The sequence below is a fragment of the Toxotes jaculatrix genome, chromosome 1 (genome assembly GCF_017976425.1).
Source record: "Toxotes jaculatrix isolate fToxJac2 chromosome 1, fToxJac2.pri, whole genome shotgun sequence".
NCBI lineage: Eukaryota > Metazoa > Chordata > Actinopteri > Toxotidae > Toxotes > Toxotes jaculatrix.
In genome coordinates, this window is record NC_054394.1 from 13,159,269 (window position 1) to 13,231,357 (window position 72,089).

Genomic DNA, 72,089 nt, shown 5'->3' on the forward strand with positions numbered 1-72,089 from the left:
TATAGGTAATAGATTTAAACTTTAAGGCGGTAGTTGTGTAAAACAAAAATGTCCAACATAATTTCTCATTGAACTAGTTTTAATGAGCACATCCCTCACAAGATCAAGACTCTTAAGATCCAAAAGTGTGTAATGCTTTTCATATTCACCTGCAAACCCAAAGCATTCAATAATGTTCATTTAATACCTTCATCATTTCACCATCTGAATAAATCCGTTCTTTATTTTAAGGTGATGCAGAAAATTGAATTTCAGCCGTACATTAAGGTGTGATTAAATCTCTGTTTGAAACATTTGTCTTTGGCCTCATGCAGTTTCACCTCTCTGTGCCTGATTGTGTCTGTGTGTGCGCAGGCAGGCCTGTGTATGCACACACTAACTCTGTTTTAATGACTCTGGAAGCTGTTTATCAGTGAAGGGTATACAATGCTCTGTTGTCAGTACTGTCCAAAAAAACACTGGGACAAAGAACACACACACACACACACACACACACACATATAGATGATGACGCTCTCTAAATTGTCCTTCACACGGCTCTCCCTGTATATCGACTGTGTGTCTTTTTTCTCAAGCTGACGTTATTGTCAAATTGTTTCTCAAACGGGACACAATTGAAAAGGCGGACAGTTGTTCAATGGCTCGAGTTTTACCATTGATTCCCAATAGGGCCGTCTATTCGTCTGTCGGCTGCTGGAACAGAGAGAAACTCTGCTCTGCACTTGTCCCACGGCCGCTCTCTTTTTATTTGAACACACACAGGTGTGCGCACACACACACACAAACACAGGTAGATATTTGTGTCTATGCATGTGCTCACAAATCTCCTTTCATTTAAATATTGCCCCTGTCCCAACGCATTCTATTACTTGATACAGTATGATACCCACAGATCAATGGAAGCCAAGGAGACACCACACACACCGTACACACAGAGACACCGGGCTGTGTGTAGCCTGCAGGCAGATGGTATCTGCAGTAGACGCTTGTTATTCTCAACAACTCTGATATGGAGATCATTAGCACAAGGAAAACACTAAAATACATTGAAACACCTGAAGCGTATACACGAGATAAAACTTTAAACTTAGAAATCACCATATTAAAGCAGACGTCTGTGGGATTTTTCCCTGTAATATATTACTGTTAAATCATTGAGCACACATGCCTCAGCTAAAAACAACTGATATGGAGATTGTCAGGATGTGAGGAACATTTTAAAATTGACAGGAATATAGACATGGAGTACCAAGAAAATGTCATTTAAAATGTAGAACATTATCATAAGAGAAAATGGCCGTGATGGAGCATCCTCCTTTAGTGTTCCCCTCGAGCCACATATCACTGGTGTTCAGCAGGAAAAATATTAAACTTAGATTATGTTGGTTTATCATATTTTAGTGAAAATTGTCTCATACGTTGGAGATGTTTCAGTACACTTCTCAGAACTTGTTAGGAAATGGAGGTGCAATGTAAATAAAAAATCATTTTTATTAAAATATGTCAGGATGTCCTTGGAAAATAGGAAAATACAGCATATTCACCACTGTATTGTATGGTTTTCAAAGGGGCAGGACTGAGCAAGTGTTCAGTGACTCTGTGACCGTTAAGGATTTCACAGTTCTGAATGTTTTTAACAACCAATAATGTGCTTTAATGTTGTGCGTAACAACTCAGACAAGTTGAGTTAGTGTCAGTTTGTTCAAATAATGGCAGATTTAGAGCTATTGTATGTGTTTTTATTCCGGTTTGAATTACATGTATAGTACCAGCCCTTAATATCTTATTGTATAACTGTATTTTTATTGTGTTTATCTGTTGTAAGTTGCCTTGAGGAAGAAATTCCTCTATTCGGACAGTGAAGATTTGAATTGGATTGAACTTAACTGTTGTTTCCCCTGGGAAAACATGCAGTGTACAGACACCAACGGTTTAGGATCAGTCTTTAACAAAGCTTATTTTTTCTGCAATGTGTGATATATGCATAAATATTTACTGAATGATTTCATTCACTGTACAAGAACTTGACGGCAAATTAATCAATCTGTGGAAGTCAATAGAAGTTATTTCAAAGGTGGTAAAGTAGCATAAAGAGAAGAGAAAAAAGAGAATGAAAGAGTAAAGAACAGGGATGATAAAAAGGATGAACATTATTTTTCTCCTTCCCTGTCCCTTTCTCCTTGGTGGCACTTTCCAACAGTAAATAAATTAGACAAAGTAAGTGTGTGTATGTGTTTGTGTGTGTGTGAGAGAGAGAGAAAAACACAAAGCGAGGAAGATAGCGCCAGCTACATTACAAGGCCCATGGTGTGAGTGTGTGTATATGTTTGTACTTGTACAGAAACCCTCACTGATCTCCTCTGTTCCTGCGTCTCTCTCTGTTTGTGTGTGCGAGTGTGAAAGAGACAGTATCTGAGGGAGCGTGCGGCGCTAGATTGATGTGTACCGCCGGCGTGGCCGTTTCTGCTGAGAACGGCCACACTCCTCTGCCTAATGATGCCACATCCATCCTGGAGCGCAGAGTGCTACGTGGGTAGGTGTGTGTGTGTTGCGTGTGTGTCCACAAGGCGTCTATCCTGGGGGCTACAACACAGCACCTTACACAGCCTCTGATCACTCTTTATTTGGCACTGAGCATGTGTGTGTCCATATGTGTGTGTGTGAGTGTGAGAGTGAAGGGTCCTATGTGCCCATTAATATTAAATATAGATACCCTTGTCAGTGAATTACATCCTCTGATCCCATATCCTCCTCTCAGGGAGGAGAGGTGAGGAGAGAAGAGACACAGGAGGTGAAGGAAGGGAGAGATAAAGTGAGGAAGGGAGAGGAGGAGGACAGGAGGTGAAACGGAGAAAGAGAGAGAGAGAGAGAGAGAGAGAGAGAGGGAGAGGGAGGTAGGAAAGGGGTGAGGAATGGTTAGAGCATGGGAAAAGAGGGGGAGTAAGGATAGAGGACAGAAGGTGAGGATGGAGACGATAGAGGAGAAGCAGGAAAGGACGTGGTGAGGAAATGAGTTTAAATGAGAAGAGATGAGTTAGGAAACAAGGAAAAGAGGAATAGAAGATTATGCCAGATGTGTCTTGTTAAAAGTGGCTCATAAATGTTTAACTTGACCAAAGAAAAGGGAGAGGAAAGGAAGACCAAGGAAGTGGCAAGAAATGATGGTAGAAGAAGAAAAGGGAGGAAAATAAGTGATGAGATGGAGCTGAAGAAGTGCAGGAAGCTACAGATTGGAAGAGAAAGAGGGGAGGTGGGGAGGACTGGAGGAAATCTGGGAAAAGAGGGACTACAGAGGGGACTGAGGGGTTTAGGGAGGGATGGATGGAGGGAGGAGGGGGCCAGCTGATTGATTGTTTAGAGTGTTGGAGACTTGAGGAAAGAGGGATGATGAGAGGGGGAAAGGGAAAAGAAACCAGAGGACTGAATCCATCACTTCAAGGGAGGAAGAGAGAGGCTTGCAAAGGCAGAGAGAAGATAGAGGTAGAGAAGATAAGAAAAGGAAGAACAAGAGGTAAGATCAAGGCAACAAAGTAAACTGGAGAAATAGAGTGGAAAGTAAAATAGAAGAGAAATAGAGCAGAAGACAGAGATGAAGAAAGACATCAGCAGAAGAATAGATGTGTTGGATGAAGATGCAAGAGAGCAAGAAGTGATTGAGTGATGACGGATGGAGGAAAAACAACAGAGTGAACGGCAGCAGCTTTGACCTGTCATCTGTCTGTAATGAAGGAGAGAAGGGAGGAAGAGAGGAAAGGAGGAGTGACAGTTTGATTTTCCTAGCCAGGCGTTCATTCCCATATTCCCTGGCAAGCTCTCACCTGATGGAAAGATGGCAGAAAATCAATAGTCCATGTGCGTAATGGAGTAATGACTCTGAGTGTATGTGTGTGTGTGGATAATGATAAGTGTGTGTGTATCTGCCCGATCCCTAAGCAATCACACACAGCTTAAGCCAGTCCCAAGGGGTGGGGGCCACTTTAACTAACAACTTCATTACTGTAGCCACACACACACACAAGCTCACACTCACACACCAAACCATGGTCTAACACTGTTGATCACAAACTACAAATACTCCAAATACCACTGAAAGTTTTACAATGTGACCTGTCTAATCTCACTTTTATTTTAAGCAGAGATCACAAGCATTTCAAATTTAAACATTTGATTTAGACCCCTATATACACAAATGTCATCAGTGATTCACAGTCTGAGACTGCTTGATATCTGCTGTTGGTGCCTATAGTGTGATGTGGACATACCCAAACACACCTGAGAAAATTACTTTAAAACAATTTAATTTTCTTCAAAGGGCTACAGATACAGCCCAGGTGTATCAGCATGAAGTCCCTTTGTGTGTGTGTGTTTATCCAAACAGCTCTCAAAGTGTTTCCACTCTCTGCCAAGTTTTTCTGAGGCTGTGAAAACATTCCCAGCTCTGGGAATGCCGAGGCCCTGGCACACACACTCACTCTTTCTCTCTTTCACACACACACACACGCAGAGATGCACCTCAATCAACCAATTAGGTCATCAAGGGGATCTCTCATCACAAAAACAGGCTCACTGCCATGTCCAAATGATGGGGTGCTGACGTACAAATGCACGCACACATGCACACAAACACAATCACCATCCTTCTCTGGCTCCAAACTCAAGAGACGCTGATCCACAGAATACACATACATGTGCACACATACAGTTACATACACACTACCACCCCCAGGAAACACAAGTACACACACACACACACACACAAACTCAAACATGCACGTGGCCCCTACTCATTATGGGTCCACTGATCAAAATGAATGATGCTCCCTGTAACTATGTACCAGAGGAGGATGGAGAGAAAAGAGGAATTTGGACAAAAGGCGGCCCGTTGCGACTCGGCGGCAGCACAGACCAACAGCTCATGGCGGCAGCCCCCTCTGTTTACTAGCGGCTAATTAATTCGCCACATATGCTGAGAACATCTGTCGCTAGTGACCTGCCGGGAGAGCAGAGGACGCACTGCTGCGACGGCCCGCTCCCCCCTACTCTCATTAGCGCACACACATACAGTTTCATACACACACACACAGACACGAGTGATACACACGTACACATAGACATGGATGGAATGCCTTAACTTGCGTGTGCAGACATACATAGCTTCACATACCGAGATGTAACTAGATGTATGTTGAGACACAAACTTAGGATGTGACGAGGAATAACTTAGTTAATCTATCCAAAATCCCAAATAATGGGTATAAACTCAATAGCTCAGCTCAACAAGCAGTTAGTAATTAGTAATTATTTTTCAGAAGTGCTAGTTTTATCTTGAAGGCATAATGGTGCAGACCAGAAAATGTGAAACATTCATTTTTCCCTTACCTCCAAAATAATAGAGTGCATAGATGACCAAAGCAAAATGTAATATTGGTATTCTGCATTGGCATTCATCAAGGTGTAGTCAGTTGAAGGGCAGCCAACTTTAAAAGTTGTCAAAATTTATCAGATGTGGGCAGATATTAGTGTAAAGATTGATTCCAGCACTTGATGCCTGTAATTTTCACTGGTTTTATCTAAATATGTAACTAAATTATGAATAAATAAAAAGCACACCAAAAAAAAAAAAAAAAAAGTCGACCAGAACACAAAAAAGGATTTGGTGGAGCACAGTAAACACATAGTGATTACTGACACCATAAAAGTGGAAATGATTACTTAAAGAAATGCCAGTATAATGTCAAAGGTTATGGAGATGTATGTGTTTTTTATTGGTACAATGATGCAAAAACCAAAGCTTCTAACACCATTTTGTTCTTTCTGTCTCTGCAGGTGTTTGCGAGTTTGTGTTTGTTAGTGTCCTGAGCATACATACATGTAATCTGTATTAGCATGAGTAATTCAGGGCTCTGACAGTGCTGAATCAAAGCCTGTTTCACAATATTAGTAAAATTTAGCACACTTTTTGTCTGCCACTCTGCCCTTCATGCAGCACTGTGTCGAAGCCAAACTTGGCAAAATAAAAAAAGTGAAGCTCTGCGAGTGTGCAAACCGCAGCACCAGCAGAAAAACTCCCACCAGCCAATCAGATTCATTAACCTCTACTATCCCACAATACCCCAGGGGGACCTACAGAGACAAAGACAAACTCTCTCCCCCTTGTGTCCTGCATCTCCCCCCGTCTCCTCCACCCATAAAACCCACCCAATTGTCATGCCCTCCCGCATACACCACCCAACAACCAGGTTTCTATACAGGAATACCTAACATTTAACAAAATGATTCAGTCAGTTTCTCAGTCAGCCATCTGACAATGATTCAGTCAGTCAGTCAGTAGGTCATTAAGGTTGTCACCTCACCTGTCCCTCTTAATCCGTTGAGGAATCAATTAAAGTATTAAACAGTTTACAGAGTTCTCCTCCACCTTTAACTCCACCAAAGGCCTCTACTGCAGCCAGCCAGTCAGTAAACAGGCAACTACTCTTCCCGTAACTCAGTCAACCGACCGCTGAACAAGTCAACAAGTCAGCCACTCGGTGAAGCACCCGACTAAGCATCCAGTCAGTCAAGCAGCCACCCAGCCAGCGAGCCCCCCACCTGTCCCTGCTAATTTGGTGAGGAATCAATTAAGGCTGTGTTTGCTGAGTTCTCCTTGCCTTCAGCTCATCTGCTCCTCTCTAATGCAATTGTCCTGTGTGCTGCGTGCAGAGCGGCATAATAAAGTGATAAGGCTAATCAGGTTGGCTGCTCCTCTCCTCTCCCCATACGCACACTACACTTATTCTATTAGATGTGTAATGAGATTCTGCACTCCATCAACATGATGCCGTTGTGTGTGTGTGTGGATGTGAAAAAGTGTGTGTCTTTATGTGGGTGTATGTGTGAAAGTATGAAAGTGTGTGTGTGTGTGTGTGTGTGTGTTGAGTGAGAGAGCTTCTGTTCTTGCAGAGGAAATTTGCTCCATTTACATTCTATCATTAGCTTGAAACAAATGTGCCCTTGAGCTTAGCGCCCCTGTCTCTCTCGGCTGCAAACACTTTACTTTGGCAGGCGATCATAGTAACATGCGCGTGCACACACAGAGGCACACAGGCACACACTCGTAAGTAAGACACTAAAGCATATAATCGAATACAGAAATGCACAAACACACACTTAAATGAAACTATCGGCACAAAGTATTGCTTAGATGAGTGTGTAATGCTGCATGTGCGGGTGTGAGATCATTAGCTTAGGAATCATCTAACTTTTCATTATATAAACATGCATGTAAGCAAATATGCTCGAAAACATGCACGCAGATCTCCACTTCTGTCCATCCATCCAGCAACCACATCTTACCTCTCACATACACATGAATAAGTCCATTCAACCAACCACCAACTGACACACGCATTACAGCCCCCACCCAGACAAGTAGGCAGAGTGACGGTTGAGTAGATGTAGAGGACACGGGACTCTGTGATGTGCAGAACAGTTCTGGTCAATGGGCCAGATAATGAGTTGCCATAAACAGCAGCAGTCTTCCACTGTCCAGCTCAGCTCATTACCGTAGCTAGCATATGTAATCAGTGTGTTGCTGGGGCGTGTCTTAATGTACTCTACTCTGCTGTTTCTCAAAGACAGGGTTGGGCCCACAGGGTGGGTCACGAGAAGGTAAGAATGGATCAGTGGATCATCCTCGGGAAAAATTGGTGATTGGTATTCAAAGCTATGAAGACTGTCCAAGTTATGAGGCCTAAATCTTCTCAGTTCTTATGAATGTAAAGCAATCTTGGCTAAAATGTTCATTATTGGTGCAAAATACACAATTCAGCATATTTTTATAAAATAAAAATGGAAAACAATCCCCAAGTATGAAATCATTATGGCTGATTATTTATTTATTTATTTTTATCTCAAGCAATACATAAAGCACAAGCTTATATATTCCCTCTTTTGTGATTTACTTCATTAACATAAATCAGTGGAAAGACAAAACAACAGAGGGTATACGTTATATGGGTATTTTGGAGGCCAGAAAGCTGTCACAGAGACATAATTAGAAAACACGCACACACCCTCACACACATACAAACACAATATCAAGCTGTGCACATCCTCATTAACTCCTAGAGTATGATAAAACACGATTCTCTCTCATCCCACCCAAGATTCCATAAAGAGGAGATAGTATTTCAAGCTGCCGACACTAAATCTCTAATTATAACTTTATTTGAAGAAAACAAGGGCGCACTTAATAAGCAAATGAGAGTGATAATAACTTGGAATATGGATTGGACCTAACAGACTAGATTATAGGGGTGAATGAACCCCTGCCGAGAAAGGGAGAGAGAGAGAGAGACAGAGACGGAGCGAGAGTTGTAAATAATGTGACAGAACGAGTAAATTATGAGGCTAAATACTCAAAGCTGTAATTATGTCTTTCTTTGAATAGATAAAGATGAGTGGGTATGAGGATGATCGGATAAAAAAAAAGTTAACTGCCTCCCTGATTTTTCTCTTCCTCTCTCTTCTCTCATTTGCTCACATCCACACAGACACTTACTGCTGTTCAGCCTCTTACTGCTTCTGTGTTGGTCTGAGTTTCCCATTGTTAGGTCCATTAAAATAAGCAGACAAAGAGTGGTTTATTTAAACTCATTAAATCGGCTCTCTATTGATTTTACACATAAGATTTGTTTACTCATCATGATGAAAGTAATACTTTGCCTGTAAAAACTGTTATATAATGTCTTCTGTGGCTCTTTACCAATTCTAGGAAAATAACCCCAGTGATGTCATCTGGGTTATGTTTGCTTGGGATTGGAGACTCAAATGTTTTGACAGAAAGCCTGTGTAAAAACTGTAGTTGTAGAGTTTGAAAGATGTGGGTGTAAGGAATGATGCTATTAAGTTGCATAATGGGAAGTTTAGGATCCAGTGTTTTTAGAGCTTGACCCACAACTAAAAGTCAGGAAATCTCAGCTTATGGAGCTTCAATTCTGACCATTTTTTCAGCAAGTATTCAAATCTGAATGTGCAGTGCTAAATTGCTATTTATTTAGTATTCATTGAAAGAAATAGTTATAAAAGCAGAATTATATTTATTTGCTCTCTTGCTGAGAGTTAGATGAGAGAATTCCCCTCTCATGTCTGTAAAGAAAATATGTAGCTATAGCCAGCAGATGGCTAACTTAGCTTAGAAGAAAGACAGCAACCTGGAGGGAAACAGCTAACCTGGCTCTGATCAAAGGTAATAAGATCCATTAACAGCACCTCTAAAGATCACTAATTAACACAGATTAAAGAAATTAAATGTAATGTGTTAGTTAGTGAGCTTTTGAGGTGCTGGCAGGTAGATTTTGTTACCTTTGGATAAACCCCAGTCCAGACAAAATATATATATATATATATATATTTGCCAGTATAAGCAACATAAGCATTAAGAACTTTTTTATTGATTGCATTATGTTATATTGATGCCATTACTTTGTTATGACATCAATATTTTTGATAGAAATGTTGGCACTTAAAATAAGAGGTCAGTGTCATCTGTCTCTAAAAACCACACAGGCTGTTTAAAGGCAAATTGTTATTCATTTTGACAGCCTTGCAAAAAGACAGACCCCAAACCCACAACATCATTAAGTAATGTGTGCTTTAGCCCACTGAGCTGTCGGAAAGAATAACAATCCTTTCTAATCTTGTGGTAAAACTCAGTGTAGTTGTAGTTATGAATCAATGGTACTGTTATGACTTTTCAACCCCAATTTAACACGATCTCCCCAAGGTCTCCTTTCCCTCTTTGTCTATCACTCTCTCACTTTCTTCACTTTTCTCTCTGTAACCCCTTTTATTCCTCTCCTTCTTCCGTCTGTTTCTACATCATTCCCAAATCTCTTTAGATTTATCTTGAGCTACAGGATATGAAATTGACTTGTTAAGAGGAGACAAGTACTCACAGAGGGTTTAGCCATTCAAGGTTGATTTCATTTTACTTCGCTATCAGGGCTGTCTGTCTGTTTGCATGTTAAAGATATGAGCTGGGTGTGCGTGTGAGTGTGTGTTGCTCTGTGCTTTGTGTCTCTGCCATTCAGCCAGCTGTACATATGTCACACAATCTCAATTTCTATACATGGTTATATTTGACATATGCTTAACGGGGACCAGGGGGATACCTCGCAGCGTTGTGTGCTCATGTTGGTTTGAGAGTATGTGTGTGTGTGTGAGTGTGTGTGTCCCTGAGCAGCAGCCTGTGCTCCTGTACCAATCCAATGAAGTTGTCTGAGAATGACAGCTTCATTATCTTGTATGAAAGTGGGACAAATGGAGGCTTGTCTCTCTATCACTGTGAGTTTAAGTATGGAGAGCTGAAAAAACAAAAAACCATAACAAACACACACAGACCAGGACAGACAGCTATACATCCTTTCCCTTTTCTTTCTTTTCCAATTTGTCTCTGGCCTGTAGTTCAATCCCTCCAATACCCCTTCTCTCTTACACTCTCTCTCCTCATGAGTGTGTGTTTGTTTGTGTGTGTGTGTCTGTGTGTTGGCAGCTGGGACGAGTAAGTGATGACTGTGTCTAAATGTTGATCACTGGGAGATGCTCTGTTGTTCTGAAATGAGGTGGCAGGGGGGATATGTGTGTGTGTGAGTGTGTGTGTGTGTGTGTGTGTGTGTGTGTGTGTGTGTGTGTGTGTGTGTGTGTGTGTGTGTGTGTTTTTTGGGGGGTTGCTGGCAGATGTCAAACAGTTGAAGCCTCACACAGACGTGCTGACAACTCTCTAAGTAACTGGGCACCTTAGGGGGGCAAGACAGGTGTGTGTGCGTGTGTGAGAGAGAGAGAGAGAGTGGGAAACAGACGTGACCTACCCCCCTCCATTCCATCCCATCTGCATCCTGACATCTGACAGGGGCATCACACCAGGCCAATCCACCAATCTATGTATGTGTGTGTGTGCGTGTGTGTGGTGCCTCATATCCAGTAGAAAGGTAATAGTATGTAAATGACCCCACATATGTCATCCATGGGAAGATGGGGATGGACACACACACCTTTTTTTCTCTCTCTCTCTCTTTTACACACCCACACTTTATGCCCTCGGGGTTGGGGGGGTCTCGGCCCCTGTCTGATTTCTTTGGGTCAGTTTCTCACACTTCTGACAGGGTCACACACCTCTCCTCTCATTATTAACCTGCAGTAAAACGCCACAGAGCCAAACACTGACTATATTGGTGTGTGAGAGTGATTTAGAGAGAGAGGCAGCGTGTGTGTGAAGAGAAAAAAATGACAAAGTGTTCATGTGTACGTGGGATGGAGATTGAGACAGAGAGAGATGGAGAAAGCTGAGGTGTGTGTGGGAGTGTACAGAGAGACAGACAGAAAGTGAGTCACTCTGTTGTGTGTGTGTGTGTGTGTGTGTCCTCAGGGCATTACCTATCACATTAGCGATATGACAGACTGCCCAGCCTCCTCTCTCATTTCCTGTCAATCAAGCACAGTACATCACATTGAGCCAACAATACCTCACTTTAAAGAGCAAAACCACCCAATTACAGTTTTAACATGCTGCTCCTGTGCTTTAGGACAGTCTAATGTGTGTCTGTGAACATTCAGCACCATTTAGTAGCCTTTACCCTCACAGCTCCCATCTACAGCCATTTCCCTGCAGCCATTTCCAGTCCCACATAGACAGCTTTCACTTCAATTTGGTTATAATATTATGCAAAATTGCCATGAGGGACTAAGAAAAAAATCATAAATATTTTTGTGAAAACTAATGGGAGCAGTGAATTTATAAACTGTCACCAGTTATTGAGGCCTTTGAACAGATTGCAACAGCAGGCTAACAGACGCAAGAGGGATCAACATGTCATAAAAACATATTGCTGAAAGAATGTAAAGTGTGTATATATATATATATATATATATATATATGCACATGTATAGGAGCTCTCATGATTCACAGTGTGTCGTTGGATTTTTTAAAAATTAAATCCCCTTTAAATTCCATCACAGTTACTGACAGGATTATAGTGTGTGTATGTGTGTGTGCATGCGTGAGGTGACAGGGGATGAGAGAGTCCTGTACTGTGGTCACTGCTGATACACAATAGGATTAACCAACACCAACACCTGCCTGTGTGTGTGTGCGCGTGTGTGTGTGTGAGCAGAGCAGTGACTATCAGTGGTGTTTCCACAGTGACCGTGTCTGCACAATCATCTGTTCCACATCCTCAGTCTCGTGTGTGATTTGGTTTAGACATAAGAACCCACTTTGATTAAGATTAGGGAATGACGATGAAAAAACAAAATTTGGGTGTAGCTGTACAATAGTGCACTTACAGTATAGACATCATCCCCATTCCCATCATTCCCCCCCGTTTGTGTGTGGTTGTGTCTGTGGCCCCCCAGGCTCACTCCATCAACCTCCCTTCACCACCAGCTGTCTCCCCTCATTTACATACACTCTCCTCCCACTAATGGAATTAGCCGCAAGTTTCCTGAGGTGAGGCAACACACACACACACACACACACACACACACACACACACACACACACACACACACACACACAGACATATAGACACAATTGTGTGTACTGTGTGTGTGTGTATGTACAAGATATTGTGGTGGTGAGGTGTGTGCCTGTTGAAGATGGGCTGCGAAGGTCAATCAGAAGACACAAAGATGTCAGCTCAGTCCAAAACTACTTTGCCAAAGCCAAATGAGAAACTACAAAAGAAAAAGCTCACAGTGCTCCTTCTCTGCAGAGCAACAGTATCTTTCAGAATAGAGTTTTTTGAGATAGATTAATATGCAGAAAAAATAAAAATACAAGCCAGTCACCAGGAAGTCCAGGAGTCACAAAGCCAAAAAACGGAGGGTTTTGTACTCAGACAGACTCTGAAGAAAAGGCAATATGGCACCTTTCATGCATGTATACAAAGAAATTAGAATTAGAAATACCTAAACAAAGAAAAATAAAACAACAGCCACAAAAAGTCTTAGTATTTTCACTGTTGCACTCAACACACTCTTGGTTGTTGGACGTGCTGGACTTCTAAAGAAAACACACCATCATTAGCTGAATGTGAACTGGTCCAGGCCCAGGTTAGATATTTTCTTTCCCACTCCACGTCCCCTTTCTCTCCTTACATGACCTTGAGAAAGTTTCATAGGTCCCAGTCAGCGTACTTCGCCAGCCTTTTTTCTCCCTCTCTTCACTGTCTCCTCTGGCCTTCCCCGCCAATGGTGCTCTGTTTCCTTTTGTTTTGTCCTCCATCTCTCTGTCAGCAGGTCCTGTCCATCAATACAGAACTGTCAGTCACTTGAGTGACAATTGGCAGCTGTCGATATGGTGTAGAGGGCCTCCAGTCTGTATATAGGGTTCAACTCCTAAAATACTATCGGCTGCCAATACATAAGCACACACAAACACATGCACACACACACGGCATGACATGCACAGACGCTCAAAAAGCCACCCACACACACACACCTTATTCTCTTTGCACCCTCATCACACTTGATCATCGCTGACGCAGGAAAATTTGGTTTGGTAGAAACAAGATCAGATCAGATCGGGAAACAAAGAGCCACCTTCTGACTATTCAGTCGTTGGCAAGACACACACACACACACACACACACGGTATTGTACTGATGAAGGTCTTTGACACAGACTGGAGTCACTAACACATGGCTCCCCCTACTGGAGACCTATAAGACCTTTGGCAATGACATTCTAATCCCTGGTTACACTGTAGCACATTAACATTCATTAATTGATGCAATCATCCATCTATTCATTTAATCACTCCTCCCTCTCTCTGCCTTCCTTTATCATGCTCTTCCTTCTTTCCATCCTGCATCTGTTTCTTATTCATTTAGTTTCTAAACTTGTATCCTTGTAATCATCTTTAGTCCCTCCTTTTTCATTTTTGGTTTACTTTGTTTTCGTCCCATCTTTGTGCTCTTTATAATCCTGTGATGCAAAGATCAAAGCAAACTTCTAGTTTCGTTGTAATGGCTGAAAACTGTTGGTTGAGTCTCTGTCTTTGACCTCTCCTCTCTGGACAAATACACACAACCTTCAATAGAGATTGAATCTGAATGATAATCAACCTTTAAAGGATAATACTGGATGATTAAGAAGTTTTGCCTTTAATCTCTATCCATGATGATAACATCGCAGTCACCAAAGTAATTGCTGAGATCTGGGAACTCAATCACAATGTTACAACAAAATCAGACAAGGCAAAAATCATAAGCTCAGATGATCAGTCAGACTGAGGCTGTAAACACAACTGCTGTTTAGCCAGATAATCTAAAACAACCTGAAGTAAGCACATGACACAGGATATAACTATAAAATTCCCGGCTCTGTACATGTCTCGGTCATGATTCTTTGAAAAAATAAATGCAATTTAATGGATCCTGATAAAAAATGTCTATATGTGTATGTGAAAAAAGGAATTGCAAATGACGTCATGTTATTGATTTTGTTTAAACAGCTGACATCCTGTTGTTAAAAAAGTCCAGAATCAGCTGAGCTATAGCAGTAGGTCAGCTGAACCAGGAAGTCGGTCTATAAACTATGATGGGTGTTTGCAACAGAAGGTTTGGGGAACAACTCTGCAATTTGCCTTTGTTTTTTTCAGACTGCAACAAATAAAATGTTTACTGGGTTAAACCCCAATTTTCCTTAAAGTTAAATTCACAGACTACTGAACACAGTTTAACACCACTGCATGCCACTGCATCACAGCAAAAAACATTAGGAAACTTCTGTTACTGCCTAAAAACGTGAATTACAAGAAGAGAGTGTAGAGGAAACAAAAAGAACAGAGAAAACACAGACCAGAGCAGACGAAAAGAATGTGCTGACAGGAACTGGGAGGGGACATGCCTGTCTGCCTGCTTTCTCTCCTTTACGCGCATGCCGTCCATCCGTATGAGAAATGTGATTACAAATGAGAGCGTGAGTGAGAGAGCGGAGTGCCACAGCTGGCATGGCATCTGGCTTGGCATATCGTCGCCCGGCCTCGCCCGCTGCCTGTGCGCTCTAATGTGGCTGTCGACAAGCCCATTAAGAAGCCATTACTAAATGCTCTGTCTCTGCTCCTCTTCCACGCCTTACAGCACAGGCCCGGGGGAATGCCAGCAACATGGAGGAGAGGGAGAGGAGAAGAGCGAAGAGAGCGACGGAAGAGAAAGAAGAACAGGTGTGGGAAAGAATGAAGACGATGAAGCGACTGTGTTAGAGAAGATTCAATGATACAACTTTTGTGTCGTGTGTGTGCCAGGGACAGAGAGAGATGGAGAGAACAGACTTTGAGCTCACTTTATACTTCACCATCAAAACAGACAACTTCATGAGAAAGTTCTGCCTCAGGGCCTCAGGGCCTGGGAGGAGGAGTTGTCATGTGAAGTCTTCACTTCCAGACAAGTTCAGTGCTAGTCTAAATAATTTAGTCCCTATTATTAAATAAATTACAAACGTCTTTAAAAATGTTTCTGACTAAAGAAAGAAGATAAATTATCATTAATTTCAGCCCTAATTATTTCACTGTTTGCTATATGACAAGACCCCAAATAATAAGATAATAAAAAACAATATCAGTTCACATTTTCTTCTTAAATAAAGGTAACAGAAAGTAACTTCAATTCCCCATTCACACAGCGGTGATTCCATTGTATTTATTACTTTACCCAACATAATCGGACAGTTTAGCTGATTCTATTCCCATTTTTGAAGTTCATTATGTTGCTCGATGACCCTTGCCAAGCCATCTAGTAATAGTCATACAATCCACAGTATCATTTTCAGCAGTGGTGTGACCTGAAATCCAAATTGTATTAATAACCACAAAATTCTAGCATCTCATATTATTTCATAAAAATACTAGACCTCCTCATCAAGACTGGATCAGGAACTAGTGAATAAAAAAAATGTTTATCAACTATTTTGTTGACTTTTATTGAAATTATCAAATTTCCCCACTTAGTAAAAATGCTGCTCTTTCAAAGTTTTTGGAAAGCAACAAACCGAAGGACACAAAAAGCAGTTGGCAATTCAATCTAATTCTATATCGTGCATATGTCTATCTATAATATACTCCATGCAGTGGCTGCAGTAATCAGTTTTTAACTGTGCAGACCTGTTAGTAAATAACATGGGAAAACTTCTCAAACACAGCAAACACATGCAGCAAACACATGCTAAGTCTCAGAAACCAGATCAGACCTGCTTGTGTCGCACATTCCCACTCAATACACACATTCTGGGCAATATAATGAACATACCGCATCGTCACTGTATTAAATACAATATAACAAAGACAATAAGCGATCTTTCTTTATTTGTACTTCACTTTATTTTCTCAGGCCAGGAGGAGGTGTATCATAAAATGCTGCCTGACCTGGAGTACAGACAAGTGAACTCATCAAAGACGTTGTAGGTGGCGAACACTTTCTTGAACGGCTGGAGGGGAGGAGAGGCAAGGCAGACAGGACAGCAGGGGGAGGGATGGAGAAATCATGAGATAAACAAAGAAAGAGAGGGACATTAAATCTGTTTTATTGAACTCCGTTAATTGGCCAAAAAGATTGTTAAAACCAAACACCAGTGGTCATCCTCTTCAAATGTGAAAACCAATCACAAGCTCAAGACAACTATAAGATAACCTGTGCAATTGGGAAAACAGACTGTGTCTTTCAGTTTACATGAATACATTTTTTCTGTGGCTGTGCACCTCACCTGCTGGATTTGCATCATATATGCTTGATATGTATTGAATCATTGTATAAATATAACAGGTCAAACTGAATTAGAATTAGCTGAGCTCTCCGGATGTAATGTGGTGTGGTGTAAGTTTCCTGCCTTCATATATGAGGATAAAGGTGTACATTCATTCATTTTGATTCCTAAATGCACTGACCAAGACTGTGTGCAACTTCCTGTAGGTCGTGTGTGTGTGTGTGTGTGGGTGAATTGCTCTTTTCATGAGTGAATGTGACAGGTTTCTCATCAGGCCCTGAAGCCTGATCGCACTGAGAGACCATGTACAGCACAGCCCCCAAACAACAAACCCACACACACTCACATGAATGCATGCTGACCTGTGGTGACGGTGTAAAAGAGAGTTTTCTGTAAAAGTACAGAAGGTGGTAGTTGGTACCACACATGTGCGTGTGTGTGTTTGTGCGTCTGCACCGGCTGCTGGAACTAAGCGGGGCTCTTAATCACGGCTGTAACGGGCAACATTACCGGCAGCGGCAGCAGGCTAATGATGAATGCCTGAGTCTCCGTGCAAACCCTGACCTCCTTTTCTGCTGCGATGCACAAAAAGCTCTAGCTCTCTCACCAAAACACACACTTAGACACACATTTATGTACACACACACACACACACATACAGAGGCATAAGCTTGCATCAACTCATACATCTTGACAAAAAAACACTGCCTGGTAGCTCGGGGAATGCACTGTGCACGGGACTGTGTGTGTCTGTATATAGGTGTGTAATGATAGGACCTGTTCTCCAGTTTGCCCTCTTCACCGACCCCTTAGATTACCTGGAAAGTTGTGTGATGTCCAAAGAAATTTGTAGATGTCCTAAACTTGGCACTGAGGGAAGACAGTGAGAGAAATGAAAGAGAGAGAGAGAGAGAGAGAGAGAGAGAGAGAGAGAGAGAGAGAGAGAGAGAGAGAGAGAGATGAGGAGGGAGAGAGAGATGAGGAGGGAAAGATGAGTGGAAACATAACAATATTAAATGAAATGTAAATGAGAGAGAAAAAGAAGGAGAAACAGAAATAAAAGAGAAAAAGAGAGATCAGTACATGAGAGAAACAGATGGTAAAAAAAGAAGTAAACGAGAGACATTTTGTAACAGAGGGAGTGACTAGTTATGAACGAGTGTAAAGTTTTGATGAAGGACAAACTAATGTCAGGGACTGGGGCGGTTCGGGCTTCCTGCTCCCCGGCTACCACATGTGATCCCGCCTGTCACTCACACTCCATCGCCATGACAATCATCGTAATGTCGACGCCTGGGGGCGGAGACAAGCCTGTCCTTGTAACAAACAGAACCCCTCTGCGATCTGACGCCAACAACTGCCGAGAAGATCTCTCTCTCTCTCACACACACAGCGACCATCACACGGTGATGCCTCACAAATAGATGCTCTGGCACACTCAAAAAAATGAAGCAAACCCCAGTTTAAATTTGAAATGAAAGCTGCATTTTTCAGTAACAATGATGTGATGTGATGTGATGTGTTACTGTCACTGTCCAGAGCACACTGCATGTTTTGTCAAACACACTCACTGTGTAATATGCAGCATGTGGTTGTCTGTGCGTCTGGATAGGTGTGTGTGTGCTTATGAATTTATTCATTTTATGCATTTAAACTATACATGTGAGCTTGCATGTTCATATGTCATATGTGCGTGTGTGAGAGAGAGGAGTAAGACATAGAGATATAACGTGGTGAGCATATGTGTGTGTTTGTGTGTGTGTGCATGAGTGTGTGTGTGTGTATTAGCCACAGGGTAGGGAGCAGGGACTTGTCAAGCTGAGGAATAGATGGCAAACTGGATGGTGATGCCAGCCCTGTGTGACAGCTCCTTCACACACATATGCACACACTCGCATGCACACACATGCACACATGCTGTAGCCCCCCAAACGTACCCAAGCCCGCACTCTAGAGCTGTGAAAGCTGGGATGCAGAAAGAAAACGAGACTGGTGGAACCTCCCTTTAACTGGAGGCTGATTGGTGTGTGTGTGTGTGTCTGTTTGTGGGAGGAGGTGGGCTGGTGGGGCGGGGGGTTCAAAGTGTCACATCATTTTGTGGCTGTGCTGTTTCTGAAAGAGGCTAACCCCACTGCCACTTAAGCTTAGAACAATAGTGAACAGCATAGTGACAGACAGGACACATACATACAGTACACACACACATGCACGCACACACACCTATACACGTATGTACATTCAGACATATTCAGAACTGCAAACACAGTTATACAATTTCTCTAATAATCAAATTCAAAATCCTTCACATGGTGTATGTTGCTGTAAAACATTGTTATTTATTTTGACAAAGATGTGTTCAGTATGTGTTAAGAATTCAGTACCACGATTCATAATACACGATAACAACAAATACAATATTTGTGGTAATTTTACTTTTCTGGATGATGTCAGTGCAGCAAAGCCTGAGAAATACACTGATATAAAAACAATCAGTAAAAAGGTCTTTACACATTTGAAAACTTATTACAACATCGCCACACATCTGCACACACACACACACACACACACATACATAGTTGGGTTAAATGTCATTTTCTGCAAATCTGTCAAAGTGTCTGCCTGAAATTGTATTTTGGTGGGATGCTCCATTGTGCCTCTGAGCCCAGAGCGCAAGCAGCCAACTGAAGTGGAGTTGCTGGTTAGAAACCCCCAGGGGTGACCTGGCCAGGGCCCCAGACCACTTTAACCACTCGTCTCCATTAACAGGCTCCCAGATATCATTATGCTCCCTGGGGACCAGGCGTGCTCTAACCAACCATTTACCCTCTCCCTCTCTCCTCTATTTCTCTCTCTCATCTCTCCCTCTCTCTGCCATGATGTTACTCAATGAAAAAAGACAGCGGGGAGAAAAAAATATGAGATTGATTTATTTGCTTCAGTGTTCTTTGGGATGGAGTCCTCTCCCTCTCTCTCTCTCTTTCTCTGCAAACTGAAACCAATTAGTGAGCAGAGCACTTGTAGCAGGGAATGTAGGGCAAGCGAGGAGTAATAAAAAAGTATTGACTTTTCTGTGACTGTACGCAGCGTGAAAGGGGTGCCGCGGCCTTGTCCGACATGAAAGGAGCTCCATTAATTTCACTTATTTCACCCAGGCCCCTGTCAGGAGGCCCTAATGCGTCCCAGGCGCACTTCTCACATGCAGGCACTCAGACAGCGCAACGCAGCTCCAGCCTGGTTACCAAATTAGTTTACATTATATATCAGAGCAAGGGAGAGAGAGGGGATCGCGAGAGAAAAGAGTAATTTCTAATTCCCTGGTTGAGACACAAAGCGAGGCCTTTCACACGTAGCTAATTTTGCCCCAGCCTCACCTCCTTATCCTCCTCCCGTATCACTTTCTCTCTCTCTTGTTCTCTTGTTCTCATATAAAGGCCACAGTTCAAGGAAAATGACACACAGTACCAAACAGGTCTACAAGAAATCAGCTGGAGAGAAAGATAATGAGACAGTTTGAATTCAGCTTCATAGTGACTACTCAGTACACTAAAATAATTAAATTAAGAAAAAGTAGACAACATATGTAGGTATAAATTTCAGCTGAAACGGTATAAAAGGCCTATCATAGAAACCATGCTTCTTTTACGATACAAAAGAATGGTCTTTTCTCAGTGGATTGGTCCTGCACACTGGAGTCATGAAATAAAAAAAAGAGCACAGAAATATTTAGCAGCAAATAGAAGAGCATTTGTTGGAATGTGGTTTTGACATAACTACAAAAGGAGTCATTTCAAAATCTTGTTTTGTGCTGTTTTTCATAGCAATGTGACGGCACATCAGAACTTCACATAACTTGTAGCGGAAACAGTCTAGAACCCTCTCTAACCATGTCAGCAACCTGCTACTTGAGTTAAAATACACAAACCTCATTAGTTTATCAGCGAGACTGATTTCCTGTTACATTGCTTAATGTTCTCTTCAAAAAAAAAAAAAAAAAAAAAAACCAAATGCACCTTTTTTCTAATTCTCTGGAAGATTCTTCTGACTCCTGATTAAGTAACCCCAGTTAGCAATGAGTGGCTCAGTGAACTTTTCTCATCTAGCTCTTGGGGTTGGCCTACTGCCACCAGGTATATTCCATTTACCTATGACTTTAAAAGTATTGTGTGTGTGTGTTTGTGAGTGTGTGTGTGTGTGCATGTGCTTGTATTGCATGTTTGTATGAATGTGTATGGCAGAGACAGACGCACCCCATGAGTGCCAGTGTGTGTGTGTGTGTGTGTGTGTGTGAGAGAGAGAGAGCGAGGAGTGAGAGGCTATCTGCAGACAGAAACTAATCAGTGAGTGTGAGATAAGAAAGCAGCCTTTATGGTGTATGGTAATCAGCCCCCCCTCGGCCTGCCACCGCCATGCATAATCACCACGACTTATTCACATGATTGATGAAATATGCATCTGTGAAATCCGAGCTGCTTTTGTTATCATCCTGTTTTTCCCATCTCCCCCCCTCTCTCTCCTTTTCTCTCAATCTTTTTCTGTCTTGTTCAACCTCTCCGTCTTTCTATATATCTCCCCCTTGCTCTGCAGTGGCCAAAGATGTTTGGAATCATGTACAAACAAGAAATTACACACACAGCATGAGGTCCCTCTCACATGCACACATACACTCACACAAACACTCACTCCACACATAGTTTTCTCTCATAAGGTAGTAATATGATGCACGAGAGATGCATGAGAAAAGCAACATTGTTTGAAGAGGACTATGAAGGGAAAGTGGAAAAAAAGAAAACATAAGGGTAAGGGAGCAAGTAAATGAGAAGGCACATTAATTGTTCTGTCCTGCAGAGAGAAGTGCTGGCTGGATTAGAAGGGGATGAGAGGAAAGAGAGAGTGAGATGGAGTGATAGATGGAATTAGACAGATAGATGCTTCAGAGGGCTCTTGTCATTGACACTCAATCGCATTAATCAGGGAACGGATGCAGAATTTACAAATAATGCAACATGAAGAAACAAAGACGGAAACCATTTAAACAAAAAACACAGCAGCAACTCCAGACGAGGACAGGAGAATGGTCATCCATCACCATTCCAAAAATGCAGCCATCATGTGAACCTTTCCACAGCATCCTAAATGAAGTGGATCCAAATACTGGTCCATTTTAGCTACCAAACCCCACTGCTGTCTTCATAAATTTTATCCACTTTCTTCCACAATGCTTCCTGTTTCCAAACACGTAGTTTAAAGAAGCAGTTTAGCCACAGTTTTTGTTTGGGTTATAACTCTTTGTTACTTTAATGGCCATACATTTTGAGGCCATGGTTCAGCTTAATATCCCAAAGTTTTTTTCAGTTAAGGCTTATAACATTTGCAGTGTAATACATTAAAAACTTAACCATACACAGCTACACTACTTGTAAAAAGTTGATGAGGCAGCTGAGAGAGTGAGCTGGAGCTGATGAGAGGGTAACATGAAGCAGCATGACCTAGGGCTCACAAAGATGGTTTTAAGGCCACATTAAGACCAACTTTAACCCTACGTGAAAAAATGCAGTACACTCATTCAGAAAGGAGCCAGTCCATCACAGGATCACATGTCAAAAAGGTGAACCAGGCTCAACTTTTACTGCAGCTTAATGGGACATCAGCTGGCAAATTCCAGGTAGATTACTTCTCAATGTGAACCCCATATTTTCCAACTCGTGTGAAGTGGTCATGCTTGTCGGATTATCAGTTTTGAAAACTTATAAAAACTGTGAGGCACAGCTGCCCAGTTCTGACGTCAGAAGTGGAGAAGGGGTTACAGACACCGTTTGATCATCTGACAAGCACTTTGGTTGAAGCACATTGGCACCTTGAGGCAATACAGTAGGAAAGGACTAGGAGAGACAAAGCTTGGGAAGAGGGCTGGGACTAGGACTTTGATTTGGGTTGATAGTAGGCACTGGGGGAAGGTGGGGGCTGAGACTGAGGGTAAGATTAAGACTGGGGCTGGGGCTGGTGAATTAAGGCCCCCCTGCCTCAGGGTGCTATTACACATCTATAATGAGAAAGGGAGAAGAGGGGGGCTTGTCTTTGCACCTCAGCACACCTTAGATTAAATATGCACAATTCCCATGCAAAATGGGCCAGGAACAGCCGGGACCGGCGTTGCTGTCTAATCCCCTGTGCTGGAGTTGTTTCAGCCAGGGTTAACAGGCTCATCAGTCAACACAGGCTGCTTAGCACAGGACATCAAGGCCATTTGCAGGTTTAAGTGTTTGTGATTGCTTCCCTTTCCAGATCCCATTTCGACCCCAACCCCCCACACACACTCCCTGTGCTGGCTAGTGAGCATATGAGCCTGCAATAAGACACACACATGCACCGACACATGCCCATATATCAACCATTTAATAGCATAGCTAAAGCTGTTGCTTTCACATAAACATCAGGGTGCTTACCAAGTGTACAAAACAAAAACACACACATTCAGAAGACAAGGGTTTCAGACAGTGTCAAAATAGATAGAAGGATTAGGTAGACAGATAAAAGAATGAAGTGGAATCTCATTATCAATAATTATAAAAAGAGTTTAGAGTAAAACAATGGACAAGGATTTATCAGGACAATCAGAACAGTGAGCACACACAGGCAAACGCAAGAGAATCAGCACACATCTACCTTCAAAAATGTATTCTTTAGCTTTTCTGATGGAAAAACACACATGTAAGTCTATGTATCCTGTCTGCTGTATCCTCTGTGTCCGTCTGCACCGTAGCTTCATCACATCCATTTGCATTTCACAGCGAGTGTTGACATCTATCACCAACACACTGCTGTATGAGAGGGCTGTCATGTTCCTCAAGCAAGTCTGTGCGTGTCTGTGTATGAGTATTGTGTACTCAGCTATTTGATAGCACACACACACACAGATACACAACAACATAGGTGGAGGGAGAGGATGTGGGGGTCGGGGGGGGTGGGGGGCTGGAAAAAGTTGCAGCTAGGTACTGGCGATGAAGGCAGAGAAAAAGAGAACAAGTGTGAAAATAAACAAGACAGCGAAGGAAAGAAAGAGTGATGGCAGGAGATAGATAGAGATAGAGATAGGCAGTGATTATACCACACTACATACAGTATGGTTCAGTGGAGCATATCCGCACAGGGACAGGCGGTCCATTAAAGCACAGACATCCTTATCCTGCCTGTCTGCCTGCTTTCTCTTACATCCATGCTGCACACATGGAGAGGAAACTATCTAAATGTCTAGATCTTGACTTCGCCTCAGAATAACCATGATGATAAAGCATTTTATACTGTATTATCTTGGGCTTATTGTTGTGCTTCCCCAAATAACACATAGTTTCTAATGACCATACATATACACATTTATGCTAACCATTCTATTTACTTGTTTAGCTCTATCTCTTAGCTGTATTCCATTAATGTTCATAGCAACCCTACTTCCAATTAGAGTAAACGAGTAGAGTTAAAAGATTACTTGAAAATTACTTTTAAAAAAAGCACCACAACTTTTAAGGTTAATGTGTGTAAAAATGGACATGGAGTGGAAAGGCCTTGACTTAGGCCTGAAGGTTGAAGTCAGGAACAAAATCTAAACCTTTTAATGAATCCTACACAGGGCAGAAGTTGTGAATATTTTTAATGCTAATTTGCCATCGCCATTTTTTATTTATTAGTTTTAAATAGGCCCTTGACACAAATTCATACAATTAAGTTAAAAAATTGGTCTGAAGTGACCCAAGTTAATCTGGTCAAGTCAGGTCCAACAGCTTTGAACATAAATAATAAAGTCTAATGTCATTCATTCTCTTAAGTCATACCAAAATATGATTGCTAATCATTTAATTGAGACTGTCCATTTAATATCATGCTGCATGTATGCACTCGGCCCTCGTCGTTACTCTGTATGCAGGTCTCGCGGTGCAAAATGCCACCGTAATGGAAGTGAAGTGTTGGGTTAATTGATAAATCTGAGGTCCTGAGTAGGAAGGAGTGTGGCAGGGGGAATGTTTTACGGCTGTGCAAATGAAGGGGCTTCAGAGTTTTACACACGCCGTAAAATGGTTATGGAGAATTAGCGTTCTTTCTCTCTCACTGCAGTAACCTAGACACTAATGCAGCTGTGCTGGATAGATGGATGGACATGATAACATATGAAATACATACACAGACACACACATAAAAGGTGGACACATACAGGTTCACGCATTTGCTGCCCCTGTCCCACCTAATTCCATTGTCTCTACTTGTGGCCTATTTCAGTTTGGGTATTAATTGCTAATGAATACTGTTCCCATTAAAAAGATCCCTCATACATCAGTTGTATGCATCATGGTGATACATTATGGCTGAGGCAATTAAGAGTGAGCCAGAGTGTGTGTGTGTGTCTGTGTGTGTAGATGAGCTTTTCCTGTCCCTGTTGCCTGAAGCTTTGTGCCCACAACACAATAATGACAATAATAAAGCCACACCAGAGTAGTTGGGAGGAGACTATGGTGTGAGAAGAGGGGTGTATGTGTGTTGTGGAGAGAGGAGGTAGCAAGGACAATACTGGCGCAACATTAAAGAGTGTTGTGGGTAGGCTATCAGCAGTAGTTTGTGCATATGCATGTATTCATGTGTACTGTATAAGTCTATCTGCATGTGCTCAGGAAAGCAGGAATGCCTGGGCCAGTGTGTGTTGTATGTGTTGGTTCTGCTCAGATGTTAGCTTTTGAAAGTTGTGACGGGTGTCAGTCTAATTCGAGGGGAAGGAAAGGCTTGGAGCGCAGACAGACACAGACGTGACCACTCACTGTAGTGTACTTGATTAGCACGTAGCCTCCTAATTAGCTATCCTCTATGGTTACAGGCAGTACCGTTGGTGACATGGCTAATAACACAACCACAAAATTAGCATGGACAGAGAGGGCTTTCCCATATCTGCATTTGAAATTAGTCGTTGCTGGTGCATTTAGCTTATGCAAAAGCTAAAAACCTTTGAATATTTTCTTGTAAAAGGAACATTACAGTTCTGGCTCTATTAAACTTTCCAGTTTTAAGAGGTTCATGGGACTGTTCACAAAAAAACTGGCTTTTCATAGCCTTTCTTCATTACAAAAAAAAATCACAAAGTATTTCCCATTGTTGAATAAGAAGTGGGATTACCATAATACAGCACTGTCCTTTTAGTCTTTCAATATGATTTAAAGCAAAAATGTAACATTGTTTAGTGTTGTTTAACATATTATAGATAATGGCATAAATAGCACACAATGAGTTTGAGCTAGAGAACATACAGTGGTTCCAGTGTTTCCTGTTAGAACAGACCTACAACTGACCCTCAAAATATCAAAGTCTATGTTTGAGGAATTCTCAACACATGTTCAGCATATTTCAACATATGAGACTACTGTTATAGGGTCGAATGCGAGTGAGACTCGCATTCGACCCTGATCCAGAGGAGGATTGCAAGGTCAGGTCAGAAAACGCATGTTGACCCATTTAGTTTGACCACGTGTGTAAGTTTAACTAGCATAGCTGTGTTGGTATGACTGATTAATAAGATAAAAAACAGATGTTGGGAGCTAATATTCTTGAGGAGAGCTCTGATTTTCAGGCTGGTGATGTGGGATGTAAATGAATAAAGGTCAGAGATGCAGAGGAGTGTGTGAGATGTATGAAACTAAGCTTTAGTGGGGAATATGGGAAACCAAGGTAGGGCCACATATGAGCTAGAGAAAGGGCAAGCATTACACAGCCCCCATGGCCTAGGATGGGGTCAGTGGTTTTCTGGAGAGGTGGGGATTGTCATGTGATTATGTGTGGATGTGTGTGTGTCCTGACTGGCTGGGTCACATTTGCATTGATAGGCTTTCTTACTGTGACACAGATGGCTAAGGTAAATAAAGGTCTAGGAGTCATGTGCTATTTCCAGGGCTTGGTTAGGACTGGGGATGCTGTGTACATACTGCCAAGAGCTGTGATGGTCAAGCCAGAGAGCTATGGTCTGGAACTAGAAAAAAAAGGGCTATGTTAATGATGAGGCTTCGGGCTGTGTAGAGGGCTGAAGCAAGGCTTAAGGTGATGATTACAAGCAGGGCTAGGTAATGTGGCAGAGGCTGGGTGAGAGGGCTGTGGTTGGGCTTGAAAATAATTAGGAGCATGGCTGGATAACATAGCTAGATAATGTGGCTGGGGGGAGGCTGGCTGGGCACGGTATGAAGATGATGAGTACCAGGGTTGAGCTGTCCACTCCATTGGCCCTCTGAGCTGTGACAAGAAGCTCTGCTGGCTGCTGCTGTAGCTGCGGGTGATGCCAACGATAGGACTAATGCACTAATTACCAGAGCAAAAGAAGAGAGAGGGAGTAAATAGAGGTAGAGAGAGCTACAGAAAGATGGTGCGACAGACAAGAGACGAGAGGGGGAAAATATGTAGTCTGATGAGCTCTGAGTGACAGCAGCATGACATGACTGAGCTGAGAGTAGGCACCACTATCTTTATTATCTTCTTCAACAACTTCCTACGCAGCAGCAGAGTTATCACAGAGAAAAGAGAAGTCAAGTTCAGCCAGCACGGGGGAGTGAGGGGTGGTGGGGTTCACTGTACGTTTATTTGTGTGTACATGTGTGCAGATGTCGTTTAGGCAAGTAAGCTCTGGCAAAAACATGTCATTTTGCAGCATCCAGCAGTGAGAAACGGAGCTGTATGTGCTCAAAAAATGCGCGCACACACACACACACACATAGAAAAGTTGGCCTATGTAGTGAAGCAATGGCTCGGTTTGTTACAGTTTAGTTTTCTTTTGATTTTAATGAATCTGACTATTTCTTTTGAAAGAAAGAAAAAAGCATATACATCTAAAAATACATTGACAGCAAAACCTTTACTGCATAAGATGGAGACTCACATAATTTACTGATATTGTGTAAGACAGTCTCTCTCATTCTATATGCAGATATTTGGTGAGCCAAATTATCCTTCATGGCTTCAATTTTGGTTGCATCAGTGTAAATGCTCATTTACCACACATGCTCAAACACAAAGATCTTACAAGCATTCTATCAATACTGTTTTAAACAAATACAGCACAGATGCATCGAGCAAAACTGATCCTACTCCCCCAACCCCTGTTGTCAGCTGCAGGAGACCCCATTCACCCGCCCACTCACTCCCCATACTTATTTATCTCCACTTCCTGGGGCCGTATTAGTTCATTCCCCTGTCGCTGCTCTCTCCTCCTTCCCTTGCTCCTCTCTCTCTCTTGTTTCACTCCTCGTTTCCGGGCAATTGGGTCTGGGTGCTGGTGGTGGGGGGTAAGAGGTTGGGGTGGAGCTGCTGGGAACTTTGTGTGTGTGTGTGTGTGTGCGTGCATATGTGTGTGTGTGTGCTGGGAAGTGAGCTAATAAAGGACGGTGATCCATGAAAGGCCTTGAGCAAAGACACAGTCAATTACCTAATGCCTGGACCAGACTGCAGGGCCCACGCACACACATTCTCTCTCTCTGGCATACCCACACACACACACCCATGCATATACCTAATTTACGTATACATGGAGAGGGGGCAGTGGAGGGCATAACTGGGAATTGTGTGTATGTGTGTGGGTGGGTGTGCATATGCGTGTGATGGAGAGCGGCGATTTATTAAATTGCTGTCACTTTTGACAAATTTGTGCAACTCAAGTTGAAAGGGTTAGGCTGCACTGCTTCTCTGTGTTTCCTCTTTTCTTTTAGAGGAGAATTATAACTTTCAGATCAAAATCCAGGTAACCCCAGGATAAACCCATGCCATCAGTCTGCCTTGGCTTGAGAGGTGATGCCTGAGCTGGCTTCATGCCCAAGCGCCACACCTGGGTTCAACGTAGGTCTGACACTGATTGGCTTTGATATGAAAAGGTGAAAATGGGTATCTATAATAAAAGGATTATCACTATAAATTTATTCTTGGATCACTATAAACCTAGAGCAGACACTATACACACGTTCCTTCCCTTTAAAACATTAATTTAGCGCTTTTCAGTCTAAAAGACTTTTGACTCTTGATCATATAGATCAGGGTGTTGCATTAACATAAGGTGACTGAAAAAGCCAAAACTCTTTGTCCACACAGTCCCATTGAATATTTAGCAAAACTACTGCAGGAAGCGATACACGAAGCGATACACAGCAGCTCTGTTAGGCAGAAAGCAAAATATATATATGGTCTTGTGTAATTGTTTGTTTTAGCCATAATATGTTTGCTTCACTGAGTCTTTAATGTTGACCATATGGAACATCAGTCAGGTATGAATGGATCATATACATGTTCACCACATCTACATTACACTCTATAAAACATAGGACTTGTGTGTAACAGTGGTTTAAGTGTGGATTTTTTTCATCTATGTGTGGAGGCCAGGCAGGAAAGGAAGCATTCATCAGCTATGCATCTCTGCACAGCATGCTGGCTAGGTGGGTGTGTGTCTCTACTGATGACTTAATTTAGGTACATAGTTTGTATACCTATTAACTAAATGTATGATAATGAGAATTATAATGTTTGTGTTTGTAGTATTCAACTTACCTCCTCTTGGAGTTAGTGTGTAATTGACTCTCTGAAGTTCTTAGCACAGGCTGGCACTGGAAAGGAACTGCTGCTGTGGCTCAGATGGAGGAACACACTTCCTGTTCCTCTGGCTGGTGAATGGCAAGAAAGGGCAAAAAAAAAAGGTTCAATGTCATAAAGGTTGAGGTTCAATTCATGTTAGTCTTTCCTAGAGTCATTAGGCTTAGCATGAATCCATAATGCAGAAAATGTAGCAAACAAAACAACACAAAACACACTGACAAGACACAGGGTTAAAACACAGATGTGCGAGTTCCTTTATAAAATGTCTCTAATCATTTGATTTTAGTGTGACAAAGAACTAAAAAGGGCAGAGTGGAGTGGGTGGTCTTATAGTGTAGTCAGGGAAATTATTGTGTGAGACAGATCAAATAGAGGGTTAATAACAGTACTTAACACACACAGGACGGAGTAGATTAGCTTGTGAGTGGTAATGAGGCTATAGTCAAGTGTTTTAGTAAAGACACACACACATAGGCACGGTTCCTAATTAAAACTAATACAAGCCTTGAAATAAAGCAGGGAGAGACTGTGAAACTGTTTACAAAAACTGGTATGAGGCAGTCTTAAAATAATCCTCCCGCATACACCCATTAGTATTCATAATAAAGATATATCAGTTTGCTACTTAATGTTGCATGGATTTGCCTGTGACTGAGTTGAGTTTGCACAATATACATGTGCTTTATGTGTTCACAAGAATGTACGCCTTATTGTATATGAAAGAAAATAATGGTATGATCAAAGAAGAGCTATGAAACATTTCTGGTCTATGTTCATGTGTGTTTGAGTGTAAACAAGAATGTTTTTATAATCAAATTTTGTGCGTGGTTGAGTTTTTGCATGCCTTTATGTATTTGTAATGTTCTTGCAGTGTGCTATGGTGGAGTCTTACGTACTCCAGTTGTCGTAGCTGATTCTGGGCCTCCTCCAGGTGTGTGTAAGAGGTCTGCAGACGCAATCTCAGGTCAGGACAGAGCACACGCTGCTCCAACACTTCCCCTGGCTCTCTGAACAGACCCTGGAATAACCACACCAACACACACACAGACAGACACAAGAATCAGATAATAATCACTACATCCTTCTGTTTCAGACCCCACCTCTTTCTTTCTCTGATCCCTCTCCCGCAGGTAGAGATGGCTTACTGCTAAAACCAGAGGCCAATCCACTTCATCTCTCCTTCTGTGAGCAGAGACCAAGAGAGAAGCAGAAGAGAGAAGAGAAAACAGAGAGAAAAAGAGAGTGAAGAAAATTATATCTGAAGAGAGAAAGAGTAAAACTAAGCATGTCGGAGTAAAGGTGAGGGATGGAGAGAGGAGGAGGAACAAACAGTGAGCAAGATGGAGAAAAGAGAGGAAAAGCACACATTGAGCTGCATATCTATTATCTTGTCTGATTAGCCTCAGAGACGTGGTTTAATCAGGCTTAATTTCCCCCCGTTCCCAATGATAGTATCCTTTATTCTCCATTTTAATGCTTTCTTTTCATTTATCATTTCTTTGGGACTTGTTTCATGTGCCCAGGCAACATCATCATAAGCACTGAGGTCTTGGAAAAGAAAGTATACTGTAGGTTATATTGGGTTCAAACAGATTAAATTCATTGTTGGTTTTCGTCCTTTTCGGTGACTGGTTAATAATGAAAATGCAGAAATAAAGGGACATCCTCATCATCTTTTATTCTTTCTTTGAGTGCTGGAATTGTGGTTGCATAAAGTGTTTAGTCTGTTTCCTCTCTAACTTCCAACTGATGTATAACTTCCAAACACACTGAAATTTTTGAGACCAAATAACAACAAAAGTCAGATAAACTTGAAACAGCTGTCTGTCATTTTATTTCTTGTACATCTGCTTGACATTGTGGCTCCTTCCCTGGAGTGATGGGTTTCTGATGTCTACTGATATATCAAAGTTGAAAAGAGAAAGAAAAGTCGTTTTTAGAGACAGGATTTTGTGCCATTAAATGCCTAACTTCACTTCTCCCTTTGCATTCCCTAAAGCCTTTATCATGATTGTCACACAACCTATCCAATAAAAGGGTCACTGTGTTGAAAAGTAAATGCAAAAAGAGATCTCACTGAAAAAAATGCTAATTGAAATTGTCCACATTTATTGGAGAAGTCAGTTTCTAAAAACACAAGCAGTAATTTTTAAATAAGGGAAAGCTGAGGACATTGCCACTGACATTTGTGTCAGTGGCAATGTCCAAGTATTTCTGTAACAAGTGTTACAGAAATGCAATTTTCCAACTCATCACTAAATGATGTTTATTCTTTCTAGTTTTGGACAAATAGCAGAGATGCTGTTTTAACTAGTTGTGTGCAAATCTCATGTGCAAAGACATTTTTTGGTTACAAATAACAAACAAATATTGAAATTTTTATGTGTCTGATGAAGAAGAATGACTTACTGTATCCTCTGAACATGCATTACTGTGTAACTTGTGGAAGTGTATACTCTGTTTTCCTAAGAGTGATCTGTAAACTTTGTGCAGGGTAGATTAATTTAAATGTTGTTGCTTTGTTTGAGGTGACCTTCAGTTGTTGTTTGGTGTTAAAAAAAGGAGGGAGGATGAGGGGGGAGAGATAGAGGGAGGGACAGGGACCCTGTCCTTGCTCCTATCGCCACAGGATCAGTGGCCTGGCCTGACCACTTCCACAGCCAGCACCTCAACCTTATCCATCACCACTAGATAGTTATCACACCAGGGAAGAGGGGGGTGTGGGGTGTAGGGGTGAGTGTGAAAGAAACAAAAGGGGACTTCCTGCACTAATCACACACACAAAACAAAGAAACACAGGGAGGCAGACACAGAGCATGGAAGACCTGTATAAATATAGATAAATAGTGTATTCCTCTCCATGTCAGCACAAGGAGACTTTCCTGACACCATTAAGGCCATTAACTCACCCTAACTACAGCCAGCTGTCTGTGTATGTGTGTATGTGTGTATGTGTGTGAAGTACAGCTAATAAAATGAGACAAATACACGCCTCATTTCTGCTCACTTATGTTTTACATTACTAGAAACTAATAATAGGGAAAGCACTTTGCCATAAAGAGCTACAGAGCGTAAATAACACAAATGCCGAAATGGCTCCTCATCAAATCATTAACATACACACACATATGCATACACAAAATCACACACCTACATTAATGCATGAACAACATATAGCCGCAAACGCACAACTGGACTATGATAAATTGTACTAAGATAAATACTCAGTTGACAGCAACCAAAAGAAGTTTTTGATCAGCTGCAGTTCAACTGTTGCATTGCTTAACAGCTCCACTGATAAACACGGTGGATTTGATATGAAGACTGAATTAATTGGCGTTGTTCTCAGCAGATATTTTTGACTGGTCATTGCTGGAAAAACACAGCTGTTACTATTGACATTAAAAATGGTTTGGTTTTATTCAAGAGCCCCGGTAAGCTATGACACTGAGCCAGCATACGCAATACCCAGACCCTGAAAATGAAGCAACTATGCTCATTATTCACTGGATATTCTCCTCCATTGGCCCAATACATAAAATGGATATAATACAGAGGGAATTCCACATTAAAGTAAATTTACAAGTAAATCCATGCCATGTCTGTCACAGCACAGGTCATACTAGTTGGATAAGTTACACTGAATTGATGAGGAACGCATATGAGAGCTGTGCATGGGACCCACCTTTGATATATATACACAGTGCGGTAGACCAACATCTGACAGTAATGCATAGCCACACCGTCACACATATAATACTCAGTGAAATACAGACACTAAATGGCTGTGTGCTGTAGCCCCCTAGAGAGCTGTCTGCCATGTTTTAATGATGTCATTCCTCTTTAAAAGGAGTTTTAAAGGATCTCAGCTTTTATCAAGAATCATCTCCCACAGGGAAAGAAGGGGATGTTGAGGGGCTTTAATAATTAGTATGACACTTTGTAAAACTAATACTCTCTTACACCCCTTGCTCTAGTCCTCTGTCTTTTCTCATTCTTCCCCCTTACAGTCTGTTTTCCTGTAGCTTCTCGTTTATATCATTTCCACTTGTTTATGTCTGTCATGGTCCTTTGACAATCTCACCTGCTGTTTCTTGCTGGCAATGGGGGGCAGTATGGGTCTGGAGGAACAGCGGGTTCTAGTGGTTTTGGTCCATGGGGATCCAAGACGCCCAGGGAAACTCTGAGCTGTTGAGTTAGGCATGCCCAAGAGACAAGCCCTGCCCCTGGGGGCCAGTCTGGTGGGGGCCTGGTACTTGACCTGCCTCAGCAGCAGCTCTATCTCATGGGGGACTGGCTTGAATGGAGAGTTGAAGACCCCTGGGCACTGAAGAAAGAAAAGAAAGAAAGAGAGAGGGGAAGAGAGGGAGAGAGAGAGAGAGAGAGAGAGAGAGAGAGAAAGAGAGAGAGAGAGGTTAACCCTGTATCACAGAGAAAGTGAATGAATGAGTGAGACAGACTATCAGCATGAACAATGTGAAATTATTAGATGCGCAAGTGTATTTCTGAAAGGCCATGGCCAAGAGTTTTTTTTAAATAACTTCCTGAAACTGAAAAGATCAGGGAAAATATAGAGAGGACAGAAGGGATGACATGAAATAGAGGTTTCCACACACATCCAAACCAAGGACACTGCAATTATAGGCCATGGATTTTGAGGCAACAAGACGTCCTCCTGGGTATGTTACTTCCTGATCACTATAATGTATTAAAATCCATTTGGAGTTTGGGAAAACTAAAAAGTAATTTTGTTTATCAGGGGGACCATCAAATTATAGAACGGCCACCTCCTGAGACAGCTTAAAATGAAACCAACAACTGTTAGTCATTTAAGCTATTTCAGACATTTTGCGACAGTTTGTCAGTTTTAACAACTTTTTCAATCAGTTTTTCATCAAAGTTCTGCATGTTAGTGCCCTTTATCCACATTAACCAAAACTCTGTGAAATTAAACATTCTGTGTTCCTGCTGACAGCAGCTATTGATCATCACAACCTCTAATGCATACGCCATGGCTCTTGGCCAACCAAAGACTTTTGCCAGGTTAAATATTTGGCTGGAGCAGTTTGGTATGTGTGTTTTCACACAGATAGATGGATAGATCACAAAAAATACTACAAGGCTAACTGTATCTCTCACAAATTTTGCATCATACATGACTTGAATCTAGTTGTTCAAAAGCACAAATACACACATTTACACACATGCAAAACTTTGACTCCCCTTTTATGAAGTGGGGCACAGATTTGCCACAGACAGACTCAGTAATAATTATTCAAATCTCAGTGATCCTTTTGCCTGTGTGTTAATTACCAGACCAAAGCTCTGAGTTGGAGGACTGTGTATCTACTCTATATGCTAATAACACCACTTGCTATTTAGGCCACTCTAAAAGACTGGGACAACGGAGAGAGAGGAGAGAGAAAGGGCATAAGTGGGAAATTGCTCCAACTGTATCGACCCGAACCTCTCACTTTTTAAAATAACACATTAACAGGCTAGTTAATTAGTAAATGTTTCATTATTAGGCTATGAGTACTTGTGATGTAAATGTCAAGTGTTTCACAATGAGTGGAGAGAAATTAATTCAACTCCTCTGACCCTGATTTCTTTAACCATGAGTTGTAGACACAACTGATAACAGTCAATTTCTTTCTAATGGGTCTCTATCTTCAGAAGTCCACAGTAGAGTTAATGCATTATTTCTACTAGGCGACAATAGGTAAACCACCTTTGAAGTCACTCTAGTCAGCAGAAGGACACATTCAGACAAAAACTTCCTTCCACAGCAACTTTAGAATATAGGAGGTCCAGCAGGAGGTCCATCAGGTTATAAAAGCAGGTTTTGGAAGTACTGAGGGAAGTAGTCAGTTGGTGTGATCATGAAAAACCATTTATGTTCTTTCAATATTTGCAGCAGCAACAGTATCCTGTACATGTATAAACCAGTATGACTAATTCAATGCAACCTTTTAAATCTCTGCAGTAAATGACAGGCAATAATTATTAATATATAATCAATAATAATGAAATTCATTCTAATACATTACACTGTACATAAATTACTTACAACTTAAAACTGGGACATTGTGTGTCCTTAAAAGAATATGTGGGCACTGTATACTTGTGTCTTGCCAATCTGTGCTTCCAAAGAACCATTAGTGAAGCTTGCACCAACTTCCTTCTTGCTGCTACATCAGTACTGCACTTGATTCTTTGCGGTCACAGCCTTCTTTAAGAGCTTGAAAATAAAAAGGTCCCAAACATTAAAAAAATTCACAAGAAAAAATAACAAATAAGCAAATGTTTTTAAACTAGACCATAAAATATGTGTGTGACTGTAATTAAGGAACCAGATGGACTGACTGAATAACCACAATAACAAAATAAACCACTCTGCAGCATCTTAAGAAACATATTACACTCTAAATATGAGAAACACTGACCCCAAATGCTCACTATCATAAATTTCTGTGCATTTAATGACATTTCTTTAATGCTCACTATCAGTCTATAAAATGCAATAGGGATGAGTATACACATCTATGGCAAACAGGAAGGGACAGAAGGCTGGGGACATACACACATACAGAAACGTAAATCTCACCACTCCTAAAGACACGCACGCACACACACAAGCATACCCAAAAGTACCAACCTAGCTATGGGAAGAGCAATGATGTTGACCCCAGGAACACACCTTCTCTGTCTCTGTCAGAGGGACTTGGGGCCTTTTGGTAAGCTGTGTGTGTATGTGTTTGTGTGTGCGTGTGTGTGTGTGTGTGTGTGTGTGTGTGTGTGTGTGTGTGTGTGTGTGTGGGCTGGGGTCCGAGAAGTGAGGAAGGATGAACTGTGTGGGAGAGCCATCTATTCACTGCTGACAAGGTCAGAGCTACGAAAGGAAAGAGTCCCCTGCCATATGCAGAGAAAGAGGGAGAGACAGAGAGAGAGAGGAAGAGATGGACAGAGGGCGGGGGGAACTGACAAACTTTTCTACTTGCTTACTTTCCTTCTTGATTATTCATAAAATACCCAATACAGTTATATATAAAGTGACAGTCAACATATGGGCACAGAGCCAATCAAAAGCATCTGGAGGATCAAACATGATGTGACAAAATCAAACTCTACTGCACTCTAACTTGCAGCATATTCATATTAAAATGTTTGATGTGAGAATCTTAGGTGAACATGGGATTCCTACAGGAAGAAAGGTAGCGAGCCAGATGATGACGATGCTGGTTGCACAGGCATGAAGGAGAGAGAAAGAGAGGGATAGAGAGGAGTGGTGGTGCTGAATCAACAGTGACCAGTGTGCTTTGTCTTCATTATGATCCCAGTGGGGAGTCACAGAGATATGTGGATGCCACACACACACACACACACACACACACACGCATGCACACCTCTGCCAGGGGAAGCACTAAAATACTCCACTCAGCACATCAGAAGAGCCATGAGGACACATACTTACTCGTGTGTGCACACACAACTTAACTGCACACAGCCCACCTGTGTTAACAAAAGGAAAGAGAGAAGATGTTTCTCGCTCTGTAGCCAGTTTCTGGAGGAATTCCCTAGCTGTAATTTGTTACCTGTGCGAGTCCCTTCACATTTAGCTGTGCATATGTATACATGTTCACAAATGTCAACTAACTTTCTTTGTACAAAGTTTAGTGAGTTGGTGAGGCTGTCTGTATTTTCTAGGACAAACATTTTAGACAGACAAACTTGTTTTGTAAGTGTAACTGTATTTACAACCATATTGTAAATATGGTTGATGAATCTGAGCCTTTCAAGCATAAATTGTGCTTTTTTCAAAGTTATCAGTCTCAGAGATACTGTATGCAAAGGGGGTAGGATGTAGGTTGTTGTACTTTTCATATGTGAGAAAATTGAAAAGATAAAAAAAACTATCACTGCATTCTATAGAGCGCCATTCGGAAGCCCAGATCTTTACTGAACAGCAATGACCACAAATTAAATAACTTGGCAAAATGGCAGTACCGATCCAATCTTCACAAAAGATTGTCTTCACAAAAAAGACCACACTCTGCTGTCACTGCTCATAACTGCTTTTCAATGGCCAGCGGTTGCTGCTGCATTGCAAGCTGAAAACATAAACATGGTGTTGCTACTTTAGTTATGACACTTTTCCTGTAAACCAACCTGCTTTGTACTGAGAAGGTGGTGTAACCGGTGAGCTTGGTAGACCTTGGCTGTCTGCTCTTTTATCATCTCCAGACAGTCTCTCTCTCTCTTCTGGAGTTCCTCAAGTTCATCCAGCTCCCTCCTACAGCAAAAACACACTCATCAACAAATATTTTTGCTATTCAAATTCCAAAATTCCATTTCATTAATTTGCATGATGGGTATCAAATTTAGATAAAAATAATACCATACAATAAAATAAAAAAGATAAATAGTCAGGTTTATTCAACTTTTTACACTAACACAAATAGACATAATAAATGAATCATAAGTGAGCAATAGTTCACCTACAATGTATGTTTGTTTGACTGTTTTGATGATTCCTTTTTCAGACCAAACAAACCTGTTACATTGCTTATTATCAGGAGAGTCAGCTAAATTTGTCTTAAATATCTTTAAACTATAAAAATGAAAGACTTGTAGACAATGTAAACTGTGTTTGTGCATGTGTTAGTGTGTATTTTCAGCAAGTCTTTAGTCATAAACTTGACAATCCCCTGAAGCGTCCTTAACATAGATAAATAACTGCCTAATGATAAGAGAGACACTGGGAGACACCACAGACATGGAAAGACAGAGGAGCTGTGGAAGAAAAACAAGAGAATGAGACTGCATGGAAGGAAAAAAGCAATGTGAGAGTGCGAGAGGCTATAAGTGGGAGGATGATGGATATATTTCATCACCGCAGCCAGGACAGGTCTGTCTGTGACATCTGTTAAGCAAAGCTGGCTAAATGGGATGCATTAAAAGCCCATACACAGCAATTTCATTCTGCAATCACACAGCCTTATTGTTACAAGGGGGTAATAACTTAAAAAGGGAACTGGAAACAATTACTAAAACACACATGCCATGGTAATGTGAAAATACACACACACACAAAGCGAAGAGTAAAACCAATCTAATTCCACAAGAGCAATGCCAATAAGAGTTTAGCTCATCAACATTCTTATGCCTCCCTTTTTCTCTCCTTCTTTTCTACTATTTCCTTTTCTACGCAACTTCTGTTTTCAATTACAAACCTCCACAGAGAAATCTGAATATTCATAGCGTGTCTGTAATGTGAGGTTAACACATTCGGCGGCTACTGACATTTAAAAAGGAATCACAACACCGTTCTCATTGCCTTTGCATTCTCATTCCTTCCTCAGCACGAGATTAAATTAGAAAATAAATGAAATATGTAGAGCACTGTGTGTGAGAGTGTGTGTGTTTGAGTGACTGCGTGTGTGTGTGGTGTGAGAATGCCAGCAAGTCTAAATGTGTCTGTTTATGTCATATTAAGCACAGTAATTTAAGTCTGCATGTATGGGTGTGTGGTTATATGTCTATGTGTGTTTGTATGTGTGTGCAGATATAGAGGTTCCTTGGCCTCCATTTTTCCACCTACCTAACTTGTTAATGTGAAATATAAAGTTTTGGTTTATTCTGGTTCACAAACCAATTGGCGCATATCTGTATTTAGTATATGCAGTATACCTTCTTTAAAATGGACTGGCAATGTTTTCAGGGGTCAGGATCAGTTTTCATGCATTTGTGTGTGTCTGAGATGCCAGTGTTAAAATGAGATTATATCAGTGGGTATGTATGAGCATCAGTGTTCAAGCTTTGTGTTCACACATTTTTGCTTGTATGTTTCGACATGTCTGTGTCCATATGTGTGTGTGTGTGAGTGTGTGTGTGTCAGGCTGAATGGGTGACCTTTGCTTCCCTGCCCCCAGCCCCAGTGTTATTAATTGCTGTGTAGTGGACAAAAGCCAAACAGATTTGTAACGGCTGAAGGCACCTCGATCTGTGTCGACCCGACCAGCCGCCACAACATACAACCCTCATTAGCCCTGTTCGGCACACGGCACGTGCCCTCTTTGTGTGTGTGTGTGTGTCTGTGTGTGTTTGACTGAGTGAAAGTGAAAAGAAAGAAAGAAAGAAAAAAAAAAAGAAGGAAAGAAAAAAAATTACAAAGGGACAGACATTTTTTGATCTTTTGATAATACAGAAATATAGACCATTTAATTACAGACAGTGTTCTGTCTTACTATACTGCTTTTAATTCTGATAAGGGTATTTATCTTCCTTGACTGTGACGGTGGGAAAACAAAATGTAATTGTGAGTCTATGTACAGTATATAATGCAGGAAAACACATACAGATCAGCCACTAACCAGCCACAACAATAATATGTAGCTATATAGATATAGAAATAGCACAAATGTGCTATCATCGCATTATCATGTTCATTACATTACACTATCATTACACTACAATTAATTTGTTACGTTTCATTGTGCTATTAAATTCTCATTTGATATAGAGATTACAGTTAAAGTAATATAGGCACATTGTAGCATTATTTATTTCATAGAGTCCCCTGTGTTTGATTAATGGATGCTTAGAATGTGCATAGACTGTCATAAACCAGAACGAGCACTCCGACCGCAGATTACTTTTGATGGCTGCTGAACTGTTGGACACGCTAATCAAGCATACTTGAACTACTTTCAAATAACTGAAATCCTGACATTTTCACCCCGGACCTTTAACTTATTTAAATGGCTAATATAGTACAGCTACATTTTTCACTTCTTCCTCAATTATTTACTCCCTGGTTCACAACGGGGCATCAAGGGCTGATGGGATATCAGAGAGTGAGGCATTTTGGGACAGCAGGCCACACCTGCGGTCGTCCAGGCCAGCACTAGAGCAGCAAATTGGCCAAGATCTAAATATTTAATGGAGACTTGACCTGATTGGCTGTTTTAATTGCTCCAATTAAATGATTCAATACCTGGCAAGGAGGGGGTAGTCAGCCAGTCAATTTAGACAGTGACCAGCTCAATGTATTGAGCCTTCAACACCTTCATAACACACCGTTTCCATTTAAGTGACTGACTGATTGATTAACTAATTAACTCAAGTAGTAAAACTGATGCCATGAAAAGGGGTGGAAGTAAACAATGATTTCCTAATACTCTAAAAGAGAAAAAGATTTTCAATTTTATTCAATTTCTATACTTTTCTCCACTGTTTCACTCTCAAAAGTAATTTCCTAAAGAGGCAGGGAGAGCACAGCACCAAGATTATACTTCAACACACATACGCACACACACACTGAATATATAAATCCAATCAAACTGAAGGAGTGAACTTGTCTCCACCCAAACTGGATCAGAAAGAAACAGCAGTAAAAGAAAGACTGACGCATAGAAGCGGAGAGTGATCGCAGGGCAGGCGTGCAGGCAGGCCCACACTCTCTCCACCATAGCAGCTCTCCTTTCATGAATGTCCTTGAGAGGGACGCAAGAGAGGGAGGAATGAAGAAGGCTGGAGTAAAGAGAGACAGGAAAAAAGTAGAAAGAGAAAGAGGGACGGCATAGCATGAGAGGAGAAGAATAAAAAAAAAAAAAAACAAGTGCTGCTCAGCCTAGCAACGCCAAGTCCATAAATTCTCCCTGAGTTTCCTTTTTTCTGTTCTCTTTAGGATAAGTCAAAAGATTTTGCCATGTCGTTGCAACATCACAGGGAGAATTATTTATCTGATTATGGCAGTAATAATTACCCAGCTGTTTATTGCAAATAGAGGAATAATTCATGCAGTCAACAGGCCGTGTTGGTGGCAGCAGCGATGACACCAGCACATTTAGTAAATATGCAAAGCGGGCTTGCTCCGCTTTCCTAATTGCCCCCATCGTCCCACTGCATGCCCTTATTAAAGCCCAGGAACTTTAAGTGTCTCCCTGACAAAGTGATAAATTGTTGGGGTATCAAGGAAAACTGTGGCAGAGTGGGAACTGCACCGGGGTCCTGACTTCATTAGGCTATGCAGAAGGAGAGAAAGGATGAATGAGGATGGACACTCAAGCACAGTGAAACAGTAGCAGAGAGAGAGGGAGAGAAAGATATAGAACAAAATAGACTGAGAAAGAGAAGAAGAAAGAGAGAACAGAAGCAGAGATTGAAAAAGAGAGGTGGAGTGAGGGCAGGGGATAGAAGAGGGTAGTGTAAGTAGCGTGTATTAGCTAGATGCTGTACCTAATGAAATGACACAGATGGTTTTGTGTGGGGGAGATCTGTCACGAGAGAAAGAGGGACTGAAACACAGAGGCAGAGAGGGAGGGAGAGAGAGAAAAGAAAGAGAGGTTCGGCAGTCTATGTATTACTCCTATATCATTACCATGCGCAGCCGATCAGCCTGCACTAAATGGGGACCATTAGTCCAACTTTGAATAATTTATGCAGCGGGTTGGACAGACAGACAGACTTACAGAGGGAGGGAGCACGCTGCTGGATTAAAAAGTGCGGGGTGAGTGATCAGGCAGCTTGCGATCTGAGGGCTCAGCGGCTAACACAGAAAGGATATTTTAAATAAATGCCGGCACGGCGTTAATTGATCGTGACCCCAGCAGTTCTAAATAAACATGTGATTAACTGGAGAAGTGAAGTGACCTCAACACCCCAGACCGCTGTGGAGGAGGGGCTGTGTGTGTGTGTGTGTGTGTGTGCGTGCGTGCGTGTGCGTGTGTGTGTGTGTCTGTGTGTGTGTGTGTGTGTGTGCGTGCGTGTGTGTGCGTGTGTGTGTGTGTGTGTCTGTGTGTGAAGAAACTGGGGATGTCACACAGTTGACAGTAAACCAATACAAAAAAAAAATCCTGTAAAATGACATCACATCTCACTGATTGAATTTACTTAAAATTCTTTACTTCCACATCTGTCTAATCTGGTCTAACTCAGATTTTGAATTGACCTGTTTTAAAAATATACCATGTAAGAAGGTGAAAAGAAATAGTACTACTACTGTACTGAAGCTTGAGTGACTTCCCCTCACTTGTAAGATGTTTCAGATAAAAGTGTCTGCCAAATGAGTAAATAACTAAATGTAAATGTAAGAAATTATGTGAAGAACAGTAAAGCAATATTATTTACATGTCTAGGCATGGTCCCAAAAAACTGTAAAATACAAACATTTATTGGCTTTCATGTTACAAATTTTCATAAGCTATAAGCTTTATAACCTTTGATGTAATTGCACATATTCTACCAATACATTTCTGCTATTACTTTCGTAAATGCTCATTCTTTATTTTATCAGGTTTGATTAAGAGATTATATCAATCATGCCACTTTTACACCTTTCATCACTGGTATAGTATCTGAATACTTGACAAAGTTGTGCGTTTGTCTTTGTGTGTTATAAAACTGAAGTGGCAACACTTCCTTAATGGACTTTAACAGGCTTGCCCCCCCCCAGCCTCTAAAAGGGGCAAGGAGTGTGGAGGTGGAATGCTGGTGGGGAAGTGAGGGGGGGAAGTCAGTGATCCAAGGAGCACTTTAACAAATTTACATTTAATTTTAGCAGAGGCCTAAAGATATTTTCTGGTAAAATATATTAGCAACATTAAAAATGTGACTATTAGCTAAACGTGATGGTTTTTTTTTTTTTTTTGTCAAAAATAAAAGATGGCGTATCTCTAGCAGTAAGCCCTGGAGCACAGGATGTTTTATTAATGCACGAGCTGCGGTTCAAATCAGAGGCTAATTTTTAATTTCTTCACATCGTTCACTTCTCTCGCTCTTAGCCTCAAGCGCTTTAGAGGACTTTTCTCTCTCACTCTCTCTCGTTCTCTCTCTCTCTTCTTTCCACTCTACCTCTTTGTCGCTCTGTCTCATCCATTCCTTCACTTTTCCTTTCCACTTCCTCTGTCCCTCTTCCTCTTAGGTAGCAACTATGCAAGTACAGATCTTACCCACACCCCTCTCTCACACACATTTTAAGGTTATGGGTACACAAGTAAACCTTTTAACCGGATGCCTTTGCATTAATCAGATCAATTCATCTTGACTGACATGTACCAGCTGACTCCCTTTGTGTAGCGAACCCTGGGCAAAAACATTTTTACCAAAATACATAAAGGGTAAATGACACAAAAACACAGCAAGACAGTGAGTGAGGGAGAGAGACAGAGGAGAGAAATGGAAAAAGACATGAAAAGTAGTGAAGTATTGAGTGTGTTTAACAATTTCCTTTCTTTTTAAACTTTTTTTTTTACCTGACAAGTTCATTTTTTCTGGAAAGTCCTTCCAGATAGCTCTTGCGTGCATAGAAGTTGTGGATGTACTTCCTCACAAAGACTCCTCTCCATCGCCGCTGGATCTGTGAGGGATTAAAGCATCACAGAGGCATTCTTCACAAGCTGGTTGTGTGGTAAATTTGATGCTTCATTATTTATAGTATATGAAAGAAAGAATTTACAGTATATGCAAAAAAAAATTTGTTTCACATAGTTATTTCAATGATTAACACTATACTAACTACTACGAACAACTTTTTAAAATTCAAAGCCAATTTAATAAAACAGTTCCTTTCTTTTCAGGTCTTTAACTGTTTGATTTTGTCTTTTTTGTTTTTTGCTCTTCCAAAAGAAAGAAATAAAATAAATAAAAATAAAAAATAAAATACTAAGTCATAGAGCCAATACATTTCTTTTTGTTTTCTTTCATACTAAATATCATCTCACCAGTGCTTATTTTCATTAGTGTATCTTGTGGAGGATCCATGAAAAATACTAAAGATCATGGCATTAACATATGTATATGGGAGAAAACTTTTAAACCAACCATAAACATGCATGCAGTTTTTCCCCCTGGAGTGATGGAGGGACAGTCCAAGGTGGAACAGACAGCTGTCACAGCTTTATACGTTTAACTGTATCAGTCCACATTGATTGTGGAGGCTGCAGATTAGCTAACACACACACCCACACACACCAGTGGACCATTTTAAAGCAAGGGGGCGGATGTCCTTCAGACTAATTAGGAGATTAAAACAATGGCAGGTAAAAGAATAATCACACTATGAGAAGAGGGAAGAGGAGAGAAGAGGAGTGGAGGATAGGGAAAAACAAAGAGCAAAATGAGAATTAGCATTGATCTGCCAGTCAATAGATAATTTTAAATAAAGTAATTGCCGCCTCCCGAGTTCTTGCTGACCTTTGTTGACTAGTGAAATCAATGCTGTTGAATCTAATACAAATCCAGGGTGCGGCATGTAAACACTGGTTTCTATTACGGCCCTAATACATTATCCTCTGTTAGCTACCACGCCGTGATAAAGACAACAGGAGGGGAGAGAAAAAAAATAGAATCAAAATTGATTCAAAGGAAGTGTCAGAAGGGGATCTGAGATCTGAGATGATTGTTTCTCCCTCTGTGTCTCTCTTTCTTTCTATTTACACACAGAATATTTCTTTGGTAAAAGCTGGCCTGTGAGTACAGAAGTCCTTCATTTATTTTTGCACAGGGTCCCTCTCCCTCGCTCCCTCTCATTTTCATTTTCATACACATGAACAAAGTCCATTGCTTCAGTCTGTCCAAAAGGCCAGTGTATCAGAAGGAATTCTGACAGTCTGAGATTCCAGAGGATTGCTCATAGTCCTGACAATATTTTGCAGAATATGATTAATCTAAGAAATCTTAACATACTATATCTTTCAACAGGTTGCATCATAAAAAAGACAGGTCCAAGTTCAGGTATTTTATATTTTCACTATAACTTTGCATTATTTGTGACCATTTTTAACCCTCTGAAGTTTTAAGTTACATGTATTTGATCAGCCTGGAGAAATCTTTAGAAGCAGTGGGCAGTGCCAAAGCCTTGGTCAAAGGCAGTGGCAGAAGTGTTCCTAATGCCTTCATGTATGTCTTTTGTGGTGGGACAAAACTAGAGAATCCAGAGAACATCCAGACAAAGGCACAGTGTAAAATGCACACTCTGCTCAGAAAAGCCTCATTTGGCCCTTGTGGGGTTCAAACCTTGTAACTTCTTCCACTGCAAACTGCTGAGCCACTTTGCTTTTTTATTCGCATACATTTCGTTTTCAATTAAAATTCCTTTTGCTTCCTATGGGAAACTGTGGTTATTTTATATGGGCAATAAAGGCCTCTAACTTCAGAAGCTTCCACTTTGCTCTACATGGTGATCTCACCCCTAACCTTTCAACCCGTGACCTAAACCTGCTGGGTCAAACACTTCTCCTGGATCCATGTCTCTCCTATAATGTGACATTTATTGAAACAACAGGGTGGTCAGCTTTATTTGTTTGGGTTTCTATTAAGAGTAAAACTTGAGGCCCTCAATTTCCAGGCTTTTCCACCAATATGAAAATATTGTAACCAACTCTATCCAACTGGACAGTGACACACCCTGTTCAATAAACACTAGTGGATTTTTTTGTTGGCCTATAAAACCCTTTAATGGTTTAGGCAGAATGGAACTGTTAGCCAAAAGAGTAGGCTATATGGAATTGTAAAAATATAAGGTTTCTGTGCAATATCCTTGTGTAAAAATGCCAAAGCATCAGTCACAGCCACAGTGATATGGTTTATGAGTTGAACAGTAGTAGCTGCTGAGGGGGATAAGGGGAAAATTTGATGGGCATGAGCACTGAGGAAAAAGAAAATGCTGCTAAAACTGAGATACAAACTAAATATTAATATAAAGGATAGCGTTCACTAGCATGCATGCACTTACCAAGCACTGAGCATAAAGAGAATAATGATTAAGGTTATATATGAAAATTGGACAATGTTGTCTGTGTACATGGACCAAATTAAATTGTGCATGTTAAAAAGAAAGAAAAAAGACTGCATGGATGATTAAAGAAGTTGTTATGATGGAATATTTTTTGCAATGAAAGGGTGTGATTAAGTGCTTACAGTCTGCTATTCATGGGGCCTCCCATTCACAGCCCACACAGAGAAACAGAGTGTCCCCCCACCACGACACTCCATTTGCTAAAACAAGACACCGTGGTGATATTTACCCTGACCGCCATCTCCTCGTAGAAATTCATCTTCATGATAAAATATGCCGCCTGTGAACACAAAGGAAAAGATGGCGTTACACCTTGTCTCGCAGCCCTCTGATCTGTCCACAGCAGGCGTCAAAGATAAAGAGCTCTTTATACATAATACATTGCACAGAGGCAGCACAGATAGGGCCACTGTAGAGAGGAGGGAGGAGGGAAGGGGGCACAAAAGGAGAGAGGGAAAGCAAGAGAGACAAGAGGAGCAAGAAAAAGTCAAGGGAACGGAGAGAAAGGGGGAGAGAGAGAGAGCGAGAGAGAGAGAGAGAGAGAGAGTGGTTAGCGGGACTTTGTATCAAGGGGAGAACGGTACTCTCTTAATACACCAACGCAGACAAGGGCCAAGAAAATCTATGGTAGTCAAGCAGCGAGCTAATGGAGATGTATGACGGCCAAACGCTCTCCTCTGGATTTCATAATCAATGACAGCACTGCCAGAAGAGCCTAACAAAAGGCCGGAGAATATTCAGTAGCGCACCCGACAAGCCGTCGCACACCAAACGTGCCGGCCGACCACTGGGGGCACATTTCAGGAGCAAACTGGAGAGTCGGCCATAAAAGGGATTCATATCTCAACATGTCTTTTTTAATAACGACAGGGAAGAAAGGGAAGAGAGGAAGGGGAAGGAAGACAAAGACTTGAAAGGAGGCTGTAAATTCAGCTTGATGTTTTGAGATGAGGCTTTGCGCACGTCACATTACACATGATAAGGTCCAGAAGAGTGAAAGAGAAAAAGACAGAGAGAGAGAGAGAGAGAGGAGGGGAAGAATACAATCTCTCAGGGCTAATTCAAAATAGTACACTGTGGCAATTTTGAGTGATTCAAATTAGTGCTCGTCTGTTTCCAAATGAGACCAAACAGCCTCTTTTTAGCCCATATGTGTGTTGTGACACATCCTTCATCGTTTATTTCAACACCCCTCACCCCCCAACCCATACAACCCCCACTCGCGCCCCCCCCTTTCCATTTCTTGAATGCCTCCCAAACGGTGGCTGGCAGTTATGCTTTAACAAACAGTCAATTTACAGGCATGATAAATAGCTTGTTGTGATACGTTTACAAAACTCAATCCAGGGAAAAATTATACGTGAGAGCGCTGGGTATTGGATCCGGTATCAACAATCTGTTCAATTAAGAAGCAGTTGGAGGCAATATGCTGAAAATGGGGCCTTGTTTTACTAAAGCACACACATATGCGCACACACACACGCGCACAAACACACATACACACCGTACACACAAACTCTTTACTACTCTTTCCTTCCCTCTCTTCCTTTTCCACGCTCTTTCTATATGCATCCCAGGAGTTGCGACATAGATGGAATTCCTTATCATATTGCATCATATTTCCTAAGTGCTAATTTCCCAATGTGTAATGAGTGAATTATATTTCTTAAGGTCAGACGCAGGGACTTAGGAATATAGCAATTGAATTCTAATGCATGCTATCATAACATAATCAATATATCTATAGCCATTCCAGGCGCTGGCTTACCTTCACCATTTGTCTGAAACGTGCCCTTGCTGTGAAGCCCCGCCATATCTTCTGTATAATGATTGCCTTCTTGTGCAGATGGCTGTAATAAAGTCATATTGGGGAGACGATTGGATGGATATTTTTTGTTAGTTGAAATGAAGGAAAACACTGAACAAAGTTATTCAGATACACGTGGAAGTAAATTAAATAGTGTATTTTTTTATTTGATTATTTGTTTGGTTATGTTCAGAAACCGAGTACAACAAACCTAAAATAAATTAAAACCTTCTAGAAATATGAGGCAGCTGCAAATAAAAATAATACTTGCATTTCTGTACATAATGCAATGTAGTTAATTAAATCACAGTATCACCCTAAAATCTCTCCTGCTACAATAAACTGTGATTTCTTTTTTGGTAGAAAACAATAAAGAAAAGAGGGATTTTCAGCATACAAATGATAGGTTGTGAAGGACTTCAATTAAAAGGTCAGGGAAACATTATGCTTACAAACACATGCTCTCACAAAGACACACACACACACACACACACGGAACATTTCTGCTCCTCCAGGCTTTTCGATCATGTCCAATGAGCCTTTCACCCCCTTTAGTCAGCGGCACACATTTGTATTCATCTTCAAACATACTCTAAATGCAAGTCCACTGCGATTCTCTGCCTCCAATGAGGCCATCAATTTCCAAAAGGCCATTTATATGCCCAGAAAATCAATGCTTATAGTGGGTATAGCACAACCCCAGAGTTGCACTTAGGCAGCTAAAATTGTTGCTAATTATCCACTTAACGCATTGATCAATTAACTAAAGTAATCTGAATTAACCTACTGTCTGGAAGTTTGTCTGCTGACCCTGCAGAATGGTGCTGGGGTCACAGCATAGGAACAGGCACAGAGATAGAGACATTCATTTCTCTGTGTGTGAAAGGAGCACAGAGTGCAAGCGACATTTATTCCTCCAGGCCATTTGCAAAGCTCTAGAAGTGGAATAATTATGGGAGTGAGCTAGTACCAGGGCTTCCCTTGAAATTAACTCTTAGAGTTCTGCCTGAATGTTTTTCAACCCCCAAAGGAAAAAGCAAACCTCAAATTGGTATATAAAATATTAAGGCTTGTATTCTTTTTTGCCTGTGGCACACAAAGGACTACCGAAAGTCTCATTAGACTAACACACACTCAGCATCCATACATGTTATACCTGAGGTAAGTCTGCACCTTGCAGGCTCTGAACCAGCTCTGAATCCGAGTGGCGGCCTGGTTTTCCTTCTGTCTGTTCTCCTCAGCTTGGCTACATCACACAAGACATGTAAAAATAAAACAGTGTACTATAACTACATTATCTCACTGCATTTCATTGTTCATTAACATGCCTTTTGAATAACAGTGGTATCAGACCTTTCAAAGCTCACAGCCAAACTTTGATGAGAGTTCCATGTGTTGTTTGCTCTACAGGTGCTTCGGGGTTTCATTATTTAAATATCACATTATCGCCACTGCCGATGTATACAAGTAACATTATACATTTTAAGTGGAAATTGCAATATATACAGCCATTTAAAAAAAAAAGCGAGATAGCAAGCGACAAAGTAATGTTAGCGACCTAACGTTTACTACAAACATGACATGCTAGTTAGCAGGTTATCCAGCAAACGCTGGGTAACCTGCTAACTAGCTTTTTCAGGTACTGTAATGTTTTTGTGTTCTTGTTGTTTGTTTGTCTAAAAAACAGCCAAAATGCTCTTTCATGTTGAATAAAACGCACTCATACATAGGATACATACCTGTTTCTGAGGAAGTAGTCCTTTCGGAGCTCTTCAGCTTCACTTTTTAGTTTCAGTAGCTCCGCCATGTCTACTCAGGCCTGAGTTTACTTGTTGTCCTGACAACGCAGCTGTTTCCCAAGGTCCCAGAGATGCGTTCACTATCATCTAGGAAATATGACAATAATGAACAATGCTTACCTCACTGTGCGTATTGTAATGCTCTCAAAAACATTTACCCTGTGTTGATACGTGTGGACATCATCGACACCTGCATTTAGCTTATGTAACCAGTCGCCAAGAAGTGTTAAATTGCAAAAATTTGTTTGTTCATTGTATGTGATGTTCATAACATTTAGGAGTTCGGTAAAGTAGTACATTTAAACTACTCGCATTTTTTTTTTAGATTCCTCGGACACGTAACCACGTAAATTTAATTAGCTGTTTGATAGTTCCTGACTTTCTTAAAGCACCATTCTTTTCCATTCAGACTTCTCTTTCAGTGTCTCTTTCACATTCGATTTCTGGGGGGAAAAAATATCGCTAAGTGGACAGTCTCAGAGAATGATAATGACAATAATGAAAGATGGAACAGCATTTCATATTCTTTGTTAATATTTATTTACAGAGGTCACGGAACAAAAATTCATAATTTACTTCCATATTGTAAGTTTTTATATGCTAAAGCATGGGGTCATTTTCTAACATTATAAAGGGAGAAAAACTGTACAAAAGACCTGCATTACAATTTATTAGTATCAATTATAAATAATAAACACCAAAATTTATCATTAACAAGAAGAAACTCTTTTGGTGTCCTTACATGCTCTGGTGGACTTACAGCAGCAAATGCCATTTTGTTCATTTTGTCCTCTGCGTTTTCTCCCACCTCTCCCAACATTTTACACTGCCTACTATACTTGAGCAAAAATACAGAGTAAATAGTATAAGGATGAGGGGAAAAAAGAAAAAAAAATCCTGGAAAAGACATTTTAAAAATGCCTGCTCTCTGGATGCAGATTGTGGATCTGTGTATTGATCTGCCAGCTGCTTCACTTCTTCCATCCATCCCTGCATCTATTTTTTCCCTTACCTGACGTTATCACCCTTCATCATACAATTATCAGTTTATTTCTCCCCGCTCTTCCTTCCCTCATCTGTCCCCTCGTCTTCACTCCTCCTCTCCTCTTCAGCCATACTCACCTGTCAAAATGATCACCTCAGCAGGGTGTGTGTGTGTGTGTGTGTGTTTGCGTGTGCACTTTTGTATCTGTGCAAGGAAAGACATCTGTCTGGCCAGTGGTCAGAGGAAAAGACTGTCTTTATTATAGATTACTCCTTAGAGACAGGAAAACGACAAATAATGAAAGTGAAGGAGTGTTTCCTGTGTGTGTATCTGTCTCCACGCTCTTTCATGTCCATGTACAGGAGTGCCTGCTTCTCTATAAGCCAGTATGCTTGAGAATCTCATTCTGTCTCTCTGTCTTTCTCTGTGGCCAATTTGCTGTCTGAGGGCCACCACAGTGGTGAAGAACAGTAGGCAGACGTCCTAGGTAGAGTTATGGCTGGAGGGGTGAACCCGTGGTGGCTCAGCCCATCCATCGAGGGGCGGCAGGAGAGAGGCCACCCTGGTAATTACCGGAGAAATGTTGTTGTGACAAGACTATATGTGAGTGAGAGAGAGAAAGACAGAGAAATTCTTAGGGAAGTGTTGTTTTTGAAAAGACTGTGAGGACGGCTGGAAGCCATTCGTCCTGCCACAACTCTGATTAGGTGTCACCAGGTGTGTATGTGTGAGAGAACAGCACAAAAAGGAGAGTGAGAAACACTTCATAAAAAGACATGCTGTTTACACTCTGTCTAATGACCCACTTCTAGACCCAGTCAGACCATCATCTTCTCCACGTCCCTCTCCACTTGTAATACACTCCTCCATCAACTCAGTTCCTCCTTTCACATCTCTTCTGATATATTCCCCTTCCGTCGCTCTTCCTCTGTACTTTTCCCTGTTCTCTCCACATTTCAGCTTTGCTCTTTTGTTTCTGTTTCTTTCCCCTTCCTCTAACCCTTCTCAATGAAAACATTTTTGTTGCTTAGTGAGGCAAAAATTCCTTACCCACGATTATCCACAAATACACCCCTCTCTTTCTCTCTCTCTCTCAGTGTCTCTCGCTTCATCTCTCCATACGGGGCATGTCATTTAACATGCCTCCAGTCACCTCTCGCAGTCAGGAAGCTCATCCAACCAGTCATTCTCCATGCCCATTGTTCCTAAATGAGGGCCATATGTGCTGTGGCCAGCACTGGTCATAAAGACACACACACAAACGTCAGTGGTGATACCAGTGTCTATGAGTGAATGTGTGTGTGTGTGAGACCGACATACACTGCTCTGCACAGTGCGTGTGTATGAATCATTACTGTGTGTGTCAGTGTATGAGTGATTATATGTTAGTGTCTGTGTATGTGGGCCTGTCTGTGAGTGTGTCTGTCTGTGCATGTGTGTTCCTACAGCCACAGTAGGGTGCGGCGGATGGAATGTGTGTTTCTCGGCAGGGCCAGTTCGGCCATTATTATTAAACATCTGTCCGCAGCACATTAATTCCCCCACTCTGACGCATCCCTCTTTGCCCAGGGATCACTTAATTGAAATCCATAATGACTCTTTCTTCTCTTCTCTCCCACACTGAGCAAAGTGAAGCTGTAAAATATATTTTAGGCAAAAATGGAGGTTTGTACCATCCCCCAATATCATACTTTTTGACAGCCTGATGTACTTGTAAGACGATACACAGCTGTTCCTGACAAATTTCACCAATGAGCCAAGTGAATGTGTTTGTGTCCTTTTGATTATTAATGAATTAGTCCAAATACCATTTTCAATAAAATAAGGAAATTGATAAGAAAATGACAACAAAGCAAAGAATTGTAACTTAACGCATAGTTCACAGAAGATTAATCACAAAATTTTCTATGTGAATCAATTAGACTGAAGCATAGCACAAAATAACATGTTCATCTTAGATGTATGATGGATAATTTAAGATTTTTTGCTCCATGCCAGCTCAGAGCATTTGCAGCCAGTGTCCCACTGTCATCTCATAGTCCATTTTACGATCATTATGCCAATATTATGCCAGTTTAAATTTCTGTCCCAGTAACTAACTCAATATATTTTTACCAGAGCTGTGGATAAATCTGCCAGTTTTAAATAAGGGTAAAATGTAAATTCTAAAAAGGATGGGTTTTGGAAGTTATTTATCTGTCCCAAAGTCCACTCCAGTTAAAAGGCAAGATATGTGAATCATTAGATAATTACAAATGTGTCTAGAATAAACCTTAATGTCCATTTTGGACTTTAAAACATTCTAAACTTTAAAATATGAACAAATACAAAAGAGCATAACACAATGTTTGTTTCTTTCAAATGAGTCTGATGAATGCTAAAACCAAGTTTTTTTAATCCTATTTATAGGACCATCAGGGGTATTTTCACCCTTGGCCCTATTTCCCAGGTTTTATTTCTTTCAAGACAATTAAAATTCTCCACCACACATACAGGGCTAACTCACAAAAGTGATTAAAGTACTTCTAGTTTGAGCTGATGTCGCCTGTGTGACCCTAAAATGTTAGTGGAAATATGGATAGAACAAGAACCAGAAGCTCACCTAGAGCTCGGAAAGGCCTGAGGGTAGCCCTGGTCTTCTAAACCAAAAGTATGCAAATTGCTCCTTCATATTATCCACCTGGGGCTGCTGTTACTTTTTACAGTGGCAATGCTTTTAAAACCAATTTGAAGCCGTCTCTTTTTCCCTCTCCATCCCATCCCTTCCCTCCCACCTTTTCTCATTCCCCACCCTAATATCCTACTAATGGATAAAAACTATGATTGTGCCGGTAGAGGAGAAATATCATACCTTTATTAGCTCACCTATATCCAGAGAGAGAGAGAGAGACAGAGACAGGGAGAGAGAAAGAGAGAGAGAGAGAGGTAGAGTGAGAGAGAGAGAGAAGTAATGAATTGAGCATTGTGTAAAATAGTTTAATGCAGGGGTGGTTCATCATTATTTGTGGCGGATTGCGTGCAGACAGGGGTGATCCATTAGTATGGTCGTTTCCATCTGTGTCTGCGAGTCTCAGTGTGTGTGTGTGTGTGTGTGTGTGTGTGTATGTGTGTGTGAGATGGAGTGCGTGTGTGTGTGTGTGTGTGTATGTCCCACCCAGAAGGACATTCGCTGCTGCCGGCCCCACTGTCACAATGAGAGATTCATCACCACACACACACACACACACACACACACACACACACACACACACACACACACACACACACACACACACACACACACACACGCACACACAAGGACTACAGTACACATGTGGCATCATTGTTCCATCATTACTCCTCTCATTCTTCTTTTAAACAATTTGTCATTTTGTTTTCTGTGTTGACACACATGCACACAGATTCATTTGGCAGCATTTTCCCTGGTCAAGGCAAAAATTACAAACATTATTGCATTTGAAAAAATCTACTTGTAGTATGGTCAAAATAAAAATCATTATTAAATGAAATCATAACATCTCCAAACTCCATCTCAGTTTGTGTGACCCTTATCCATTGCAACCCACATTTGGTCACAATGTGGGTCACACTCAAGACATCTTTTCCTGTTTTTTCCCCTCAAAAGTATGTGCAAAAGCAGCCCTGAATTACAACGTGCATTTCAGATGGCACACAAACTGCACTTCGAGGCTGGTGCGCAAATTTGCAAAATAACATGTACAACTACAGGCGCAGTTTGCATCAGTAGCAAAGACTTAATGTGGCTGAAAAAGTTTATTCTAACTCTCTGTTACTTTGAAGTAATGAATAATTTTTTTTAACATTATATCATTGCACTTTTTATAGAAAAGAAGGAAAAAGAGAACAAAACAGCAAACAAAGAGGAGAAGAAGAGAATAAAGATAAGGGAAGACATCTTTAGTTGAGTGATTGCCACATCTGATGGCCATTCCTTTACCCCGACACATCCACACCCACAATCACATTCTCCTTCTCTTTCAAAATAAAACCCTCAGTAGTTTAATGGAATGTAGATTTTTTTTCCCATGGACCCAATATTGTAGAGAGAAAATAAATCATCCAGTGCATACTCTGATCATGGCAGGGAGTAGGCATGCATCTAAAGATTCTTCGTCTTCTCTGTCTCTGTAGCACTTCACCACTTACACTTCACTTGTTCTTTTCATCTACCCACTCCCATCAGCTAATACGCTCATCTCTTGCTCTCTTGTTCTGAATCCTGCCTGTCTTTTGTGTGCTCTGTCTGGTTTGCATTGCTTACTAGCTTTATCTTTGTCTGCCCAGGCTTAGTAACATTTTGCCCATGTCTCTTTCTCTCTTTCTTTGACATTAACCTCTGTCTCTTTGTTTCTCTCAGGACAGTCCTCCTGCAGAAAGCAACCCCACAGGTCATCTGTGCAAGCAGCTTATTATGACCCATAGTTGAGTTTTTATTTTTAGGTGACCTCTAGCGACTGCAATAATTATGATGGGAATAAAGGAGGAAGTCAGGTGAAACAGTTCCAAAACTGGAAAAGTGCATATTAGTGTTGGGTTGGAGGGAAGGACTGACAAAACAATGGCTTTCACACAGGAGACTACTCTTCATTTCCCATGTAAAACCAACACTCATTATTATTTCTTTTATTCATGACTGTTCCATAACCTTAACTGCATAGTTGTTGTTGTAGATGTCCACTAGCCTTGAGGAAGTTTGAAGTTTTTTACTATTACTGTGATGATCCGGTCTGGCATACATGCTGCTAATGCACTTCGACAAGTCATATTATTGTTCCCATGACTACAAAGATCCATTGTACCTACCTGCTGCTGGTATGCTCCTCTGGGTTGAACCTGAGGTAAGGTTTCTTACCTCATTCTAAATCTTTTTTTAAATGTACATGTTTTATATTTCCATCACTTCAAGTACAAATGACACATAGTGTATCTTGTTAACAATAATGGTAACAACCTTTATGAGAAGGATTACAGAAGTCTCTTTTTGGACAATCACATGATCTCCAGATACCTGAGAAATTCCATCTGGGAACTGTGGGATCACTCAGCTTTCCACTGAAAAATATAAGCCACTGAAATAAATCAACTGCTTCAATCTCTTTGTTGTTCTGACATTCCTGGAGCACATATCATCATATCACCCAGTTGTTTTGGCTACAGTTATGAAATTCTGAACACACACACACACACACACACACACACACACACACACACACACACACACACACACACACACACACACACACAAATGTTTCTGTACAAAGTATAACAAACCTTTTGCATGCTTGTATGTGATGTGTACTGTGTATGTCCTGTCACCACAGGAGCTAGTCTATTTCTCTATGCTCCCAGCTAATTGGACCGTGAGAGAGATAGGCTGGAGAGGTGGCCAGACCTGACAGTGAGTGTGTGAGCGCGCGCATGTGTGTCAGATGTCCTCTGGCATGCCTCAGAGAGCTAATCATAACCACACTGCAGAGATTAATGAAGTCAAGAGCAATCAGCCCTGACACACAAACAGGGACACACACATGCACACACTCACATACATGCATACACACAGGAACGTACACTGGCTCAGAAACAGTGTACCTTGTTTAATGGAGGCAGTGACATGTGGAGTGACTTAATGATTAATTGTACATCTTCTTGTGTGAACATCTGTACCTACATATGTTGCTATTGTCAAAGTTCCTTTTTGCATGCTTCTTAACTTGTGCTCAGCCCCTCTGGAGCTATTTTTTTTCTCCTGTGGCAATAAATGCAAATTATACTGTATGGGGAAATTCAGTGAATTTCTACTATATCCACAGTAAACAGTATAATGCTGGACAGACACTGGGTTGTGAAACTTCTGATGAAATCTCAAAACAGGACAGATTGACTTTTAAACTTGCTGTTATTGTATATTTAATAATATCTTGCCTAATACATGATCATTTGAGGATGGTTTATTTCTACTAACAATGAATTGGACATTAAAGTAGTTTTGTGACCTCTAGTATCTGTTTGAAGTCCCTGTCTTGACAAGCATCATTCTTTTTCAGGTAAGCTTGAGTAAGAATTTGAGTGGTCGACTGTGAGGAGAGCTAAAACCTCAAGTGGTGACATGAGTGCTAATTCACTGTATCTCTGACTTCTGCCCCCGGTCCCAGAATAACATAAAAACCATGGCAATTAAAACCATTAACCCAGTGAATGGCCAAAGCTTTGTTTTTGTTCCCTAGTGGTGGTGGCTGGGACAAAAGGGCTTCCATCCCTCTGTCGGTTACATGTCCAGAGACAAAACAAGGGAGGGAAGTTAACAGTGCTTCTCCAGTGGGACACTTTAACCTTCTTAAATACCTGCTGGGTCTGCTCTGTTTAGTGGACTGGATCTCCCTTCCAAGCAAGATCAGTCAGGGGACTGGTCAACGCCAAAAAAGTTGAGAATGAAGTACCAACAGCCAGAAGCCACCCAGCCATGTGAGCCACCTCACATCATTTTTAAGTCTGGGACTCAGGTAGGTGGTAATGGCGATGGACTTATCTAGCCTAGGGCACACCTGCCTTTGGGCCAGCAGGTTCCCCAGACACTGAATCTCCCCCCGCCCAATTACACACTTTTTAGGGGTTGGCTATGAGTCCTGCCTTGGGGGACCCCAGGACTACAGCCACCATCTGCAGATCCTGCTCCCAGTTGTCATGCAGAATGATGACATCATCCACGCTGGCTGCAGGAAACACCTTTTGGTAAATTCATTCCACAAACTGCCTCTGTGGCCACAGGGAAGGTATCTCTATCAGTGCCCAGGCTTAGGGTTTCCTGCAGCAAGGCGAGGCACTCTAGTGCTCACCCCAGTGGAGTCTGGTCCCATGGCTGGTGATCCTTACTCTGCAGATCCACCCCCACACTGGCCACCACTATGACAGGATTGACTGTGTTTTGGCAGTTACAGGATCACAGAGGGAGTTGTGCTCCCCAGTTGGATTATTAAACACACAGACATTAACACTGGCAACTACTATGAGTTCACTTTTCAGTTACTTGCTTCTTGGTCCAGAAGGTGTACTGATGATGTATGTGGTCAAAGGAAACCAGACTTTCAGTCTCTCTGCTAGACAGATAAATAGACATGAGCACTAATTACCAACTGACAGCAGCTGTGACTGCAGCATTATGCCAGCCACTATTACCTCCCAACCCAGACGGATACCAAAGCCACACCCCATTGCCACAACAACCACCATCCCTGTGGACGGATAGAGCTGTTTTTTCCTTCTGAATGATCTTGTAATTGCTTGGCACTTGCCTGACCAGAATGAGAGAGAAAAAAAGAGAAAAGGAGGGGGCAAAAAGTACACTACAACTCTCTGTTTCAGAGCAGGGGGCTTTCAGCGCCTCATAAAGACCTTGACCTTTGGCCCTTATGGGCCTCTGTGCATGATTCATGGGCTACAGAGGCCCCTGATCCCATTTATCTATTTGTGGTGTGTGTGGGGTTGTGATTGTGTGTGCTCATGTGGGAGTATACATTATGTGTATATGATGTTTGTATGTGTAGATGTGTGCATGGTCACTCAACAGCAGCCAGTTTCATCTGTTTAGTGTGTTTCACATGACCATCACTTCAGAAATGAACTTGCTCAGTTTCCCACAAGCAAAACGTACCGTAGCTAACTTTTCAAGCTTGACATAAACATCAAGAAATCATAATCCATGAAGAAGGACAAACCTGAAGATATATTCTCTTTACCTTTTGTAAAGGAGCAGATCAAAAATGTTCTAATCCTTGAATGTAGGATTTTTCACATGAAGGATGCCATGTGAGTGTGCCTAGTAGTCCTGTTTGGCAGCTTAAATTTGGAGCTGTGTTTGTCACAGCTGTGTTTTGTGTTTATCATATGAGACACTGTATGGTGAACTTCTTGCTATTACACTTTCTGTGCTTGACTCCCCTGCTTCTGAATGTGAAGTAGATACTGGTTGCTAGTGACCACACTATAACACGCATCAACACACTTGCATTTGTGGTTTACTGTGTGTGGCCACGGAACTTTGACTTGGTTTGGCCTTTTGGCCAGTATCCCCACAGACAGATTTGTTTTCCCACTTCACCACTAACTGATTGCCATGATTGGACTATTACCTTAAAATATATGTTATATAAATGTAAAGGCAGTTTAAAGGTAGTAAAGGTAGTTTCTGGGATTCCAAATAACACAATGAAATCTTTTCTTATTATACCTTTTACAGTTTGTTTTGCAAGTAATAAAAAAAAGATTTTCCATACAACATTTACATTAATTCCATTGGTTAAATAACACACACACACACACACACACACACACACACACACACACACACACAAAATCCAACTGTGAGCACAGTGTAATCAGAATGTACTACTATAGAGTTCATATAGTCCATTACACCCTTAACAGGCCCACTCAGATACAAAAGCCTCATTCATCACTGGACCAATCTAACTTTCAAATCAACAGAAATCAGCCCTGGCCAGTTGACTGGCCTGGCCAAATAGCCTTTCACTGTGTGTGTGTGTGTGTGTGTGTGTGTGTGTGTGTGTGTGTGTGTGTGTGTGTGTGTGTGCGTGTGTGCACGCTTGTCTACATATTTTTCTGTGGGCTCGAAGATTTAGATAAAGGGCAGGGGTTTCCAATACTGAAGGTCCCATGATTGCACTTAAGTATAAGTGAAACAGTTCTCATTTCTGTTGATACAACTTTATTTATTTTATTTTGGTGTGTCTGTATGTATGTGTGTGTACCCAGGACAGCCTGGAAAGTAGTATTGCTAATTAGTGGATTATCCTGATGAAATTAAGTAAAGAAAGGAGGGTTAAATTTGTCATTGGTTAAAAATGTGACAATGCAATGCACAGTTGGAGTAGATAATGAACTATTATGAAATAATTATGAAAACATGATGAGAGATATGTCAACAAAATGGGGAAAGGGATGCAAACCGTAGCATGGCAATAGACAGACACAATTTCATATGATAATACTGCTTTAAATAGACAGTTAAAGAGACAAAAGCAGCAAAAACCAAAGCAAGATACCCAGACAAAGACAGCTACACCATGAGTTAGACAGAGCAGAAACCAAGCAGTTGGTGCAAAGGCAAACAGTACATCATTTACAGGCATTACCACACCAACTGATAGCAGAGTGAATGTGTAAACCTGATGATGATGAGCTTGTCTCTTCACATGTCAGAGGCAGCAGCAAAGGTCACTGAGCACTGAGGAAGTATGAGGCTTTTAGGGAGGAGGAAAACACTAAATACTCCTAATCCCCCGTTTATTTGCCGCATGGATGGTTAAAAGCTACTCTCAGCCTCATAAAATTAAAACCCACTGTGCACCGAACTGTGGAGAAGAGGCATGGTTACAGAAAGAAAGCATGAAAGGAAGGGAAGAGAAAAAGACTTAGATGATGAGGCGAGAAAGATAGTGAGATATAGAGAGAAAGAAAGAAGGAGGTGGAGAAAGAGTGCAAAGAAGAAAGGGGAATTGAGAAGCGGTGATGTGCAGCTCCAAAACATTCTTTAGCAGAATGAGCTGTCACCTGTACCTCCTTTGCTCGGCGATCTATGGTTCACACCGGCTGCCTTTGATTAATACATTCCACCTAAATCATCGAAAGTTCCCCTTTCCTTCTTACCCATAAAATGCAATACACAACACAAATCAGCCCCTTAAACAGTGAAGCCGCATAACAATCGGAAAATAATGCATCTTACCTGGGCCATCTCGATAAATTGTTCCTTATAACACCCTCCCTTAAACCAAAATCAATTCATCCGCCTCCAATTTTTATTAAAATCCTCAGTAATAAATCTTCCCCCAATGTTTGTTCATCTGTTTTTTGATACATTTATATCACTTTCAGTTCTGCTCCAGTGTTTCCCCTGCCTCTACAGCGTAAAATGGGAAAATCTATTTGGGGCCAATAGAATAGTTAAAGGGGTGTTATGGGTGCCTGTTCTTGTGGTGAAAATGGGTGTCAATTCGTGTGTGTGTTGTGCGTGCATCTGTGTGTAAATGGAATCGATAAATGTGGCAGTGTGGTGAGCAGATAGCACCCTTCCCCTTGCCTTTCTGATTAACCCACACCACTGAAAACCTGACGGCAATATAACAATATTAGAGGTGTGTGTATGAGTGTGTGCATGTGTCCGGAGTCCATTCGAAACCGCCTTTGTCTTTTCATAAAACCTTCAGGTTCCATGCACAACCATGTTTACAGGTATGAGTGTGGCTGCCATATGTATGTGTCTGTGTGTGCGTTAGTGTGGTCCTCTTTCTCTTTCTCCTCTCTTCTTCTTCCTGCTTCATATCTGTGGTATGTTCTAGCAGTAAATCCTCAATACTGTACACTGGTGCCTTAAAAAAAAAAAAAAAAAGTTTCCAAACTCCATTTCGTAGGCCTTTCATTAAGGTACACCTTGAAACAACATTCTTTTCTGTATATTCACATTGTCCTCAGTAGGAGTGGCAACACTGCTGAGTTACAGTAATTATGATCTGCCCAGTGTAAAATGTACACCTTGCACTTATAGAGGCTTTTATACTGAATTGTTTTCTCGTACTGTCATTGTTTGTCCTTACTATCCATTAATCATAAGCTGACTGAGTGATACTGGGTGTTATTTTACCTAACAAACAAAAATACATTCACAGTGGCATTTTTTTTTTCAAACTCCATAAAAGCAGAACAAAACGTCACTGTCCACATAGTTGTGTGATGACACAGACAAAATGTTTGCACATGCAGTGGTTGCAATGGTTACAATACAGTGATCACATAACCATATCACTACTCTTTGTATATGAACTCATTAATGAGAATTTGTAAAAAAAAATAAAAAAGAAATACTGATTTAACTTTAGTTTCTGGCAAACATGCAATTCAGCTGCAGTTACTGAGTAAATCACCTACATCACAATGAACTGTGTTCACATTGTTTTCAAAGATGATTGCATCAATGCTCATTAGAGAAATTTGCATATATATATTTAAGAAAGTAGCAGCAGCGGCAACAACGTAACAGTGAAAGTTCTTACCACATGATTATTTATTTATTTATGTTTTGGAGTCTTGCTTTAGCCAAAGGGAGGAAGTTTTGTCTCCTTGTTCACTGTCCAGCTATTTATGAATTTTGTCTTTAGTCATTTTACCAGGTTCCAGTCACAGTCTGTCTCTTTGTGGCAGGGTGATGATGGACGATGTGAGACTTCCCACAGCAGAATAAAATAGGAATACAATACAATAAGCCTCATCGCCCAGGATTGTCTCATTTGTTGGGTGATCAATGAATGCTTTGCAGAGTGCTGGATCAGTCAGTGCTGAGGAATGGAGAGACATGTTGTGATTTATTCTAGGTGTTAAAAAATAATTTGTTTGGATTGATTAACGTTAATTAATTATGCTAATTGAGCAGGATGAAAACAGATGTTGAAAGTGCCCTCCTACTCATCCCTCGGTAAAACTGGCCCTTTAATTACAGATGCTATTGGTTTAACGCATGCATGTGTTTACACACAGTGCACACATGGACACAACCACAGACACATGCACCCTACCCATTACACAAGTTTACATGTTCGCATTGACACAAACAGACAAAGCACAGGACACTTTTGGACTTAAAATCATTTTGAAATAAGTCTTAAATAACATTTAGAGTGAGAAAAGGTAGAAACAAGTATTAAAGAGTTTAAGAATGAGCAGAGAACTACTACCTGGGTCCTGCTTTGATAGTTTTTTTTTGTTCTTTCAACTTGGTCCACAATTGTTTTGTTTTTTTTTGTTTGTTTGTTTGTTTTTTGTGATGCTACTGAATTGGTTATTAGATGGATGGATGGATAGCAATCAGTTATTTTGGTATTTTATTTCTGTATTTTGCTTGGGCATTCAGAATTAAGATTTGACTTGATTTCAGTGGGATGTTCCATTGTCCTGTTAGATGTGTCTACCTGAGTGTGTTTGTGCTGTGATCAAGTCACCTGAGTTGCTATCTTTCTCAACCAAACCTTTTGTGTGTGTGTGTGTGTGTGTGTGTGTGTGTGTGTGTGTGTGTACATGTATGTGTGAGAGTATGTGTATCTGTGTGCTTGGATGGGGCAAGAGGCTGTGCTGAGCCTCATGGATTTGCTGCTAAAGTTTGAACAGTTTTAAATTAAAATGTATTGCCCATTCTCAATGTATTGATCTCAAGCCCAGCTGTGTCAATACGCCGCCCCGGCTATTTTTCCAATAACTTATAAAGATCTGCCAACCAGGCATAAATTCATTACATAGCTCTGAGTTTATATTCTCTCTCTCTTTTTTCTCTTTCTCTTCCATCTCTTTTCCCTCCCCTACTCTTGTCTCTGTCTCTCTTTTCACCATCTCTCACTTTCCCCTTTTTCACATTTTCTTCACTGTCTTCACTGCCTTTTTCTTGTTGTCACACCCCTTATTCCTCAGTTTGAGGGTTAAATCAGGAGGCTGCTTTTGCTGCTGCTGCTGCTGCTGGTGTGATGGTTATCGACTTCCAGGACTCACTGCTCAGATTATGTTGTTGCAAAAATGCTGGTCCAAAAGCACTCCACCCAACACTTGATGAAGCTCAAGGTGAAAACAAACAGTGGATTAATTTTAATGTAATTTGAAAAGATGGAACTGTCCGGTCTGAATCACCTTGATTTGCTGCTTTACACAGTTTATGATTTATAAACCGTAAAGCGGTAAAACTGGTGTTTAGCCGCTTTACTTACATAAAACCCCTACTTAAATTTAATTGACTTTCACATTTATTTATTTTTTAATTTTGTTATTTTGTTAAACGGGAATGAAAGGTAATAAATGTACCTCAATTCTTTTTTTCCACTTTAACTGAAACACTTGTGTGTTGCTAAAAGTAGAAAAGTGAGTGGGATACAATCCATAAAAAATCTAAAATTTAAAAAAATACCTCATTGTCATCCAGCATCAGTGCATAAATATGAATAGACCAGCTGTTACCTTTTGACGCTGTGATCGCTCCCTTCACTTTTCTATAACTCTTCTATTCTCTTACCTTTCTCCAGTAAAGATTTCTTCTCATCTCTCTCCCCTTGTTTCAACCCTTATTTCTTTTCTTGTACTTCTCTAATGTTCCTGCCATTCCTCTTCTGTCCCTTCCCATTTCTTTATTCTTCTCCTCTCTTCCTCCTCAAACCTCCTTTTCACTTCTTCTCTCCTCCCTCCTCTCTCCTCTACACTTTCCATCTCTATCCCTAATCTCCCTCCACCTCCTCTCATTGTCAATACCTATCTAATTCCACTTTAGCACCAGTAATTGGCTGATGGATAGAAGCTATGGATTGGCCTCTTCCTGATGACTGCATGACATTTTTCCCCCTCCCCTGCAGCTGGTAATACTAATAGAATTCCAAATCCGCAGCACTGGGATCCTGTCATGAGTAGGTCAACCGCTGTGTCAAGGTCCTATTGGAAAGCCAGCATCCAACATCTTAATTTAGACTTAGCTTTTTTTTCTCTCTATCTCTCTTTGCCTTGCTGAATGATGAGTGTGTATTCCTGTGCCTCTCTTGTCGCCTGCTGTGCACCTCTGTTATGCTTCGTGTTTATCTTTGTATGTGTCATCAACCAGCCATGTAAATATTTTAGCAAATAGCTTATTTTTGGACTGTAAAGAAATCTATCAGTTTCCTTCAAATAGCTGATAATGATGATTTTTTTTGTAACATTTGAAAAGTTTACATAAAGTTTTTTGATAGTTGGAAAGAGCATCAGTCTGTGAGTCTTTCATAACCAATATGTATGATATTATGTACTTATTTTGTGTTTTTCATTAAGTACAGTGTGCAAAGTTTACTTTTTAACATATTTGCCAAGTCAAGTTTCTGAATTCAGTCACTCATTAGCTCTTCACACATTTTACCAGCAATATTTTAGTTACTTTTTGTAGGAAATATGCTTCCAACCAGATTCAGATTACGTTTTCTACATATATGCATAATAAGAATATGTTCTACACTGACATATTAAGTTAAGTTAAAGTTAAGGTTAAGGTTAAATGGTTAAATTTAAAAGGTAAAAATGAGACCAGAGTAAAATGAGACCAGTGAAAACATTCTGGAAACAACTGGAAAAGATGCATATTAAAAATAAAATGAGGATTTCATACGTTAGTGGTTTCCAGATAAGAAAAGAACATGAAACCATACAGTGGACCCAACTACTTCACAATCACAGCTTTGGAAAGACTGAGACATTCAGTAAAAAAAAAAAAAAAGAAAGAAAGAAAAACGAAACGAATATTGCACTTACAGATCTGGACGTACTGATTTCTCAGCCTTTCCATACAGTAGTGTCAACCTAGTGTATGGGAAGTGTGTGTGACAGCGATGGTGTTTTCATTTGAAGTGTTTGACTGATGCTTTTCCATTTGATGTTTTTCTGTCTCCTCTGAGTCGTACCCTGCTGGTCTCTTTGTTCAAACACATACTAGCACACACACCTTTGTGTTTCTGTGGCTTCAGGTATACATGCATGTGTGCCCAGGTATCTATATATCAAGGCATGCACACAGCACAGCTCATTCATATCTGTCTATAGACTTTGAATTGAATTTCTGATCAATGAAGAGGAGATTGTGTCCCCCCCTCTCCCTCGCTTCCTTGTTCTGTCTGTCTCTTGACTCTCTGGACTATGAACTTCAGCCGCTGCCAGCAAACACAGAAAGTTTATTGGATTAAGTACCTCTGTGCATAAGGTACCTTTGCGCTCTATCTATCTATCTATCTATCTATCTATCTATCTATCTCTTGTGCTATTCTACTCTGTAGCTATTCTAGATCCAATTACAATAACATTTGTGCAGTATAGTCAAGACTGTATGTGGTTGTGTGTGTGCATGTGTGTGCGCATGTCTTATAGTGATGAATTGGGGAGAAGAGGTTGGCTAAATCAGGTTGTCATGCTAATTCAGTCAGCTGACTGCATAATGCAATGCAGCAGGGAGATGGACTGAACTTGACCCTGTTAAACCTGACCTTGGCCTCCCTTGATCTCTCCCTCCTCTCTCTCTCTATTACACACGTGGGTGCAAGGGCCGGCAAATTAAGCCAATAAATCTGTTTTGTGTGTGTTTGGAGCTTCTACAGTAATGTAGTGGGTTTCATGATATAAACAAGGTATAAAAATCTCTACATCCCATCCTAGCTGTATTTCAACATTTTAAAACAGTCTTAACAGCTATTAATTGCCCCTTTTTTCGGAGGCAGTACTGCCCAGTGGAGCAACACTTTCTATATAAAGAAAGAAAGTGGGTTTAGTTTGATGAATGGTCGACTGATTTTGTTGACTTAGCATTTTGTTTTGCATGTCTTTAGCTACTGCTCTAGCTGACATGTTAAATGAAGCATGTCAATGGACTGCCATTTAGTCATCAGTAATGTCAGTATTTGCTGCGCAGGAATTGATTCTGTGAGCTCGCAGAAAAAAAAAAAGAACACAATTTGGTGTTTGATTCGGTTGGAGGTCTCTACAGGGGCTTTATTGCAGGTTCAAAAGGTGCAAGAAGCTTCTGCTGAGATTTGAATTGGCAGTGTGCACTGTATTTTATTGCTTCACACATTATCACTGGTTCATGTACTGCATACCCAAGATGCTACAGTGGTTGTTACAGCTTCTGTTTTGGTGTTGTATTCAGACTTTACTTTTCTAACCCATGAGATTGTGTTTTCATCAAGACACACTAAAACACACATCTCTTTCCCTATGACCTTCAGGTCTGTTAAAAGCCTGATTAAAAAAACAGATTACCCCGTTGAATATGTTATAGTTCAGATAAAAACTCTTTCATGTATGAAAAAACAAATGAAACGATAAATAACTTAAAAAATAATAAAAGTTGAAGAATACAGAGGCAACAAATGGGTTGAATCAGCCATTCACCTGAAGTCAAGAGTAACATTTGTTTATTTTAGCTCGGTGTTAGAAGGTGGGGTTACAAGCCTGTGTGGAATGTCCCTTTAAATTATTCAAAGCCCAATCAGGTGTCTTTTTCTCCTCTGATCTAAAGATGGGTATCAGAGGTCATTCATTCTTTCTTCCAGGGTCACCTTTCCCACTTTTCCTTTTAGCACCAACACTCGCACACATTTCCACTCCCTATCTCTTTCACTAATGTTATATAGGACACTGTCATGGTCACATGCTGGTACATATGTGCATGCACGCAGACATTAAGAAACAAAGCAGCCGTGTGCATATCCCCACATGCGTAGACACTCTAATCCAGTGATGCACGCATGGCACGCGCGTAACTACAGACACACACACTGAATAGGCCACCCTAGCTCCCCTGCAGTGAGCTCTATTGTGTGTGTCAGGACATTGTTCATCCTCCTCCTGTGTTTCCATGTATCTGAATACCTCCTGACCTTCTCATAGACTGCAAGGATGTGAAGCATTATTGCTCTTCATGCAACTTGCTTTAGCGTGGTACCAACAATAGGTGAGAAAGGTGGATGGCAGACTGTGGAGCAGCAGAAGGAAGGCAGGGAGGAGGTAAGGATACTGTTAAGCTTTTGCTTGGTCTTTTGACTTTGCATCTTTATCCCCTCACATTAGGATGTTAAACAAAATCAAAACCAACACGTGCACCATACAGCATGCTGTTTTGTATGTTAATGGTCTATTTATATAAAAAAAATATTTCTTCAATAAAATTGAGGACAGAATGGGGGTACTTACTGTAATGTAAATTTGTAAATGTGAAGCAATGCAAACTGTGCTTGAAGTTTTCCTCTATAAATCTAGCAGAGCAGAAACTTTCTGTTTGCAGTGATGTTCGTGGACACATTCATGATTGCCTTCTCATCCAAATGCATGAGTGTATACAGTACAGTTTCTTGCTGTTATGTGTGCATACTTTTGCATAACATAAGTGATTGCTGGCTTGTGTGAGAGCTTCGACGTACAGTATGTGTGTATGTGTATGCATGCTCACCGCTTGGGGCTTGTTGTCAGAGCTTCTCTCGACTGGCCAATTAATTATGATGGCCTACTTATGATGTGTAATGGGATGATTTATTAGTAAACACACAAACAGAGCAGGGACACAGACAGTCAGGTAGCAGCACTGCATTCTGTGGCCTGGGATCCTATACTGGGGCAAGATCACAAGCCACCTCTGGCTGTGTCCTACTGGATCAGAGTGAAGATTACAGTACACCGGAGGTGCTGCACATCTTCAGAAGTTGGCAGGCAGGAGCTGATTTACAGACTGTTGTATTATGATTACTAGCTTTGTATATACACTTCTTCTCATTACCTCTTCGGTCTGAGAAAGTCAAGCGAGCATGTTTCTCTTATCAAGCAGTGTCCTGCTTCACATACAGTACACTCACATGCACACAAGAAACCAGGTTATTCAGAAGAATCAGGTTATGCAGGTAAGTGGAGAACACCTTTACATAGTGTGGTAACCTGCTTACTGAAATCTGGAGTAAGACTGTATGGAGTTTTCCCATCTACCTTGTAGACCTTATTTTGCCACTGTGGCATACTCATTTTAAGTGCATTTCAGTGCCGTTTGACTATTTTAGCAATGTAAGAAGACTGATGTTGTGTGTGTAGAATTGTGTGTTTCAGAGCAGTAAGAGAACAAACTGTTTAGTCACAGAGCGTACAGCGAATGTATCTGAATTTCACAAATCGTCGAATGTTCAGTTGAAAACTAACTTATTTGGAATTAAAGAACGTACTTTGTGTTTCAGTTTGACTTTGAAGTGAGTTCTTTTTTCCAACGTGCAAATTCTACAACTTAGGTCTTGGTCATTCACATGTGCACATTTAAAACAAAAATGTGAAGCCGGGTTACCCGTACAAGTGGCTGAGAAATCAGCTTTCTCCAAGAGAAATGCAGCAGAGGGTAATCCTGTCAGTTAAATGTTTGTAAATGCATCAGTTCATACTCACATTCATAATTTGGAGATGCTGTGAGCAAGCCTGTGAACATGGTCAGTGTCTTGCTGATTGGCAACTGTTTGAAGCATTGTTGCTTAAAACAATCATCTCTCTCTGTCTCTCTCTCATTCTCTGTCCTTTCTCCTGCTAGTGTATGAAATAGATCTACAATTCTCACCCTGTATGTATTTGCTTGACTCAGAGAGTGTAAACTGCAGCATGCACATAAACACACACATGTTTCAGAGTGCGTGCAGAAGGAGCATGTGCATGCGTGTGTGTGTGTGGGCAGCATTAGGCATGGCAGGTATAGGTGCAGCAGGTCTGTCCTGGTAGCGAGGAGAGCTATTTGTTTCCTTGACTAGCTGTCTGACTAGCTGGGTGGGTGTCCTATTTCTGGATGACACACACACACATACACACCAAACCCCATGCCCCCTCTACCATACGTTGTGGGACATAATTTATGATGGCTCTGTAACATATGGACTTTTCATCACTCAGTGGCAACAAACTCTCTCCACTCAATGTTACAGCATATTGTCTCTCTCCCTCCTCTTTCTCATTTGTTTTCCACATATCTGTCTTTTTTTTTAGCTTTTCTTTTCTCTGTTTTGACTTTTATTTTTTTTTCTTTCTTTCTGTCTTTTGCAGGTCTTGGTCTCATTTCACAACTTGGTCTATGAGATAAACAGCTTTCTTAAGTTAGGTTATGTAATAGTCCAACAGCTATAATTTGTAAATGTTCAGTAAGTACTGGATATAACCAGAACTGAAAAACATATTAGAAAGTAGAAAAATAAAGGTCATAATCATTGTTGATAACTAATTTTTATATCCCTCTGCTCTGTAGTGGCAAAATATACTTTTTCCCTTTCTCCAACTCTCTTTTTTTCCCTGCTCTGCTTGTCTCGTAAATGAGACTGCTTTTCTTCTCACTGTGTGAGGGCATTTTATTTGTTTACATTAACCCTGATGTCCTGCTGGCCTCTGTTTTGGTTTGCCATTTATTTTGATGATCAAGCAATGGGTGTCTTTTCTGCATTCACTGGCCATTTAAATAAATGCCTAATAATTCGATGTGGTCCGGTGTTTGCTGACACACGGCACACTGACACCTCATCATCACGCAACGATGTCGCTATGGCGATTACAGTAAAACACTTGCTAAGTGCATAAAGGCCGGGATCATTACGGTTTTATTAGCAAATACAAGCACAAGAACACAACAACAGCATTAAATATGTGTTAGACATTATATATCAACCCACACACACATACAAACATTTCCACCTTACCAACAGTGGATTTTAAGACTACACAAACTGTATGTAAATAAAATGTATTTAATTTGTTCATGATCTTCTTCCATAATATAAATGCAAAACTGCTTTTATAATTGTCTTTGCAATTGGAATAATGAATTTATGAAATGATTTGTGATTGTTTACTTATCAAAGAGGGGACCTGTCTGTGGTGAACACAGACTGAGATATGAATAAATACAAACACTTTCCTGATGTCTTCCTGGTTTCAAAAATCTGTCAACATTTTTAAAAACTTTAAAAAGTTATTATTTCACATTTTGGTATAACCCTGGGCTTATGGGTGGGCAATATGCTACAGCTCCATGAACCAAAAAATAGCTAGGTTTTGAACCAGGCGCTGCACCACTGGCCCCTTAAAGTTGCAAACAAAGCCACCACACTACTGATTATAACATGAGCTTCTCTCTGAGAGCTTTTCAGTCTTCACTTTGGGTGCTGGACTTCAAAATTCACTGAGGCTCATAAGGATTGAAACCACAAGTTAACACACCATGTTATTGGGTCTGAGACTCTGAGGCTTCATTTCTTAGAGTTCTTAAAGTCTTGCATCTGGGTGTTGGACTTCAAAATGCACTCAGTACCTTGAAACTTCAGAGCACTGTTCTAACACTTTGATTAGACACTCTTGAGCTGTATTAGAGGATTTTTGTGTCTTTGGGTGATGGACAAAATTCTGCAAACTAAATAAAGATCAAAGTTATGTCCTCAAAATGTCCAAGAACTCCTCTAACATCCTGAGCTACTTGTAAAAAGACACTTGACCAAGTTTACTTTATGTGTTGGACATCAAAATTCAGTGCAGTGCATCAGGATTGAACTAAAATCTTTAAAACTTTGTGGTCCTCTAACAGCCTGACAAGACACACTTGAACTTGTTTTCTTGAAGCTTCTGACTTTCTTTTGGATGCTGGATTTTTGGACTCCTTGAGCCAGTTAGCCAGGACCATTGCTGGCCTTTTGTGTCTCTCCTTTGGAAGTCAGACATTAAATTCAGACACTCAGGAGTTGTATTTCTCATGGCCTGTTAGTGTTTGCTTTGGGTTTTGGTCTCTGAGCCTCGTAAAAAAATCAAACCTCTGAATTTCCAGGCAGTTCTCTGAAATAGTGAGCTGTTTAGTTACTGTACAGTACTTACTGTGCAGTGCTTTGAAGACTTAGAGGAAAGATTCATGGGTAATGGGAACTGCATCACTGGCGGTGCTTCCAGAGATAGAAGATTATGTGGTAGAAAACTATGAGTGGAATTTTGACTTGGCTAATAATTTTGGCTAATAATTTTGACTTTAGAGTGTATACATATGGTAAAGCATAATTTCACTATAGGTAGTAGAGCCTGCAGGCCTGGAGCCTGCATTGGCCCTGCACTGTGTCTTTGCACCACTGCAGGCCAACGCTGCCTTTGCACTGCTGTGAGTGTGTAATGACTTGGAGGCACACACACACACACACATATTTTAGATTTATCATGTAGCCCTGTAGAAATTCTATAAAGAGCAAAGGTGGTAATTACAGTGTTGACCAATGTTGATTTTTGCAGAATAAGTCTATTTGTCAGTGAACCTGCTGTGCTGTTGGAATGTGTCTGTGGGTGGTGTGTGTTCATGTGTGTGGGCTATAGGGCTGAAAGGTACAGGGAATACAACAACAGCAAAGTCTTACAATTAGTATTTTAAGACAAAATGTGTACTTTCCTATAGACACAACATCCACATTCCAAGTATTCACATAACACATATTAAATACAATCAAGGACTTTCTGAGATCATAAATCCAAATCCTCGGAGTGCTATACTACCCCCATGTCCTACCCCCATGTTTTACTTCCAAAAAAAAAAAAAAAAAAAAAAATACAAGTGTACATGGACTGACCAGTGAAACTGAAACCCAGGTAACTACATTTTAACACAGTCCCTTTGTGAAGTTTCTCATATCCAGTTTATCAGAGAGGGGCTGATTTAAATTCTGTGTGCCTTTGTGAAGCTTCAGATTATGATGTTGCTGTATAATGTTAATTTATGTTTTTACATGTTTCTGATTAAGCAAAGTATCA

General features: G+C 40.9%; 1 protein-coding gene across 2 annotated transcripts; it reads right to left on the reverse strand.

Annotated features, from left to right (window-relative positions):
* Positions 1-16,345: 16,345 nt before the first annotated feature.
* On the reverse strand, positions 16,346-49,749 carry spata17 (spermatogenesis associated 17). Of its 2 annotated transcripts, XR_005894201.1 has the most exons (11): positions 49,682-49,749; positions 49,099-49,188; positions 47,904-47,985; positions 46,365-46,415; positions 43,593-43,696; positions 37,507-37,630; positions 33,422-33,664; positions 30,234-30,355; positions 29,293-29,405; positions 17,559-17,610; positions 16,346-16,464 (listed from the first exon to the last, which is right to left on the reverse strand). XR_005894201.1 is itself a non-coding variant. In XM_041040559.1 (10 exons), the coding sequence occupies exons 1-9, from the start codon at positions 49,747-49,749 to the stop codon at positions 29,333-29,335; spliced, it is 957 nt and encodes a 318-aa protein (XP_040896493.1). In that variant the 3' UTR covers positions 16,368-16,464; positions 29,293-29,332. The 2 variants fall into 2 exon arrangements, 1 of the variants encoding a protein (XP_040896493.1); XM_041040559.1 differs by lacking the exon at positions 17,559-17,610 and having other exon boundaries at positions 16,368-16,464.
* Positions 49,750-72,089: the final 22,340 nt, after the last annotated feature.

Bases quoted from the DNA above. Each gene is read 5' to 3' on its own strand.
- spata17 (XM_041040559.1), bottom strand. From the start codon at position 49,749: ATGGCGGAGCTACTGAAACTAAAAAGTGAAGCTGAAGAGCTCCGAAAG. The intron at 46,416-47,903 runs GTAAGCCAGCGC...TTGTGTTCACAG, and splicing joins GTTTCAGACAAATGGTGAAG to GCGGCATATTTTATCATGAA. The intron at 30,356-33,421 runs GTGAGATTGTCA...TGGTTATTCCAG, and splicing joins TTGCCAGCAAGAAACAGCAG to GGTCTGTTCAGAGAGCCAGG.